Raw genomic sequence first — 72089 nt, forward strand, 5'->3', positions numbered from 1 at the left:
TTCTGATTCTGTGTAGGTCTCCTCTGACGAGATCCAGGGTCAATCTGGAAGGTGACCTCAGGGTGGTCTCAGGTCTCACTCCTGTCCAAGAGGCATAAAGTAACATAACAGCAGCAGTAACCTCTTCTGAACCACAAACCAGAAGCAGAGTGCAGCAGCCTCCATTCTTCAGAGAACATCTCTTCCTTCTCCAAGCAGGTTTGAATTCAACATGATGGCGATGCCTTAAGTGAGGTGTTTCAGTCTATCAAGCCTATCAAGGACAGAACAGGGAGAGATGTACAACATGTTCTACATGTTTCTCATCTGTCCCTGGTATGTGAAGTTGAGATCCACCCACCCACCCACAGACAGCATCAGAACCAATTCTGTTAATCTGAACCTGTAGATAATATCCTTGCCAGTAATCAATGTCCTCCAGTTAGTTTTCCTCATCACAGCCTGGTATCCTTCTGTTGTTCCCCTAGTCCAGGCCTCAGGTTGCTTATCTCATACATCCCTAGCTGTGTCAGTCTCCATATCAAAAGTCATGGCGTGCACACACTCTCTCTCTCTCTCTCTCACACACACACACACACACACACACACACACAGTCAGGAGCGCTAGTTACTCCAGTAATCCCTTGTTCCACTCCGAGGGGCCCTATATAACGAAGGTGTCCCATCACATCATTTGCAGAAACCGGTCTCCCACGACAGCTCTAATCCCTAACCCCCCTCCAGAGAAGGGGAAGGGGTCTGTTATTTACTCACCCTCTCGGGGAGGAGCCAGATAGAAGCCCAGACTCAATGGACTGACCTTCCCACCTCCCCTTCTCGTCACCAAAATCTCCCTCTCCCCCTAACACTTCCTCTCCCTGCGTATTTCAGGCATAAACCCATTTCCCCCACCTCTTGTTAAGATGCTGAATGCTGGTGGCAAGGGCTAGGAGGAGGGGTCATCAAAACAACAACTGATAATCTGCATGACAGAGAAGAGGCAGGCCATAGTTCTGGGAATCAGGGTCAAGTTGAAGGCTGGTTTTGGAGTGCGTGCGATGGAGGTAAATGTTTGAGCTCAGCGAAGAGCACAGGCCCTTCCTGGTGAGCTTCCTTGTTGTCACTCCAAGTGCATGTTTAGGTTAAATAGAACAAAAAGCCACAGAGTGAATGTCCTTAGTATGCACACCACAGGCTCTTTCGCTGTCATTCAGTCACAGAGGTCCTCTCTGCAACTCAGGCACAAGACAAGTACACAACATGGAAAGTCATCTAACAGTCCATGGTGAAACTGTACTAGAACCCTGCTTCATAAGACTGACATTCCCATGTCATAAACAGGATATGACAGCCAGGAGTCTGAGGACCCCCAGAAACTAGTCCCTCAAAATGTAATACGATCATTGAGATGCAAGGATAGTTTTATTTCTAACATTGTTCTAGGAACTAGGAAGTTTGCCCTTTATCAACGAAAATGCCCTTTTGAAACTTTTTTTTTTTTTAATTATTAATGTTATTAAGATTTTACTGAGGTCGGTTTCGAAATGATCTTTTGAAAACCTGAGCCATTAAAAACGCCTGAAACAATGCCCCGAAATGAGCCACCTCCTTGCGCACACCCGACCAGCCTATCTTTCTTCCTTTGTCAGGTGAACTTGCGCGGTCGCGCGCAGGGCACGCCAGATGCGCAGCACCATAGCAGTTCAGTTCTTCAGATAGCAGGCGTGGTCGCTGACAGGCTGCTTCTCCCGTGCCCCATCAGCCAGGTAGCCTAACATACAGATCAAGCAAAATCTTACAGTTTGTCCTCTAAGCCGAACATGTAATAATTTTGTTGTGCAGTACAATGTCTCATTCAGCACCAAACAAACATTTTTGCCGACTGGTCACCTGATAAACTAGTTAGATGAAGCTAGATAAAGTTTTACACTGTAGCCCAAATCAATGACAGATAACGTGACGACTTTTTGCAGATTTTGCAAATTTATGTGTTAAGAAGAACGTTTTCTGTTGTATATGTATTGTATTATGTATTAACACATTTATTTGTGACAGAAGAAATGGGAAGTTCCCCATTACCTGTGAAAAATGCCCATCTGCATTCATGTAATGACAACAGTCAGTAGCCCACTATAACTCCTTCTCGTACTGTTTGGTCTCTTTATTGTCTTACAGATGAAGTAAAATCGTACATTTGCCCTCTAAGCCCAACGTGTAATCATTTTGTTGCGCAGTAAAATGGCTCATACAGCATCAAACAACTAAGCCTTTTTAGCCGACTGGTCACCTGATAAAGTTTTACGCTGTAGCCCAAGTCAATGACAGATAACGTGAGGACGACCACATAGGCTACAAATAATTGTACCTAATGCTTTAGGTGATGTGCTGTTCATGTTTGAGGTCACTAATGACAGACTATGAACTCATGTGAATTCCTGATGATTCATGAGATATTAAGGAATGAAGTAATACATAAATCAATGAATTAATTAATGCATGAATTAATGATAATTCATGTATCCTTACCGTTAAGTGTTACCGAATGTTCCGGTGATAGAAGGGGTTAAAAATGAGAGATGGAAGGCCTTTACAAGTACCAAGGGTGGCATGAACACACACACACACACACACACACACACACAGACACACACACACACACACAGTGGAGCAGACGCAAAAACACACATGGACACACAGGTCAGTACCCATCTCTGAGGAGAAGACGAGGCAGACTGTAATGTTGCCAGGAACTTCTAGATTGTTGGAACTGGCACAATGTTTTGGCTCAGAGTGGGTGGACATGTGTGTTTGTGAGTGTGTGTTTATGTTTTGTGTTTGTGTGTACATGTGACTTATCTGTAGCATCCCCTGTGTTCTACTGTACCTCCAAATATGCACACACAAACACACACACACACACACACATGCACACACGCACGCACACTCCCACAAAAACAAACAAAAACAAATACTTTTTCCCGGCAGCTTTATGTCTAGCTCTGGCTGGCTTGTTGCCATCTGTGGTCCCAGTGGTTCCCTAATGAGCTGTCTGTCTGTCAAATAAAAAGTGGTTTATTGCACAATGGGTCTCTAGGTTCATGTGCATACAGGGGTGGATGCTCAACAAAGCAGTGAGGACGAGCTAATAGATAGATAGATAGATAGATACTTTATTGATCCCCAGGGGAAATTCAAGGTCTCAGCAGCATACATACAACACAAACACATTCTTTAACAGCAGAAGAGTAATTAAAGTATATAATATAAAAACCCAACTAAGCAGTAAGGACAGTAGAAGATAAAGAATATGCTAAATATACTAAAATACAAATTATACTAACACTTAATACAATATATAAAAATATACTAAAATACAAATAACAAAATTACAAATTATACTAACACTTAATCTACATCAATTCTAATGAGGTGGAATTTAGAGGTAATCCAGAATTGTTTATATGTATGTGTGTGCTGATGGGTGTGGGCTCCTAGGTGTAGGAGAGAGAGAGGTGATGTAGGTAATGTCATGGAGTGGTGGTAGAGTTGTGGCTAAGGAGCCAGGCTAGCATGCAGTAGCCTGAAAAGTTCTCGGTTCAATTTCCACCGTTGTGTCCTGCCACATGTTGCTCTGGGGACAATGGCCCTTCGTAATGGCCCTTGTAGGTAACCCCCTCTGGCATTTTGAAGGAAGTCAAAAACCTCAAGGAGAGAAAACACTGCAATCGAATCTTATTCCTGCTCTACCTGCAATCACACATCTTTGCAGACGTTTCACATATTTCCATCTAGCCATCTTTTTTTTCTGTGACAGTTTTATGAAGGCCTGAAACCACATATGCCGGATCACCCTCTGGGCATACGGTCACAAGGAGCCTGCTCAGCACATGTCATGAAGCCACCCTGTCATTAGGTGCCTATTAGTTACAACAATGCAAGAATTATGCAGGAAAGGCAGCATTGCTGTAGTGTAAAATTGCTAACATCCTGTTGGCATTAAATAGCACAACAGAATTACTTTAGAGTTTGTGGTGGGTAGCATTTCACCCTGTGTTGATGTGGAGTTTGGCAGTGGAATCTTTGATATTTACATTGGCAGGGATAGGCAAAAATTAAAATGTATTTTAGAGCATATCTAATACCCTCATTTTAAGAGAATAAAAATAAACTACAAAATACTGTGCAGTAGGTACGCCATGTATCAAAATAAAATACTGTATTTTGTATTTTCAGAATACTAAAATTACTCTTTAAAGGGACCATGAAATCACTTTGCAACAAGGCCGTAACCATGGAGTCCACAAATCTGGGTCAAAGATGTCTAATAGCACTGTTCTTCCCATTTTTGCATGCCATTGAGGGTTGAATAAATTACAACCTAACTATAATCATATGAACACAAATGTGTGCATTGGTATAGAAAAAAAAGTCCATTGTGGCCAAATTTAGCAAATATTCAAAAATTTGGATGTGCAATATTTACATATTTTGTTTGCTTTCTGAGTATGCCTTTGTGTGGCTATTACCATGGATTATGTAAATAATATTCAAACCCAAACAACTGTTGACACTTTTTAACTTGATAAATCAGTCCTCACCCCTTGCCACCAGTGTCGTGCACAGACACTGGTGGCAAGGGGGGGCACTTTTTAGCGCACGTGGAACACATAATTATAAAAAAATTACACGCACATGTTGAATGAAATTGGGCTGCAATTAGTAAATCAATATACAATTAAGACAATAAAGAGACCAAAATGTGTTAATTTATGTTGCCTAACAAAACCTATACAACAGAAAACGTTCGTCTTAACAAATAGATTTGCAATAAACTCTACCGAAATTATTTGTAGCCTATGTGGTCGTCCTCACGTTATCTGTCATTGACTTGGGCTACAGCGTAAAACTTTATCAGTCAAGTCAACTTTATTTCTATAGCACATTTAAAAACAACTGAGTTGAACCAAAGTGCTTACAAACAAACATAAAACAATGACAATGGTACAACAACAATATAACATGGGGGGAAAATAAATAAATAATTGAAATAATACACAAATTGGTCAAAAAATAAAATAAAGAATAAAGAGTGTGTGTGTGTGTGTGTGGGGGTATTAAGGTAGATTAAAAGCTTGGGAGAAAATGAAAGTCTTTAAGTTAGACTTAAAGCAGTCAATGGTTGGAGAGGACTCAACAACAGAGAAGGCTCTATCACCCTTAGTCTTAAGGCGTGTTTTGGGGATATAGAGAAGATTCTGAGATGAAGACCTAAGTGATCTTGGAGTGCTGTAAGGAATTAGTAGGTCACCTATGTAACTAGGTGCCAAACCACTGAGGGCTTTGAAGACAAAAAAGTAAAATTTTAAACTTAACTCTGTGCTCCACAGGTAACCAGTGCAGCTTAGCCAACACAGGAGTTATATGCTCACGTTTCTTAGAGCCACTTAATAATCTAGCTGCTGCATTTTGAACTAGCTGAAGTCTGTTGAGAGTGGAGTGGGTCAGGCCTGCATATAATGAATTACAATAATCTAGTCTAGAAGTTATGAAAGCATGTATAAGAGTTTCAAGATCGGAGAAGGACAAAAAGGGCTTCAGTTTTGCAATGGTTCTTAACTGGAAAAAGCTGCCTTTGACCACACTATTTATTTGCTTATTAAAATTTAAAGAGGAGTCAAAGAAAACCCCAAGATTCTTTACTTCACTGTGGCAGTTTGCATAGAGAGGTCCTAGTGCATTTTTCAAGATAGAAACATCACTTGGAGGGCCAAAAATAATTATATCAGTTTTACTTTCGTTCAGTTGAAGAAAATTTCTTGCCATCCAGCATTTGATGTCACTGAGACAGTTTAAAATATTCTCCAAAGAACAAATGCCATTAGTGTTAACAGGCAGGTAAAACTGAGTGTCATCTGCATAGCAGTGATACTGAATGTTATACTTTTTAAAAATTGAGCCAAGGGGTAGCATATAAAGAGAGAATAAAAGAGGGCCCAAAATGGAACCCTGAGGAACACCACACTTTATAAGGGCAGAGGAAGAGGAGAAATTGCCTAAACTAACTGAAAATGATCTATCACTAAGATAAGAAGAGAACCATTGCAGAACAGAACCCTGGAGACCAACTTCAACCTCCAAGCGTTTTAATAGGATGTTATGGTCAATGGTGTCAAATGCTGCACTCAGATCAAGAAGCACCAAGAGGGCGCAAGATCCAGAATCAACTGCTAAGAGGATGTCGTTTTGGACTTTAAGCAAGGCCGATTCAGTGCTGTGCAGAGATCTAAAACCTGATTGGAATTTATCACATATATTGAACTCACTCAGATAAGAAGAAACCTGAGAGAGGACAACCTTTCTAGTATCTTTGACAGAAAAGGTAATTTAGAAATAGGCCTATAATTCTTCAGGTCACTGGGCTCAAGGTTAGGTTTCTTAAGTAAAGGTTGCACAATTGCACGTTTAAAACCTGAGGGGACCACTCCATTAGTTAGTGAGTGATTAATTATGGCCAATACAAGAGGGCAGATGATGGTAAAAACTTCTTTAAAAAGGCGTGCAGGTAAAACATCTAAGTGGCAGGATGTAGATTTCATATGGGAGACAACCTCAGAAAGGAATATATAGCCTGAAACTGTTGGAGGCAGCTAGGTGAAAGTTCTATCACTGAGGGATCCGAATCTGGAGGTGAGATTTGAGATTTTATTTTGTCAATTTTATCGATGAAGAAGTTGAGGAACTTCTCACAGATTTCTGTTGAAGGGGCAAGAGTAGATGACGCAGAGGCAGGATTTATAATAGAGTTAATGGTATTAAATAAAAACTTTTTTGGCCTATGAGCATTATTGTTGATAAGCTGAGCATAATACTCAACCTTTGCTGCCTTAACAGAGTTTTGGTAGGTCTTTAGAGAATCTCTGAAAAGGTCATAGAAGACCTGAAGCTTCTTTTTTCCATTTGCTCTGCTTTCCTGCAAGATTTTCTGACAGAACGGGTCGCGTGGCATTTAACCATGGAGGGTGATAGTTTTGACACGCTTTTGTTTTAGTGGGGCAACACAGTCTAAGGTCTCAAGACATGATGCATTAAAGAGAGTGACTAATTTTTCAATGTCAGAGCAGGTGGAAATAGCAACAGAGATAGTAGGTGAGTGAGAGAGGATGAAAGTATTAGAGAATGTTGTGGCTGTGGTGGAATTAATAGAACGGGCAAAGGAATAGGACTTAGGGGGAGATAAAGGGGGACCAAACAAAATAGATTCAAATAAAATCAAAAAATGATCAGAGACCCCAACATCCATAATTTCTAAGTTGGAAACATTGAAACCATAAGACAATACTAGGTCTAATGTGTGGCCTTTCTGATGCGTCGGGGCCATAACAGATTGCACAAGATTGAAAGAGTCCACAAGGCATAAAAAGTCCTTAACCAAAGGTTTTGATGGTGACCAGTCGGCTAAAAATGCTTAGTTGTTTGATGCTGTATGAGCCATTTTACTGCGCAACAAAATGATTACACGTTGGGCTTAGAGGGCAAATGTACGATTTTACTTCATCTGTAAGACAATAAAGAGACCAAACAGTACGAGAAGGAGTTATAGTGGGCTACTGACTGTTGTCATTACATGAATGCAGATGGGCATTTTTCACAGGTAATGGGGAACTTCCCATTTCTTCTGTCACAAATGAATGTGTTAATACATAATACAATACATATACAACAGAAAACGTTCTTCTTAACACATAAATTTGCAAAATCTGCAAAAAGTCGTCACGTTATCTGTCATTGATTTGGGCTACAGTGTAAAACTTTATCTAGCTTCATCTAACTAGTTTATCAGGTGACCAGTCGGCAAAAATGTTTGTTTGGTGCTGAATGAGACATTGTACTGCACAACAAAATTATTACATGTTCGGCTTAGAGGACAAACTGTAAGATTTTGCTTGATCTGTATGTTAGGCTACCTGGCTGATGGGGCACGGAGAAGCAGCCTGTCAGCCGACCATGCCTGCTATCTGAAGAACTGAACTGCTATGGTGCTGTGCATTCATGCGTGCCCTGCTTGCTTAATCGCCTCCTAACACAGGAAGAAAGATAGGCTGGTCGGGTGTGCGCAAGGAGGTGGCTCATTTCGGGGCATTGTTTCAGTCGTTTTTAATGGCTCAGGTTTTCAAAAGATCATTTCGAAACCGACCTCAGTAAAATCTTAATAATATTAATAATTAAAAAAAAAAAAAGTTTCAAAAGGGCATTTTCGTTGATAAAGGGCAAACTTCCTAGTGCTTTAGCACCACCTAGTGTCTATTTATGCACGCCTATGCACAGCATTATGAATTATGATTTATTGAGCATGATCATGATTATTTCTTTTTCTGCCAAAAATGTGGTCATTACTGCTCAAATTCTGATTTGAACACAACTTTGCAGTTCTCTAAACACGTCATTATTCACCACCATAGTTAAGGGGCCACAGACATGATGAGCTCATGAGGTCATTGGACAGATGACCGTTGGCCCACTCACACAGCAAGACAACAGATAAGCAAAGGTTACTTTCCTTCATGGATCGGTTGTTTGCGTCCGCTTAATCAACCCGTCAGCGGTCAGTCATCCAGCAGTCCACCTCGCATCAGCTGTTGCTTCGGGGTCGCGTCATCAGGCCAGCCCTGGGTTCCCCCTCGTTGTCTCTACAACCTCCCCTTTCCCTATAAAAAGGATTTACCTCCCAATTCTCCCAATCACAAACCCTCACACACCACAGTCCAATTAGTCCATTCAATCACAGTGTTCCACATGAGAAAGCAGGAAAACGTCCATCACAGGGAATTGTTCATTGTGCACAAATAAGCATTTTCAACCAGCATCAGACATTTATACTTGGAAAACCCCAAAACCCAACATTCATGACAATAAACCCCTCCTGGCTGTGACATAAGTCCTTTCAGGGCTGGCGCGTCGGGGTCTGGTTCGTGTTTGCTCTGTCGGGACTTATTTTCCCGATAATGACCTTACATTATCCCTTACATATTTGACCATAGAACATTGGGAAATCCCATTCAAGTCAATGGAGCGTTCTACTAGCATTGTGAAGTTCATAATTACAAGTAACCTAAAATAATTTGTCATTTGAATATTTCATATTGATTTTTAAAAACAAATTTTTAACACTAATCTTTAATGTCATGATTACATTGTATTGATTTCACTTTAAGGAGTAGGCCTATGTCCGTGTTTGTGTCCGGAGTAGGCTTTTACTTGGAAATTAGGTGTGCATAAGGATATGAGGATGCAAGTCATGATGTTTAATAAATACATATTGAACAACTCAACAACTCAACTAACAAGAGAACCTTTCTTTGAAAGAAAGGCCATGCAATGCTCATATCTGATGAGCACCGCACAATGGCAAGCAAATATGACGAGATAACTTGCTTGCTAGAAGGAACTAAGCTATTTTCAGAAGTATGTTTGCCAACAGTTGCGTAGCCTGTTACGTATTTTCCATTAAAACCCAACGATAAATTAACTTAATTTCATTGCCTAGGTTAGAGAGACAGACGTGAGAGATGTAAGAAGCAGATCCACTCATTATTTGTTGGCCTCAAACCTGAAGAGGAACACAACAAGTTTACCCAACTGCTGCTCTGAGTTTACCTTTCGAGTTTAGTTCAAATACACACCTGAGTTAATTACAAGGTAAGGTAAACATTACAAGAGGGTAAACATTGTCTCCATGTCATTATACAGCAAAGAGAACAATGTGAAGAAATGCAGAAGAAATGTGATCAACCTGCTGGACACACCAGCATTTCCCTTCCAATTTCATGAATTTCAGCCATGCCTACTGCACTGTGAGCTTCCTGTTCAACAACAGAGAAATAAGATGAAGGGACTAAGTCACATGTGATCCCCTTCAGGCATGAAATGATTTTTAATATAATACTACTACTACTACTACTACTACTAATACTAATACTAATACTACGACTACTACTACTAATTATAAAAGTAATTACATATTTTTGGTTTACTTTACTTAGACCTATCTATATCCTTATTAACATTTAGAAATGAGAAATTCCTTCAGCATTATAGTTCCCGACATGTGTATTTGACTACATTATTATAGTCAAATAAGGCTACAGAAAAAAAAAACATTTGGTAAATGAACAGCAATTGAAATAAGGCAAAGATGTCATCGGTACCATACGAGGTAAAATAAGCTTTATTATGCAAATACTTTATTTAAGGATTTATACATTGTAATGCTTTTTGATTGTAGTCATCACCACGTACAATAGACCTATGTCAATCAATATTAATATTTTACATTCCTAAGGATTTGAGTTGAAGGAAAAGGCTCCATCTTATGTTTAAAAACTTACTCCACTCACCTCTTGAATACAAATATTACACAATGGGACTGTTTAGTGTGAGATTGACCATAATTCTAAAGCAATGACTCAAAGTATGTGTTGACTGTAAAAAAAACCCCTCTCTTTTAAGCCAAAAAAACGTGAAAAGTGCTAGTAAAAAGTGCAACAATGTCCATAGCCCGAGATAGTGAGGTGCCATGTCTCAATACCAGTCATGACTGAAGTCAATGAAAGCAAACCAGATATAGGCCCCAGGGACATTTACAGTCTCGCCCTGGCTTAAGTGCTCGTAAAAATGGCTACATTGTTGTGTCTCTGACTGGGGTCGCCCACTCTTTTCATCCTACTCAGGTGGATGTGCATGTGTCTGTCAGACAGAAGATTAAACCAGCTCCCTTACACAGGATGGGAGGATAAATGTATTATCTCCTTCAATGCACTTGACTAGTACTTATACTCCTGCACTCTCAATCCTTTGGTAGTAGTATTTATTGTAGTACTTATTGTTACCTAAGGTCTCCTCTGCATCTAGGAATATTTATTGTTACCATACCTCTGCATTGTTATTTGAATGTTTCTCCACGTTTTGTAAGTCGCTTTGAATAAAAAACATGAAAAAATGTGAAGGAATAAATGTAAATGTAAATTTACCCTAAATCATATAATTGATCAAATTAGCTGAAGTGATATTAAAAGGAATGATTAGCTACATCTACATCTGCAACAACATTTATCATGTTGCCTGTAGTGCAACACCACGTCATGAGAACTTAAATTATTTTCTCAAGTCTCTTGAGAATTGTCATGTCATGTTGTTTGTGTGTGTGTGTGTTTTGTGGAAGTGGTGGTGGTGTGATTTGTGGTTTGTCAGGCATACTCACAATTGAGTTAATTTAATGTTAAGTTAATTGCATGAATCGGTGGAGATAATTGAACACTGGATATCTTTTTTTCCCTTTCAATTCTGTAGAATGCTGATGGTACTTTGTAGACTACTTCTTTAGAATCATGGACACACACAAGAGTTGACAGATTATTGAACACAAGCCATCTTTGAGCAAAACAGCTGCCTTTGTTGTTGTTGTTGTTTGTGTGTATGGGGGGCTGTCTGTGTATGTGTGTGGGTGTGTGTGTTTTGTGGAAGTGATGGTGGTGTGATTTGTGGTTTGTCAGGCATACTCACAATTCCTCTAATGCATCAGTGGAATTGCAAATAGTTTTTCAGGAGTCAGGAATGTGATACCCGTGTTTCTATTTCCAGTGAAAAGAGGTATCTGTAGGTGATCTGACATCATTAATTACATGAATCGGCAGAGATAAATCAACACCGGACATCTTTTCTTTTTCCAATTCTGTAGAATGCTGATGGTACTTTGTAGACTACTTCTTTGGAATCATGGACACACGCGCATTTCTGCCGAATACTGTAGGTTGCCCGATGAGTGCCCAAAAAGCGTTGCAATATGGCCGCCGAGTGCAGGGACATGCCTAAAAGGACTTTGGCTTATCTAATCTGAGGAAAGTTGGACTGTGCTTTTCAGTGATACATTGCTCATTCTTCTCAAATTTCACCAGATGTGTGCTTTGTGTTGTTGTGAATTGAGACTTTTGGGGCCTGGGGCCTGTACTACGAAGCGGGGTTACTGGCTTATCTGGGTAACTTCGAGAGTAACTTGATCACGTGTGGCGTAAGTTTCCGATTAACCCGTCCTACGAAAGGTGGATAGGTTATAACCAAGGTATGCTGCCATGGCAATTTACGCTGCATTTACGCTGCATCTCAAACCTGCTCCGAGCAGGTTATGTAATTGGTTAACCCGAGGTTTCCGTTAACCACACCCTTTATAAGTACCACCCCTCCACTATTCGAGACTATGTCGTACCTGGAGGATGATCCATACGACATCGGAGCGCAAATCGTGAGGTGCTCTCTTCGAGGGGTTTTAGAGACCGCCATATATATATATATATATATATATCGACACCATACGAGGTGCTGGGCTCAAACTGCACCCGAAAAAGTGTCACCTGTTCCGGAGGCAAACCAGGTTCGTGGGGGCTGCCGGAGTGGCCACCGACCCAGCTAAGGTGGAGACAGTGAGACGTTGGCCTGTTTCACGCGACGGTACTGAGCTGCGGAGCTTCCAGGGCCTGGCGTCATATTACCGGCGCTTCATTCGGGACTTTGCTACAGTCGCCAGCCCGCTGCATCGATTGATGCACAACACAGTGCCAACACTGCCACCGGAGGGAGGAGAGGAGCCTGGCCGCGGCCCAACCGGAGCCCGCTCGTTGGCTACAGGCTGCATCACCGCTGGCAGAGAGAGAGAGTCGCTGTTTTTCACGCTCGCCAGCGTCGCGCCAACGAGAGGGTCAACGCTCGCCAACAGCACGCCAATGAGGGAGCCAACGCTCGTCAGCAGCACGCCAGCGAGAGACTCAACGCTCGCCAGCGCTGCGCCATCAAGAGAGCCACCGCTCGCCAGCTTCACGCCAGCGAGAGGGTCAACGCTCGCCAGCAGCACCCCGAGGTCGTCTCGCTGTCTTCCGCTACCAGCTACAGTGATCGAGAGACCGGAGACAACGCACCGCAGCCCCACGCCACAACGCAGCACTGCAGAGCGACAGCTGGGGCCACGGACGCGCAGTTGCCGGTGGACGTGATGTCAAGGGAGGAGATCCGGAAGGCGCAATCGGAGGATGCCACGCTCTGCCGAGTGTGGTCATGGATCGACGTTGAACTGCATGTTCACTGTTGTGACGCCTGCACAGCGAAGAAGGGCCCCACGCGACACTCGCACGCTCCGCTGCAGCAATACGCAGTCGGGGCTCCCATGGAGCGGGTAGCCGTCGATGTCATGGGCCCACTGCCAGTCACAGAGCGGGAAAATCGCTACGTGCTCGTGGCCATGGACTATTTCACTAAGTGGCGAGGCGTATGCGGTGCCAGATCAGAGCCGCCCACGCATTAACGGACAGACTGGTCACTGAGATGTTCTGCCGGTTCGGGGCACCGGAAGAGCTCCACAGCGACCAAGGGCGGAATTTCGAGGCGGAGGTGTTTGCTGAGGTTTGCCAGCGCATGGGCATACGGAAAACGAGAACGACACCTCTGCATCCACAAAGCGATGGGCTGGTCGAACGGTTTAACCGACGCTAGCAGTGCAGCTGGCCATATTGGCCGACCGCCCGACAAAAGCGAGTGGGACTTACACTTGCCCCTGGTGCTCTGGGCATATCGCTGTGCCCGGTGCAAGAGTCAACGAAATGCACACCGCAGCTCTGATGTTCGGGCGAGAGCTACGACGCCCGGTGGACTTGGTGTTTTGTTAAGCCTCGAAGCGGAGATTGGAGGTAAGCCAGGGCTGGAATACTACAAGCAGCTACGCCGAGAGACTGAAAGGAGTACACGAGTTGGCCGCAGGCTATGAGTGAACTGGAATACGCCAAAAGCAAGCTTACGATATGGCTGTGTCGCTGGCCAGGAGTTCCAGACCGGCGATAAAGTTTGGGTGTACTGCCCGGAGAGAAAGAAAGACATTTCCCCAAAACTCACAAGCCAGTGGGTCGGGCCGTGCGATGTCTTAGAGAAGCTGTCTGATCTATCTGGTCTATCGTGTGAGACTGATTAAGCGTCGGAGAGTTGTGGCTCTCCACCATGATCGACTGGCCCTGTATCGACCCCTGGCCTCAGCTGAGGGTCGTGGAGACTTTGACACTGACTCTGTGGAACTTGGTGACAATGGAGCTGTGGCTCTAACACCGGTCACCGTGCAGCCTTCACTGGAAGTCACCGCCGCGACAGCGGGGCGCCCACAACGCCAGCGTCGCATCCCAGTCAGGCTCATGGACTGACGTAGGGTAAGACTTGAGTCAAGGGGACATGGACTAAGTCTTGGGGGGCTGTGTAATGATCTGAGCCTAGCTGTTCATGACTGTGCTCCCATGATGCTGTGCAGTGTGTGTATGTGTGTAATGTTCATGTTCTAAACCAGGTGGGTTGACAACGTTGTATGTCCTGTCTGTTGTGTTTATATTTGCAGCTGGTTACATTGTTCATAACTAGGGTTGATTGGTGTGTGTTTTAGATACAGCCTAAGATAGATGTTTAGTGCTGGAGCATAAGGGCCAGGTCTGGCCCGGAATAATGTGTTCGTGTGTTTTGGTGCGTAACCAATAAAAACCATTCTGAGACAACCTTGCAGTTTGTTACAGTATTGTAACGTTCTCAGTTACTCGGACAGGAAACCACTTTCATAAACCAGCATTTATTAGGTACAACACTTGGTCGCCATTACGGGCTGCGACTTGCCGATATCAGTCCTTGTTTTTCCTAGAACTCCCGCGAACTCCACACAACAGATACACTGTAACTTTTCTGCTGCTCAGGTGTGCCCGCCCCCCCTGCAGCGCCTCTACAGGCAGTTAACATAAAACACAGCAAGGCAAACACAATGCACACAAAACATTAACATAGACCCGAACTGCACATCAACACACACCCAGGACGTTACACTACCCCCCCACCACAAAGTTCCTCGTCCTCGAGGGAACAAACAAAGTCCGCAAGACGCTGGGGTGGCCTCCTTGTCCTTTGTGGGCGTGACACAGGGGACAATGTGCTTAAATCAGGGGCTGGGGAAGTGGGCGGAGACCCGGGGGTTGCCCCCACCTTGCACCTGCTGCGGTGGCTGACAGGGTTGTGGGGCCGGTAAAGGTGCTTGGGGTGGAGAACGTGGTGTTCCGGGGACTTGGGGTGAAGCACTGCCCTGATAAGGTGCCAGTCTGTCTCTATGCAGCACTACCTTCCTTCCTCTTGGCGGCAGCTGCACCCGATACACCACTTCCCCCATCCGCTCCAACACCCTGCAAGGCCCCATCCACTGGCTGTCAAGCTTCGGACAACAGCCCTTCTTTCTTTGTGGGTTGTGCACCCACACCAGCTCTCCAGCTTGGAAATGCCTCCCTCGGGCCCTCATATCATAATTACGTTTTTGCCGTAATTCATGCAAATTCATGAGCAGACTCAAGCCGATCCTGGAGCCTTCTTGCATACTCAGGGCCTGGGGAAACAGCAGGGGAGTCAGGGGGCCGCCCGATCAGCTCTGCCGGCGTGCGGAGTTCTCTCCCCAGTATAAGGAGAGCCGGGGTGCACGCCGTTGACTCCTGGACCGCTGACCGGCACGCCATGAGCACCAGCGGAAGATGCTCATTCCAGTCTCGCTGATGCTTCGATGAAAATATAGCCAGCTGCTGACCCAGTGTGCGGTGGAGTCTCTCTACCAAACCATCACTTTGAGGCCGTAATGGGGTGGTGCACGTCTTTTTAATGCCCAGACGAGTGCACATGGCAGCAAACACAGCGGACTCAAAATTTCTCCCCTGGTCACTGTGCAGCATGTCAGGCAGCCCAAACCGGCTGAATATGCCTCCCAGCAGGGCACCAGCAACTGTCTCTGCCTCCTGGTCTGGGAGGGCGTAGGCCTCAGGCCACTTCGTAAAATAGTCAATGGCAGAGAGAATGTAGACGTTGCCCTTATCTGTTCGCGGAAGTGGGCCCACATTATTGACAGCCACTCACTCCATGGGGGCCCCTACTAGATGTTGCTGCAGTTGTGCATGTGACCGACCTGGTGGGCCTTTCCGTGCTGTGCACAGGTCACACCGCCGGCAAAAGTCTTCCACGTCCCTCCGAAGACGTCCCCAATAGCAGCTCTGGTGGAGCCGGCGGAGCATCTTGGTCACACCGAAGTGGCCTGACCCCGGAGCTCCATGCACAGCCTGTAGCACAGCTGTCCTCAGGTCCCTGGGGACCACCAGCTGCCAACGCTCCTCCCCTGTAGCCGGCTCTTTCTACGCCCTCTGCAGCACGCCATCACTCAGGCGCAGCGCGTCGAACTTGGACCACAGCCCCTTAGTGGCCTGTGAGAGTCTTGCCACCTCTTCCCACGAAGGTCTCTGCTGTGACTCCACCCACTGATGCACCGGCTGTAAGTCGGGGTCGACCTCTTGCTGCTGCCTCCATTCCCCGGCACTCACCGTCTGCAGCTCCCGACAGACAAACACCTCAGCCTGCCGTACCACCTGCTGCTGCTGCTGCTCTTCACACAGTTCATGCTCACGACTGTCCCTTCGTTCGCAATAGCGGCAGCCGTCTGCCGCACACAGCCGACGGGAGAGTGAGTCTGCATTGCTGTGTTGTGCTCCTGCCCTGTGCACCACTGTGAAATCATAGGCCTGGAGCTCCTCCAACCACCTGGCGACCTGTCCCTCCGGCTCCCTGAATGACATCAGCCACTGGAGAGCTGAGTGGTCGGTTCTCACAGTGAAAGGCAGCCCACACAGGTAGTATTTGAAGTGGCTCACAGAAAGTACCACTGCCAGGAGCTCGCGACGGATTACGCATTAGCGCCTTTCAGCCTTGTTGAACACCCGGCTAAAATAGGCCACTACCCTCTCTCCGTCAGCACCCACCTGTGACAGCACTCCTCCGACGCCCACCCCACTGGCATCAGTGTCCAACATAAACGGGAGGGAAGGGTCAGCTGGGGCTAGCACAGGGGCATTGCTGTGGGCCCGGCACAGCTGGGCGAATGCCTCCTGGCATGCTCCTGTCCAGACAAACTATCTGTCTTTCTGCAACAGCTGGAACAGAGGAGAAGCTATGCATGAGAAACCCCATACAAATCTTCTATATTATGAGGCAAGGCCCAAAAAACTTTTCACCTCCTTTTGAGTGGACGGGACAGGCCATTCAACCACTGCCTGCACTTTGTCCTGCACAGTGCTAATTCCCTCCTGCCCCACCCTGTGTCCCAGAAAAGTCACCTGGCGCTGCATAAAATGACACTTATCTGGGTGGAGCTTCAGCCCGGCATCCCTGATTCTTCCCAGCACGCGGCGTAACGACATCAGGGCGGCGTCAAATGATGGTCCATGTGCCAGGATGTCGTCCAAATAGACCAGGCACTCCTGGCGTGGTATGCCAGTCAGCACCCGGTCCATTAGTCTGGCGAATGTTGCTGGCGCATTGCACAAGCCGAAACTGAGGACCTTAAATTGCCAAAGCCCACGCCCTGGTGCAAAAAGCAGTCTTTGGTCTGGCCCGGAGGAGGGGAAACCTGGTAATAGCGGAGCGGAGGTCAGTGAGGAAAACCAGGCGAGCCTGAGACTAGGTCAGTGACTTCGTCCGCAGCGGGGCAGTGGATACGAGTCTTTCTTTGTTACCCCATTCAGTGGTCTGTAGTCAGAGCAGAGGCGCCACTCACCATTCTTTTTGGGCACCATGACCACCGCCGCCGCCCAGGGGCTGTCTGATGGTTTGATGATGCCGGCCTGAAGCATGTTCCAGACAGCTTTGTCACATGCCTCTTGACGCGCCAGTGGAAGCCTGCGAAGCCGACACTTTATGGGGTAGGCGTCGCCAGTGTCAACTCATGCTCCACCAGCTGCGTTCGGCTGACCTCATCCTCATTCAGTGCAAAGCTGTCCCTAAATTCAAATAAAAGCATCCATAACAGCTCCTGCTGATGTGAGTCCAGGCCATCACGGTTCTCCATCCACATTTTCCGTATGGCAGACTTCGCCGCCCCCTCCTCTGGCTGGGGCAGCAGGGCCGTGGGGTGGCCCATGCTGATGGAGGCTGGCGCTGCCGGCAGGGGTGCCATGGTGTTGGGGTCTGTCTCCTCTGTCCCCACCTGCCAAGCCATGCCATGGTGGGGAAGTGGCGGGTTGAAGTGGAACTGTGGAGTTTTGGGGGACGTGAGTGTGACCTGGGGCTCTGCCGTAACAACTTCTCGTGCTGGCAAAGTGGTGGGGGCAGCAGACGACGGCGTTGTGGCCGCCAACATGATGGCAGGCCCATCCTGGAATCTCAGCGTGCCTCCTCCTAGGTCCAGCTGGCAGCCTGTAGCCATAAGAAAATCCAGTCCCAGTATGCACGGGTCTTGCACACCTGCCACCCACACTGGATGGCGGACAGCCCTGCCCCCCACAGTCACAGTCATGCCTTTGCCTTGCATCGGTGCCAGTCCGCCCGTGACTGTGCGCAGCTGCACAGTGGTGGGCTCTAACTGAGTCCAGCCTGGCACCACATCAGGTCTTATGAGTGTTACTGTGGATCCCGTATCCACGAGGGCAGAGCAGGGGACCCCCTCTGCAGTCACTGGGGCGTGGCAAAAGTCCCCACACATCGTCCCACCACTACCACTGACCCCGGGGAAATGTTGTCGTCTGCTTCTGGGGAAGGTAGGGCCTGACTTCCCCGGCTGTGCTGTTGGGCCCCTCCTGCAGACGACGAAGAGGAGGAGGATGAGGATGAGGTTGGGGTCCGCACAGCCTCCCCTATGCAGACCCCGCACCGTTTCCCGGGCCCGTGGAAGCGTTTGGGAACTGCCTGAGGAGGTGTCCTGGTTGTCCACACCCCCAACACAGCCTGGATGATGTCTTGAGGGGGCCTGGGTTGTTTGGAGAGACATAGCCCGTATCAGTTCAGTTATCTCAGTTACTTACGCTGGCTTCTCCATTGGTGCCCCATCGCCACTCTAGTTGTAGGCATGCCCTCACTTTCTCGGCTACTTCCAGCTGACCGCCCCACACAATCTCTCTCTCCACACAGCTAACTCCAAAGCAGTCTGCAGCGATCGTGGATGCTTCAGCTGCACATGCACCGCAGCTCAGTGGGTGACAGGCTCTGATGAACTGGTCTCTTGCCAACTCCTTTGCACATCAGATGGCATGTGTGCATATGCTTTCGCCCTAGTAAGGCTCTCTATATCATTGGCCAAGACCACCGGGGTGCTCCCCTGGGAGCCTACATGCGGCTGCTGAGTTCATTTTTTCAGTAGGTCAGGCTGTACACACTGTCCCAAGCGCCTCTTCCGAGTGCCCCACTAAAGCCTCATATTCATGCCTGTCCTCTGGGCTAAGCAGCAAAAGGCATTTTTAATGCATCGTCTGTGAGGCACATAGCAAGCTGTAGTGCTTTCTCTTCCTCTGTCCATTCACCCGGCGTGAGCGAGCAACTCAAACTGTGCATGGAATGCCTCGAATCTGACTTACCCCGTGCTTGGGTGTTTTCAATGGGGATCGCGGTGTATAGGCATGCCTGTTGTTATGTCAGAATGCGGGCACCTGCAATAATACCGGCATCAGCAGCCATCCTGCTTGGCCGAGATCCCTAGTCGCGACTCTTGCTGCTCCATCCGCAGCAGCCAGTCCCTAATCGCGAGCTCTTGCTGCTCCATCCTCGTGATCCCTAATGCGAGCTCTTGCGTGCTCCATCCTCGCAGCCGAATCCCTAATGCGAGCTCTTGCTGCTCCATCCTCGCAGCCGAATCCCTAATGCGAGCTCTTGCTGCTCCATCCTCGCAGCCGAATCCCTAATGCGAGCTCTTGCTGCTCCATCCTCGCAGCCGAATCCCTAATGCGAGCTCTTGCTGCTCCATCCTCGCAGCCGAATCCCTAATGCGAGCTCTTGCTGCTCCATCCTCGCAGCCGAATCCCTAATGCGAGCTCTTGCTGCTCCATCCTCGCAGCCGAATCCCTAATGCGAGCTCTTGCTGCTCCATCCTCGCAGCCGAATCCCTAATGCGAGCTCTTGCTGCTCCATCCTCGCAGCCGAATCCCTAATGCGAGCTCTTGCTGCTCCATCCTCGCAGCCGAATCCCTAATGCGAGCTCTTGCTGCTCCATCCTCGCAGCCGAATCCCTAATGCGAGCTCTTGCTGCTCCATCCTCGCAGCCGAATCCCTAATGCGAGCTCTTGCTGCTCCATCCTCGCAGCCGAATCCCTAATGCGAGCTCTTGCTGCTCCATCCTCGCAGCCGAATCCCTAATGCGAGCTCTTGCTGCTCCATCCTCGCAGCCGAATCCCTAATGCGAGCTCTTGCTGCTCCATCCTCGCAGCCGAATCCCTAATGCGAGCTCTTGCTGCTCCATCCTCGCAGCCGAATCCCTAATGCGAGCTCTTGCTGCTCCATCCTCGCAGCCGAATCCCTAATGCGAGCTCTTGCTGCTCCATCCTCGCAGCCGAATCCCTAATGCGAGCTCTTGCTGCTCCATCCTCGCAGCCGAATCCCTAATGCGAGCTCTTGCTGCTCCATCCTCGCAGCCGAATCCCTAATGCGAGCTCTTGCTGCTCCATCCTCGCAGCCGAATCCCTAATGCGAGCTCTTGCTGCTCCATCCTCGCAGCCGAATCCCTAATGCGAGCTCTTGCTGCTCCATCCTCGCAGCCGAATCCCTAATGCGAGCTCTTGCTGCTCCATCCTCGCAGCCGAATCCCTAATGCGAGCTCTTGCTGCTCCATCCTCGCAGCCGAATCCCTAATGCGAGCTCTTGCTGCTCCATCCTCGCAGCCGAATCCCTAATGCGAGCTCTTGCTGCTCCATCCTCGCAGCCGAATCCCTAATGCGAGCTCTTGCTGCTCCATCCTCGCAGCCGAATCCCTAATGCGAGCTCTTGCTGCTCCATCCTCGCAGCCGAATCCCTAATGCGAGCTCTTGCTGCTCCATCCTCGCAGCCGAATCCCTAATGCGAGCTCTTGCTGCTCCATCCTCGCAGCCGAATCCCTAATGCGAGCTCTTGCTGCTCCATCCTCGCAGCCGAATCCCTAATGCGAGCTCTTGCTGCTCCATCCTCGCAGCCGAATCCCTAATGCGAGCTCTTGCTGCTCCATCCTCGCAGCCGAATCCCTAATGCGAGCTCTTGCTGCTCCATCCTCGCAGCCGAATCCCTAATGCGAGCTCTTGCTGCTCCATCCTCGCAGCCGAATCCCTAATGCGTGTGTTTGTGTGTGTTGCAATTACATTTGTGTACAAAGAGGAAACTTGAACTTTTACTGCCAGACAATGTCCCCTGCCCTGTACTCCCCTGTAATCATACGTCTGACTAACCATAATGCCTCTGAACATGTATGGACATGGCTTGCACCTTACAAGACAAGAAACTTTGCCCCCAAAATGTGGTTTCTTCAGCCTGAAATTGACTTCTGTCCTTTCTAGGGGCAAGACTTTCTCTAGCCAGGGAGCTATAGTGAGCTATAGGAGACTGCAAGGGGCAATCACTCCCAGACTGCATTTGTTGAAAGTAGCCACTTCACAAGGACGGCTACATAAAAAAAGTCTTTATTGACAATATCATACTGTAGATGGTGACATAGATGGTTATGGTTATGGAATTTAGCAGAAGCTTTTGTCCAAAGGGACTTACAAAATAAAACTAGATGTACCGCATAGCGGTACAAAATATGACCGCCGCTCAGTCCTGTACATCCATTCCGCGAAAATAAATCACACTTTCACACACACAATCACAATTTGTCTCCATCTTTTACTCCATCCCCCACTCTTGAAACTTTTGTGTATGCTTGTTTGGCATGCCTGAGTGTGTGTGTGCGGCTGCACAGAAAGTAGCCTACTTGTGCTGAAAAGGTGAATAGATTGTAGAATAGCCAAAGAAGATGTAGCATTGTTATAAAACCTTTAAAATCTCTAAACAATCACAAGTAGGGCAGGTCATCACAGTTCATCCATTGCAACTGGATTGATGAAAGGTCACTTACACCTGTAGGCTACAGTACATTGTATTTGGGAAAAGCAAAAGGTATCAGCATAATGTCATTTTTTTTTTTTTTTTTTTATGTATTTATAAACAAAAACATCTCTGTCAGTTCCATGCCGTTTTCAACAGCTATCAAAAACAAAGGTCATTTTTGGATGGATGGATTTTTTGTGAATATTTCTTCTTCTACATAAGATTTTAGTCATCTTTAGTTCATGTAATACTTTATTGTCAATGCACAAATTAAGTAACAGTAGTCTGAAACGTTATTGTTAATGCACAAATTAAGTAACAGTAGTCTGAAACGAAATGCTGTTTTACATCTAACCAGTGGTGCAAATAACTGACATGTCCAAATGGGCCTTGATGAAATGCGTCGCTAGACTGTTCATACACATTTTAACGGGCCAAAGTTGAAGAGCTTTTGTCCGTTATTGTTCGCGGCAAATATAGGCTGATTCATGTTCCCTTGCATTGTGTAACTGAGGTCCATGGCTAGTCTGGCTTTCATCAGACCAAGCTCAATCTTTTAAGAAATCAAAAAAAATAAATAGCGGGCAGATCAGGCTGGGTTCACCCAGCCTAGTCCATAGGCACCCGATATTGTTTAATTTTCAGACTGAGATATACACGCTCTGGCTATTCTAAATGCAAAAATGCATTAGGGAGTTATGACAAAACTGTAACTAACAAACTAGATCCTAATAGAAAGCTGTTAGCTTCCCTAAGCTACAGGTAGGATTATAAGGTAGGCCTATTTACAACATAAATTGTCAATAGGCTATGCTGGCGACACAAATAAAATCTCCTTTGGAAACCAATGGCTTACGACTTACAGTATCAAGCGGACTTAAACTGCCATATCGTGGCGAAAAGTTGTAATAACATTCACGCAGTTCCATGAGTCAAGGAAAGCGCGAATGAAGTAGCCACTTCTAAATGGGACCCACTACACAGTAGCTTAAGGTGTGTTGCTAAAGCAGCCATAATGAAATGAAGGTGTCATTGTTTGGATACTTTCACAGACTACAACTACCAAGCTGGAATCAAAGCACATCGATTCCCCTCTCACACCCTGCACGCACTTAAAACAAAATAAACAGGCGTCTCAGTCTCACGCATGTATAGGCAAAACTGTATCAGACCGGTGTAACGTTGGTAAATCTTCCATTGCACAGAATGATTTTGTAGCACGTGCAATAAATGACAGTCGAAAGATACAAACAGTGCTGCTATCAATTTGCTTGGTATAACCGCATTTATAGTTTTCTACAAATGCAATCAATCAAATGGGCCTCCATCACTCAACCAACGCTAACGGTAACATTACCTAGGTCCTTATTGATATTACAAGATTAACGTACCTGCAGTAAAAACCAAGCATGTCCGATAAACATCCTCACTTCATCCTCACTTACACTTCATGTGAACATCGTCCTGTCCTTATTAGATGTTCGCTGCGGTAAATTACAGTCCTTGTAGGAAGTGTCCATTATTTTTTCAACCCACTTTTAACTTCCAAAAAAAATTACGTCTCACTGCAACGATGCGCCATCTAGTGGACAAACGACTACTTATCGCCAATACTGAAAATGCAGCCATGATGATGATGATGATGAATATTTTGGCTTTCTTTTGATCCTATTGAATTTGTAATTATGTATCGGCCGTTCTAATACCGATAGTATGTGGGTGCCTGTGTGTGTGCATGTTTATATGTGTGCACCGCCATTTACAGGCCAATGAGTGTACAGTCACTAAATGTACACATAACCTAATTTTTTTAGCCCCCCATGGATGAAATTCTACGAAACTTGGCATACCCCCAGACCCCCAGAGAATGCCAGGTCAATCATACACATAAAATTTGGTGCAGTTCTGAACATCTTAACTGAAGATAGGGCGATTAAAGCAGAATAATATTGCATTTTCATTTTTGACGGGGGCAAATCACAAATGAGTGATTATGAGCCAGGTTGATGTGGGCCCTTGAGACCAACATACCATAAAAGATTCACAGAGAACTGTGTCTGCCCTACCCTCCTTTCGGGGGGTCCAGTCCAGCGGGGGGGCTGCAGATCAAAACAAAAAACGATGGTTCCATGCTATCCATGTGGGGTTACATGCCCACCAAGTTTTGTGTACCCCGGTCTTTCAGTGTCCCGGGAATCCTTGTTGGTGTACGTCACTAAATGTACACATAAATGATTTTATTGTAAGGCCCCCCATGAACGAAAGTACACAAAACTTGGCATGCATTCAGAGGGTGTCATAATGATCCTACACTTTTAATTTCGTGCAGTTTTGACCTTGTCAGCCAGAGATATTGAGATGAAAACACCTAATTTTTTTGCTTTTTTAATTTTTAACTAGGTGGCGCTATACATGAAATAAGTGGTAATGGGATGGGTTGACATGCCCCTTAAGACCAACATACAAAAAGGTGGACCTCCTAGGCCCTACGGTTCTCGAGATATTCACAGAAAACTGTCTCCGGCCACCTACAGGCCAGTTGGTGTATAGTAACATAAATTAATTTATTGTGTGGCCCCCATGAACGGAATTCCACAAAACTTGGCGTGCATACAGAGGGTGTCATAATGATCCTACACTTCCAATTTCGTGCAGTTTTGACTATGTTAGGTCACAGATACCTTCAATTACACCACCTCATTTTTACTTTTTTGTGTTTAACTAGGTGGCGCTATACATGAAATGAGTGGTTATGGAATGGGTTGACATGGCCCCTTGAGATCAACATACAAAAAAAAATGGTCCTCCTAAACCCTACGGTTTTCGAGATATTCACAGAAAACTGTGTCTGCCCTACCCTCCTTCGGGGTCCAATTCAGCGGGGGCTACAGATCAAAACGAAAACGATGGTTCCATGCTATCCATGTGGGGTTACATGTCCACCAAGTTTTCGTGTACCCGGTCTTTCAGTGTCCCGGGAATCATTGACGGAAATTTGGACATGAAAAAAAAAAAAAAAAAAAAAAAATCTGACTAAACCTATATGACGCCGCTAGCCAAGGCCGTGGTCATAATAATGTCAATGCAATATCAACGATCAGTAATGAAAATAAACAATACCATACATATAAATGTAAATACAGTAATATGTTAAATGCATTGAATGCATGGATAAATACTTCAGAAAATGGTTCTTTTCATTTAAAATATTGCAGTCTGTAATTTTGTCAGTGACAGCCTTCATTCCCATTCCTCACGGCCTCTTTGAAGACACGTGCATTCTAACCTAACCCCTCTGTATTTGACCCCCACGTCCTCCTTGGCTTGTGGATGGTGAGCAGGGTCGGTTCAAAATATACATAAACACAAAACACATACACAAAAAAACAGGACCGAACAACCTAGCATGAGTTGCTGCAGCCAACCGCCAGGGATGGACAGTATTTCAAATACAAAATAGTATTTTGTCATTTGTATTTTATTCTGTTGAAGATACTGGCTTCGTATTTTGTATCAAAATACTTAATAGGTGTATTTTTGTAGTTTAAAAATACTGCCAAATATTTTGGGTAAAACAAATAGCCTACATTTGGTGATGTGGTAACATTATAAAAGTGCAAAACAATGAATGTAGCCTCTGACTGGTGCTGACTTTGTAATTTGCCAAGACTTGTGCTCATAATATTGAGATTCAGAAAGATACACACAATACACCCCCCTCATACCAACCTCAAGTTTCTTGAGAACTTAAATGATTTTCTCAAGTCTCTTGAGCATTTTAATCATCCAATCGGAAGTGGTTATGTAGTTGCCTTGCCACATTGCTCAATCTGGGCATGCATGACATGGAAGTATGCAAAGTGATATCATGTTCTCTTTAAAAAAGTATTTTTAGTACTTTCAAAATAGAAACATACAGTATTTTATTTTGATACATGTGGCTGATGTATTTTGTAGTTTATTTTGACACTTAAAGTTAGGGTATTGCATATTTCATTTTAAAATCATTTTGATGTATTTTTGCCCTGCCAACAGCTAGAGAAGCCAGGCAGCTACAGTGCTACACTCTGGGGGCATGAACATGGGGCAGCTACAGTGCTACACTCTGGGGGCCAGGCTTGTGCAAAATTCTAGAATTAAATTGAAACTGGTTCTTTAATTCCAATTCAATTCTTGAATTTCACTTGCATTTCAATTGAGGTAGCAAACAGGAAGCAGAATTGCAATTCAAATTGTGCACAACCCTGCTAGGGGCATGAACATGGGACAGCTACAGTGCTACACTCTGGGGGCATGAACATGGGGCAGCTACAGTGCTACACTCTGGGGGCATCTTTTGCTGTGACTGCAGCAACTTGAGCTCGGTAGCACCCACTGATCTCGTTTTTTTCTCATAGTAGGCTACTCAGTGACTTCGAAAAACAGAGATCTATGTGAAAAATGACCAAACTTGACTTTGTTTGGGTGGGCAAGACACAATGCTTGGGTGGGTTTAACCCACGCTGGCCCCTGCCAGCCCTGGGGCCTGTACTACGAAGCGGGGTTACTGGCTTATCTGGGTAACTTCGAGAGTAACTTGATCACGTGTGGCGTAAGTTCCCGATTAACCCGTACTACGAAAGGTGGATAGGTTTTAACCGAGGTATGCTGCCATGGCAATTTACGCTGCATCTCAAACCTGCTCCGAACAGGTTATGTTCTTGGTTAACCCGAGGTTTCCGTTAACCACACCCTTTATAAGTACCACCCCTCCACTAACAATTCGAGACAATTATGTCGGCGTACCTGGATGATCCATACGACATTGGAGCTCAAATCGTGAGGGGCTCTCTTCGCAGGGCGAGGGGTTTTAGAGACCGCCATATATATACTATAGACTACATATATATATATAGAAAGATACACACAATACACCCCCCTCATGCCAACCTCAAGTTTCTTGAGAACTTAAATGATTTTCTCAAGTCTCTTGAGAATTTTAATCATCCAATCGGAAGTGGTTATGTAGTTGCCTTGCCACATTGCTCAATCTGGGCATGCATGACATGGAAGTATGCAAAGTGATATCATGTTCTCTTTAAAAAAGTATTTTTAGTACTTTCAAAATAGAAACATACAGTATTTTATTTTGATACATGTGGCTGATGTATTTTGTAGTTTATTTTGAGCCAGTAAAGTTACATATATATATATATATATATATGTATATATATATATATATACCCGGACGATATTCTCTATGAAGATATAGATTGTCAGCCGAGGGAATTCGTTATCTTTGTCAGATGATCTAGGCAGAAGTCTCTAATGTCATCCGTCATAGCATGCCCTTACGTGGACATTCATGTTTTCCATCTAATCGGTGATGCTGAACATCTAAGCAAGAATACTGTATGTCCGAAAATAAATCGGACATAGGCCTAGCCTAGCCTACAGTTGCTGAACTTCTGAGCAAGAATAGCCTAAAATAAATCAGACATAGCCTACAGTAGGCCTAATAAATTAAAATCACCATTTTAACAAACTTGTTAAATTGAATGGCACTGTACCCTGCACATAAAGGCAACACATTACCAAAATCCGACCGAATGCCTCCCTCAACCCCTTCCATAATCGGCCTTCCACTATTATTTGCGATGGCCAACTCCTCTGCTACTGTAAAACACTCTGGTGCCTTACAGTAGTGTTCAAAGACACCTTTTTCTTGTTAACTGTAAAACAGAGGCCAAGTGAAGGCTATAAGCATACTAGGCCTACATGTTTTCATAATTAAGAAATATTAATGCAAGCTATATAAACCTACTATTCTGAATAATGAGTTTGTGTTTCATTTTCACCTGCTGCCATGTAGCTACGTTTGGCAATGGTGTTGCATCTGAAATGTTCACAGGATTAGGCATACACTAAATCAGTCAATGGGGGCTACTTAAACATTCAATTATCCTATTACTGTAATCTATATGCCCACTTCTGAATTGTGTTGCATCTGTAGGCATTTCTATGAACTCAAAATAGGCAATTGAATTATTTCAACTCATTTCAGACATTCCGCAAGCTATTAATCCTTCGTAACACATATTTGAAGAACATGTGGAAATAAAACTTTACTTTTAGGCATTTAGGCTACCCGATCTGCAATACGTTGCCAACAGAGTTGCCTTGCTTTGTTCACTGCCGACGTATTTGATTTTTGTCGTAGAGTGGGTTTTAATTCCTCATAACTTGTTCTAATAATTGTGCATTCCTCATCCGTAAAATAAGGTGATCGCGTCATCATTGAAAGTGGTGACTTGCGCTGCAACCCGCCCCTTTTATGTGAACGCGCACAAACTCCAATTAGGTGATCCCCGGCTCAACAAATCAACTTCATAATCAGCGTCGTAGTACCGATTAACACCACTTAAAGGAGAATTCCGGTGTGATATTGACCTAAAGTGTATTGAAACATGATACCGAGTGTGAACGTATGTCTCATAGCCCATCTCGGCTTGTCCCCTGCACTCCAAAATCTGGGCTAGTTAGCTGATGCTACCAACAGCTTTTTTCAATAGTGGTGCTTCGCATCGGACTAGCCATGCAAATAAATCACTGTTTTACACCCATTTACGAGGCTCAATGTATCTCCACACTTCATTGGTAGACTTCGAGGGGCCCTGACATTTAAAGCGAGACATTGAGAACTTTGAAAAGCACTGGTAGTTTACTTACAAGACGATTTATACAGACAGTATCTTCACAAAGTTTAGCGTTTGCAGCCGTCTTGAATTTAGTCACGATAAGTCGAGCAACGAGTAAGAATGAACAGGTATGATAAGGGATCAGATTCCAAAAATAATTCAGTGGAAATGCATGGATTCCAGTTTCTTTCAGTAGCAGCAACTGGAATCCATGCATTTCCACTGAATTATTTTTACCTCGACTACTCCGACTCTAAAAAATACGGTGCTCAATTCCTTTCGCCGGTTTCACTCATGGTTTCGACTCTCAATAGATGATGCCTTTATAAGTTCGCCGTGAACGCGCACAACTCTAGGTTATCTAACACAGGGTTGATTGAACTAACTGGTAACCGGTGTTTTGGAACCGACAGCTCGGGTTTAGTTGCCACAGAGGCTAAGTTTTATCTCAGTGTTTGTTAAACCTCCTTTCTGGAATACCCCTCAGGCCCCGACTGTGTGATTATCTCTAAACAGTTGTGGCGGTTATATAATCCATACACTTGTGGGATGGATTTGACATGGACAAAATGCTGACATTCCAGTAAAATTTAAAGGCTTTTAAGACTCTTTACAGTGCCCATTCATGGAGGTTGTCATTGTGCGAGGTTATGTCTCTCCATCCTGACAATGCAGATTAGGAATCCTTACATTTAACTTCTTTGTTTTTTCAAAGCTTCCAAAAAACCCCCACAAGGCCCAGAGAGATGAAAAGGTCAGGAAAGAGTGTGTGAGACCTTAGTTTACAAAACAAATCACGTGGGGTTTGTACTCTATCCCTCTGTCATTGGAGAAAACATTTCCCAGTTCAGTAGCTACTGGTCTCTCAACAATTATTGTCTCTCATGATGATATGATGGTAGCGGTTAAAATTATTTTTAGTAGGATTATTATTGTTGTTGTTATATTGATTTGATATTGTTGATTGATTTAGTTGTTTTTTTCAACATGCATTATTATGCGATTTATCCAAAGCATAAAGATGAAATCATTAACGGAAATAAAAGACCAACCACATTTGCGTTGCAGGTCAAATCATATGCCTTTATTTGTTGACAAATAAAAAAAAACACACATTTGTGTTGTTGTTTATTTGTTGTTGTTGTTGTTGTTGTTTGTTTTTATTTTGCTGGACTCTGGGCAGGGCCATCAGGCTTATGAGCCTTGTCATCAGGCTGAGCTTTGTCTTCTGTTTTTTCCTTCGGAGCCACTTCTTTTCCCTTGCTCTTCTTAGCAGGCTCCTTCTGTGGGGGTTCTATGGATTTAAAGGGGAAACAGATCCCAACCATTGTCATCCCAGACAGATAAATAAAAGATTCATTGTGACTTTTTGTAACATCAAATAGTGAATGGTAAATTAACTGAACTTGTACATCAGTAATTTCCCACTCAGAGCACTCAACGTGTCTTGCAGAGAAATGCATCACATTCACACATTCTCCCAAATATGGAAAACATATGTTAGACCAGACAAAGTGATCAAATGGTCCAATGACTGTCAAATTAAACGATTAAGCAGTCATTGGTTACATCTGAACAGGTGTGGGAGGCATGCACATGCAGGACAAGGTGGACAAACAAAGATGCAGACTGCTATTAGGATACTCTACTCCACAGCATTGGTAGCTGAGGCTACATGGGTCTGGATTCTCAAACAATGATGTAGCACTTAGTCAGACATAACAGAAATAGTTGAAGCAGAGCGGTCCATAATCAAGGATTTTTGATCATAATATCCTTCATCTCTAGACTGCTACTGCTGGGATATAACAAGCCAAGCAAGTTATCTTGTGTGCTCTTCATGCTACCTGTAAGTTTGCATATCTACTGTATGCCCTGGTTTGTAAAACTCAGCATGCAATACTGGAAACCCTGTCCCCCGCTCAGAGCCTACTGGCTTAGGACCAGGCCTTGACCAACTTACCACTCTTTAAGGCATGTTCTAAGGTGAAATCGCCGCTGTGTGGAGAGAACATGACAAACAAATGCATGGACAAGGTTCTTTCAGTATCAAAAAATGAAGGGCTCAAAAGCACAAACATAAACATGGACATATTGTAGCCGGTCACAGATTTCAGAGAGTGCGCCACTTTGTCATGTCAAAGTCTATAACTCTATTCTCTAACTCAAAGTCTATCAAAGTCCTGAAGTACTCAAAGTCTAACTCTAACTCAAAGTCTATCAAAGACCTGAATGTAATTGCAGCACATTTTTGAGAACCACAACATGACACCATTAAAAATGCCTTGAATGTTATTGCCCTGAATGTAATTGCAACAAATCATTGAAATCAGGACTCAAGTGTTATTAGTGGTGTGTGTGTGTGTGTGTGTGTGTGTGTGTGTGTGTGTGTGTTTGTGGGAGAAGGGGTTGCATCCTCACGTGCTATCGATGCCATGCAGCAGTTTACGGTAACTCTCGATCTCAGCCTCCAGCTTCATCTTGACGTTGAACAGGGCCTCGTAATCGTTGGCCTGCCGCTCCACCTGGGCCCGCACCTGGCTCAGTTCCGACTCCAGCTGCTGCAGCACGCGGTTGAGGCGGCCTAGCTCATGGCCATAGCGGCCCTCCGTATCCCGCAGGTTCTCCTCCAGAGAGAGAATCTGCAGTGCAAGATAGAGAGATATGAGTGTGTGTGCGCGTCTTGCAGTGCAGGGTGCTGCTGGGGGTGGGGTGGGGTGGGGTGGGGGATGCAGCACAGCATAGCCTACCATTTGACTTATAGCCTGCACATCAATCTCTAGGGACTGTTTCTGGCGACGTAGATCAGTTAGCTCATTTTTGCTGGACTGGATCGACTCTGTATTTTTAGCCACTTCAATCTTGATATTATCAAACTGAGAGAGAGAGAGGTAGAGAGAATATGTATTAGAACATATTGTAAGTACTTAAAGTGTTTTAAATTTAAGTCTTTATTAGTTTTTTTTTTTTAAATTCAAATTATTCAAAACAAAATGTGTGTGGTGACAATTGGTAGGCTTACCCTCTTACTATACCAGGTCTCAGTGTCCTCACGGTTCTTATCAGCGACCTTCTCATACTGAGCGCGAATTTTGTTGAGGGTGCTGGCCAGGTTGGACTCAGGGGAGTCCACCTCCACAGTGACATCAGAATCCTTTACCTTCAGACGCAGCGACATCACATCCTATGGTGGTGATTGAGAAGACATTTGCAGTTCAAAGCCAAAGATAAAAAATGTAGGTAGTAAGTCATAACGTAATATATGTCAGGGGCTAACTTACATCACGGTGATCCTTCTTGAGATAAGCCAGCTCCTCTCTTACTGCCTCAATCTGACTTTCCAATTGCATCTTGGACAGTTGAGTGTCATCGATGACCTTGCGCAGGTCGGCAACGTCCCTATCCACATTCTGACGCGCCACCACCTCGGTCTCCAATCTGTAAAGTGATATGGGTCAGCAATAGTGTACTCGTCAAAATAATATACTTTTTTTATGATATGCATGTTTCGATTTAATAGGCTAAAGGATACTGAAATTGCTTTTCCCATATTGACGTGTTGCAGAATTTATTGCGCCATCTTGTGACCATGACATTATGGGTTTGAAACTTCAGGCTTATTGCATGTAATTTCACATTTGTTGAACAAGATTGTTCTAGGTGGACCATAAATCGAAGTATAATTTACTTGTTTTTGAAGTCTTCGTTGGCCAGTTTGCTGTTGTCAATCTGCAGAATAAGACGAGCATTCTCCATGGTCTTTTGACGAACCTACAGGGAACATTGTTATTATTATTATTATTATTAGGCTATTATTATTATTATTATTATTATTATTATTATTATTATTATGTAGCATATTCCTATGTTGAGAGGATTACAAATGACTTGTATTGCTGTTTAAACGTGGAAAAATGTACCTGCTTCCTGAGCTCAACCAGGGGTTTCTCAATCTCCTCCCAGTCACGATCGGTCATCTTTCCTCTCCTCTTCAAAATCTCTTTGATTTTGTCCTCCAGCTCCGTGTTGGACTTCTCCAGTTGGCGAACCCGACCCAGGTAACCAGACAGCCGGTCGTTCAGGCCCTTCATGGTCCGCTTGTCATCAGGCTGGGCCGAGGCGATGCTGTCGCCATCAGTCTTCTGGGAGTCGGGGCGCAAAGCGCTCCGGAGACCCTGCAGAGTGGACACGGACGCACGGGAGTCCCTTCCCCCAGCCCCACCGAACATACTTGCGGAGCTTGTAGGCCTACGAGACATCGCGATCTGATTGATAGAGGATGGAGGTGACACTTCTATAGTAGTTACCTGCTCAGGTATGTAGTGAGGTGTCGATGCTAGAATCCTACTTATACCCACCCACCCATCCGGGGCGTCTAACAGCTAGACTGAATTATAGGTTTCTTCCAGCTGACCGGGAGAACCTGTAGTTTCACCAGCATTCACTTTTCCTGGTATTTTCCACGTTATGCATAATTCATTAGGGGAGGCGTGTGCTTCACCTTAATAAGCAGGCGAGATTCTTCACCTCGCTACCTTGCATGCCAGTCTGCCCGGATCACTCATATCAACAGTCAGAGATAGCAAAAATGACCAGCGTAAAAGAGAACGGAGGTTTCAGCAGTCAGTCACACAATCCCTCAAGAAGGTACCCCAGCATGACGCCGGCCAAGAGGGACCTACTCAACCCCATCGACACAAAGGTGGACCCCGTTGACCAGAAGGCCAAGACAAATGAGAAAGATCAGATGGTTGGACTGAATGATAAGTTCGTTGCATTTATTGACAAAGTAAGTAGGCTGCGGTTTAATTATTATGGTGCAAAGTGATTTAGAGGCTGCATTTTGTATCGTTTATTTTAAATTAGAGAGGCTCCTCTTGATTTTCGAGTCACAAGTTTGTCTGCGAACTTTTAATCAAGACGAATATTTTCTAGATAGTAATCAGAATGTTTAACATATCAGTTAAGAATGAGCTACGGGGTTATCGCCAATGCTATTTTTGCATCTAATAAATAAATACATATAATATAATAGGCCTATAGGATAGTCCTCAATTTGTTTCAACATCTGATTTATTGTTTACTTTTGTGGTTCGTTGTTTGATAATGCAATCTTCTAACAAATGTGTTTATAGTGAAGCACATGCTAAATTGTGCAGGTCCTGTAATTTCACATGGTCATTTTGCACGTCAGTTCAAGGGCGTTAACTATGCTCAAGTCGATTTTGAACTCCTGGGCATCACATTCTTAGACTTTTTATATTGCAAATTGTTTTAATTGGTAATAGTTACGTATCGCCTTACCAACAATAAATTCGGAAAGACATATTTTAAGCATTTCTGTAGGCCTATGTCATTGAATGTTGTGTATTGTAGCCTATTTGGCCTACTGAATTGTATTGCATTACATTTGAAGTACTCTTTACCTCTAAGCAACGCCTCCAGAAACTGATTCCATTCCACCAGTTTACCACCACTTTGTAGGTGCAGTTTTTCATTTCGTCCACATGAGGTCAGAAAAGATGGCCCACTGACCTTCAAATTCTTTTACCACAGGTGCGCAACCTTGAGCAGGAAAACCAAAGGCTCGAGGCCAAACTGAAGATTCTCCTGGAGCAAGAGCAATACAAGGGCAACATCGATGACATCGTAGCCGAGCTGAGCACCAACCTGCGCCGGCAGATCGACAGTTTGGACCGGGACCAGCAGAAGCTGGCGGCGGAGCTGGACCGCAGTCAGGATGAAGTGGATCAGACCCGTAATAAGTAAGCTTTGTTTTCATTGTTAGATTGATTGCTTTATTGATTTGATTGTATTTGTTCACTGGTGTTTTTAATCACTCTTTTAATTCAGTAGTTTAGGCCTACTAAGTATTTTAGTCAGAATAATTATATAGGGATTGTCAAAGTTTTTTTTTTTTTTTTTTGGTCATCTACTTCCTGAATTTTTGGTCAACGATACCCGGGACACCGAACCACCGGGGCACATGAAATTTGGTGGATATGTAGCCCCACTAGACTTTTACGGAAAAATTTTGTTTCGTCCCCGGGGCCTCCCCCCTGCTGGGCCCCGAACCGCAAAAAAAGCAGTTTTTCCTAAATAACTACCTGAACCGTGGCACTGAGGATGAAGAATCTTTTATCGTATGTTGGTCTCAAGGGCCCACATCAACCTGGCCCATAATCACTCATTTGGGATTTGCACCCCCCCCCCCCCCCCCACCCCCCCCCACTAAAAAATGAAAATGCAATATTATTCTGCTTTAATCGCCTCTATCTTCAGTTAAGATGTTCAGAACTGCACCAACTTTATGTTTATGATTGACCTGGCATTCTCTGGGGGTATGCCAAGTTTTGTAGAATTTCATCCATGGGGGAGTCTAAAAAAATTAGGTTATGTGTACATTTAGTGACTGTACACTCATTGGCCTGTAGATGGCGGTGCACACATATACACATGCACACACACACAGGCACCCACATACTATCGGTATTAGAACGGCCGATACATAATTACAAATTCAGTAGGATTAAAAGAAAGCCAAAATAAATATTCATCATCATCATCATCATGGCTGCATTTCCAGTATTGGCGAGAAGTAGTCGTTTGTCCACTAGATGGCGCATCGTTGCAGTGAGACATAATTTTGTTGGAAGATCTGCCCGCTATTTATTTTTGATTTCTTAAAAGATTGAGCTTGGTCTGGTGAAAGCCAGACTAGCCATGGACCTCAGTTACACAATGCAAGGGAACATGAATCAGCCTATATTTGCACGAACAATAACGGACAACAGCTCTTCAACTTTGGCCCGTTAAATGTGTATGAACAGTCTAGCGACGATTTCATCAAGGCCCATTTGGACATGTCAGTTATTTGCACCACTGGTTAGATGTAAAACAGCATTTCGTTTCAGACTACTGTTACTTAATTTGTGCAATAACAATAACGTTTCAGACTACTGTTACTTAATTTGTGCATTGACAATCTTCTTTGGCTATTCTACAATCTATTCACCTTTTCAGCACCAGTAGGCTACTTTCTGTGCAGCCGCACACACACACTCAGGCATGCCAAACAAGCGTACACAAAAGTTTCAAGAGTGGGGGATGGAGTAAAATATGGAGACAAATTGAAGTGTGATTTCTTTTCGCGGAACGGATGTACAGGACTGAGTGGCATCTTTCCTCATTTTTTGGTCATATTTTGTACCGGTACATCTAGTTACTTACTGTCATCATCATCATCACCACAGACTTGTTTTTCCTGCTTACCTATTCTGTCTCTTCTTGGTCCACCCCATCTTTCCCAGTTACAATGGAACCTTCCCATTAGGCCCATAGGCCGGGAGGTTACCCTTAAAATGTATGCTCTTCACAGTTCCACTAGAAGCCTGTTGCAACACTTAACCATTAGAGGCACACTCCTGTGGATCAAATTGATTAAAGTGGGACTATTGTCCACCAACTCCTTTTCTCTTTTAAGCACAAGGCCATCCTATATTTTCTCTCAGTCCCAAATCTATCTTTTTCAATAACATGAATTTAAAAGTGCTCCGCTTATTGTAGAAATAGTGGTAGGCCTACAGCCAGAGGAGTCTGTTCAATGGTTGCATGTAGTTGAACGATTAATGCATGACACGTTTTCCTAGAGAGCGGCTCACTGAATTTTCCTCTAGTGTCCATCCAGATGGCATTACGTAAAGATGCTTGCCCGTGATCCCCATGTAAGGGACGAGCAAAGGAGCAGAAAAGACATGGAATGTACTACATAATCACTGTGTGTGTATACACATGCCCCCCCCCCCCTTTCCAAGGCTCAGTCATTGCCTGGGGGCTGGTCCATAAACCATATACTCTCTCTGGCCATCCATCTACCACATGTTTCCATTCTGCTTGAGTCCCCTCTGATGCTCTGTCTGGTTCTGCTCACAGCAAGACATTTTTTTCCCTCCTCACCTCTGTGTCTCGGAGGCTCAGGATCTTTCCTGGTCATAAGTCAGAGTCGCATCTAGGTTATGGCGATGCACATGGTGCCGGAGTCCACTGGCCAATGTAACACATCGGCCCTGGATTTGTCTCTGCAGGTTTGAGGAAGAGCTGCAGAAGAAGATAGATGCAGAGAACGACTTTGTGATCAACAAGAAGGTGGGTGATGCAATAGTGTGATCGGTCTCGGGAGCTGTGAGTTCTGCCAGTTCAGGGGATTCTTGTACAATGTGATGGTGTTTTATGACTTTGTCAGTCTCATTTAGTAAAATAAGTAAAAACTAAAAAAAAAGAAGAAAATAGTAATAGGTGGCATTTTCAAATGATCCAGTCAAATCAGTTCAAATTTACATTGCATTTATTCATTTAACAGACTTTTATCGAAATATCGGGCCAATATCTCCCAAGCAACTAGGGTTTAAGTGCCTTGCTCAAGGGCACAACGGTGGATTGTGCATTACATTGTCAGGTGATTACAAGATATGTTTGTTTGTTTGATTTGTTTTATTGTTTGATTTGTTTCATGATAGGACGTGGATGAGGGCTACCTACAAAGAGTCGAACTTGAACTGGACCTCGAGGAGCTGATGAATGAACTGGATTTCCTGAAACAGGCTTACAGTGAGGTTGGTCTCAGGCAATAGGCCAAACAGTTACAGATTCCTCAGCCAATAAAAGATGTTGTTGTCATCCCCCACCTTTCCCTGACCACGATTCCTTGTCTCCCACACTACACAGGAGATCAGAGAGCTGGAATCCATGATCGTCAAAGAGAAGATCCGGCTGAAGGCCAACAATGGCCCTGACCTAGACCTGGATGAGATTGTAGCCTCTGTGAGGAAACATTATGAGGACATAGCGGCCCGTAGTCGGGAGGATGTGGAGCAGTGGAACCAGAAGAAGGTGGGCTCAGGCTATAACTCAGACTGCCTACTTGCACACTTCAAATTTTTTTATTTTTTTCAAAAAGTCTAAGTATATAGTGCAGATAATGGGACAATACTAACCATTAAAAAGTGGGCACAACGCAAGTATGTGCTCAGTGCACACTAGCAGTGTAAAAACGGAAGTATGTGGTTTGAGATGCAGCCTCAGTGTGGGGTCACATGGGGACAAAGCCCTCCTCTGCCACAGGCCAGCTGGCAAACACACTGAGATATATTGCAGATACACTAGTATTGGAGGGTAGTTTACTGTTTGTATGTGTTATTTCTAGCTGCTTGACTAGGCCTAGATGTTTCTGAAATTTGCTTTGATTTGATTACACCTTTGATATAAATGTAAATGAGCCTGTGAGAATATCTAGTGAGACTGTTCTAAAGGATAAACAAAGTAGACATTTGATCCTTGTCATCGTACCACTCTAGATGCATAATTAATCTCTTTCTCTCTCTCTCTCTCTCTCTCTCTCTCTCTTTCTCTCTCTTTCTCTCTCTTTCTCAATAGATGGATACTTTGGTTCTAACGGCTGGGAAGTATGAGGATGACCTGCGCGATGTCAAGAAAGAGATTGCTGACCTACTGAGGCAGATCCAACGGCTGAAGCATGAGCTCGAAGGACTGAAGAAAAAGGTAAGACTGCTCCACTGGACACATTCATCCAGAGGTGGAAAAGTTCAGCTTCAGAAAGTCCTTTCACAAATCTGTGCCAACCATTCACTCAAACCAGCTGATTCTAATTAGCACACCTCCTCAGCCAGGTAGAGCAGCTAATTGGTGAGATCACCTGTGTTAAGTGCACAGGTAGAACCAGTACAGGTTTTACTTTCGGAAGCTGGACTTTTCCACCTCTGCTTTCATCTCTATGAAGCTTCCATGTCTCTTGCCTACAGCCTTTCTACATCCAACACCTTAAAAGTGTCATCTCATGTATGCAATATCCATTACCAAATATGCATGAGTATCAACACTCAACACTGGTCCTTTGGGAAAGCACAGTCCTTCTGTCACAATGTTACCACCTGTCCATGTCTCGATGCACATCCTAAAATGGTCAGGTATCAAAGAGTCTCTCCATACTACCCCCCCTCCCACTTCTCTTTCTTTCTCTCTCTATGACAGAAAGATGCCCTGGAGTTAGAGATCACCCAGTGTGAGGACCGGAGCCAGGAGAGCATAGACAAGGGACGCGGCCACATCGGGGAGTTGGAGGGGGCCCTGCGCAAGGCCAAGCAGGTGATGGTGCGCCAGGTGCGAGAGTACCAGGAGCTCATGAACGTCAAGCTGGCGCTGGACATCGAGATTGCCACCTACAGGAAGCTCTTGGAAGGAGAGGAGATGAGGTACGGACAGAGCGAAAGGAAGAAAAAAGATCTCATTGATGATCTCGATGATCTCAAATCAAATCTCACTCACCAATAACATGTTAACAACTAAGTTTGTTTCTTAACTGAATTTAACAAGTCACAAAACGATTAATGTATTAATTAATTGTCTAGGCACTTAATTTAACTTAAAAGTGACATTAGACATTAGCCAGTTATCTCTGAGCATTTGGGTAAGGATTTTGAAAGAGAAGGGTAAAGGCAAATCTGGCTAGCAATGGTGATTGCACTGTAGCAGGGCTTTCTTTTCACATTTACTTTCTTCTCCTTGTAGGATGAATGGATTTAGGCGTGAACAGTTGGGTGAGTTGTGCACTTAAACAATTTTTTGTATAGATATTTGAATGAGACATTAATACCAGTTTAATGTAACCCTTTGAATATTGCAGTCAAAAAAAATAAATATCTACTAACATCTGATAATATACTGAAATTCAATCTGAAATTTGATCTAGGTCAATGTTGTACTACTGACAAATTTATAACAGCAAAATTTGTTTGCAACCAATCACAGTATTTCCCCTAAATCTAATTTCGTTTCTTGCTCAGATTTCTAAAAAGCTACACGCAACACTCTCAGCCCACTGACAAGCCTGAGCCCAAGAAAAGCCTGCTCGTCAAAATCGAGGTGAAGGACGGCCGGGTGATCTCGGAAAGCTTCACTGACTGATTGACGAGACCCCGGTCCCAGTCCCCATCCACGTGTTGAGGGGGGAAAAAAGAATCATTGTCCATCTCAATTTTATCTGTGAACGAGCTGTTGCAAATGTGTGTTAGTGTATGCAGTTTACCCCTAAAAATGTGAGCATTGATGGTTTGCGTCTGTTCCCCGTTCCCCCCAATTCTGACCCTGTCATGAAATCATGAAGATTTCTTTCATGAATGTGTCTGCCTCATCTGTTTTTGCTTACCATTACTATTACAGTTTTTGGAAACAGATCTGTTTGCAGTCTAAAACAATAAATTTACTTTTGTCTTAAACCAGAAGCAGTGATGCCACAGTTTGACTTTGTGTGTCTCGTTCATAAATATATATTCTTTATTTACAGTACATGTACATTCGAGCCTTATTTTTTTTGAATCCTAAGACCACCATCGCTGAAAGTAACCCTTAAGGATCAGCATGTCTGAGAGGCACAATATTTTGGTTTGATGGTGTTTATCGAAGCCACCCACATTTTTCACTCGGGGGGGCTGAAAAACCTCAATAGAGGAGCTCATGGAAATCTCTGTGTGTATGTGGGATGATACTGAAGTTTATAGCTCAGTCGAGCAAGGGCAACAACCGTGTGCCGAGTGCAGTTTTTCGCGAGCCCAAAGTAGGCTTCTGGTTAGACTCCAAACAATGATAATGTCAGAGGAAGTCAGAGGACGATGCTCCGCAGAGGAGCAGGGATACTGTCCAGTCCAGCTACGCCTCCAACCGTCTCTCCAGGGTTCTTTTCTTTTCTTTTCCTCTTCTCCTTAACATTTGCATTGTTTCTCAGTTCCCTTTCTTCATCACCCTCTTCCTGTATCGGTCTGTCTTCCTCTCCTGTCTTCAGAGGAACACTTTCTTAGACTTACAGCATTCTTCTTGTGCGCAATAGACCTAGTATAGCCCGACACACACACACGGCATACGCACATTCTCTCCCAGCGTGTAATGTAAACAGCCATATCTCAGCATAGTTCTGGCCTCTGCAGAACCAATCCTCCTCTTAGAGCCTCTGAGATAAAAGTCGAATAACAACTGCAGTCTTTTTTTTTTTTAACTGACTGGATAATGCCTGTTAGCTTACAACATGAACAGGAACATACAATAGTTAATTGTAACATCATCCAAGCCCTACTGAAATCTATTTTCATAAGTCTGTCTGTCACTCAAATATCTTAACTTTTAAACACTGTTCGTTGCTACCCCCCTTAATTTACTGTTCGCGGTCAAATTTGACCAAACAGTTTTAACTGCTCTTAAATACCAATACCATGACAAAAAGTATTATTTAATAGAACATTATTGTAAACAGACCCTTATTAGAACATTAACATCTACATCACGTGTGTTTGTGTGTGTGGGTGTGTGTGTTTCTGTATGTGCGTGAATGTCTGCGGACACTGTGGTTCACATGCACAGTGCCAACATGACAACATGAACTGACAACATGAACTGTGTGTGTGTGTATGTGAGAGAGAGAGAGAGAAAGAGAGAGTGTGTGTGTGTGTGTGTGTGTCTGTTTGTGTGTGTGGGTGTGAGTGTTTCCATGTGTGAAAAATGCATGTGTGTGCAAACATTGATGATTTTTCTTGCACATGTGGCAACATGACAACATGAACTGTGTGTGTGTGTGTGTGTGTGTGTGTGTGTGTGTGTACATGTGTGTGTACAGTATGTGTCTGTTTGTGTGTGTGTGGGGTGTGTGTGTTTCTGTGTGTGCATGCATGCCTGTGTGTGCGAACATTGGTGGTTCACATGCAAGTGGCAACATGACAACATGAACTGTGTGTGTGAGTGTGTTATGTGTGTGTGAGTGGGTGTACATGTGTGTGTGTCTTTTTATGGGTTTGTGGGTGGGTGTGTTTCTGTTCACCCCTATTCACGTATGTGCATGAATGCCTGTGTGGACATTGGTGGTTCACACGTACAAGTGGCAACATGAAAACAGGAACTGACAACATGTACTGAGTGTGTGTGTGTGTGTGTGTGTGTGTGTGTGTGTGTGTGTGTGTGTTTTGTTCACCCCTATTCACGTATGCATGAATGCCTGTGTGGACATTGGTGGTTCACACGTACAAGGCAACATGAAAACAGAATGAAAATATGAACTGAGTGTGTGTGTGTGTGTGTGTGTGTGTGTGTGTGTGTGTGTGTGTGTGTGTGTCTGTGAGTGGGTGTACATGTGTGTGTACTGTATGTGTGTCTGTTTGTGTGTGTGTGTGGGTGTGTGTGCTTCTGTGTGTGCATGCCTGCATGTGTGTGGGAATATTGGTGGTAAGTTGTAGGAGTGTGTGTAAGGAGATATATGTTATCTCCTGGATGAAATGTATACTCTTTCCCATTAATTTCCTATGGCGGTCATTTTTGACTGTAAACTAAAAGAATGTTTCTACGTTGAATAAATCACTCAAAATTCAAAGAAAGTAGTCAAAATAAATTCTATGTGTTCAAAAGCCTTTTGTGAAGGTTATCATAAGATCTTGAGGCAATCTGACGAAAAATGCCATATTTATGGTACAGGGAATGAGTAAATCGGTCATTTTTGACCGGAACAGTGTTAGAAGGTTAAACAAAACAAGGAATCATTTGAATTGACATTTGATTGTACAAACACCATTAGATAATTGTCTTTTCAACAGTACATGCATTCTTTCTCTCTCTCTCACACACACACACACACACGGCCCCGCACACACACACATGCAGAACTGGAGGTGTTTATTCTGAGTCTGTCTCACTGTTCCAAACATGTTAAGTTATTGTGTTTCTCTGTTAAGCTAACACAAGTGTTATTAATGGGTTATATGCCAACATGCAGGCTGCTCTCATCCATGTTTCCTGGCTTTCTGCTCCAGGATTCTCCTCCAATGAGATGCCATTAACCCATTTCACCCCATCGGTCACAATTGTACTATAAGCCTTTAAAACTGTAACTGGGGAATATCCCAATACTCTTTCAGTAAATATTGAAACAATAGAGTGTTTCAATGAAATGTGTTCCAGTGTCAAATGTTTTGAGTAAATTGTCACATGACCAGAGCTGTTCACTTGGTTGCACCTTGAGAAGAGGATGACGGCCTCACAGCTCCCAAATAAAAGGTTTTTAAAGTATGTTAAAATAAACATAGGACAAATATTTTTTGTACACATGGTCTTTAAGGTGTCTAGTTATGCTAGATATACATATATAATTATTAAAATGTCTTTGGTGTGTTTGCAGAATGAGTAAACATGTTAACGGTCACAATAGTGACCGGTGGGATAGAATGGTGTATCTAGATGCACACATACTTCTACACCTACAAACACACACACATACACATACTCATACATACACACATACAGAGACATACACACACACATACACACACTCACACACAGATACACACACACACATACATACTCACACACACATACACACATATATATATACACACTCACACACACACACACACACACACACACAGACATACACTCACACACATACACATATACATATTCACACCCACAGACACACACACACACACACACATTCTCACACACACACACATACACATTTTCACACACACAGACATACACACACACTCACATACACACTCACACACACACAAATATATACACTCACACACACAGATACACACACACACATACACACAGACATACACCCTCACACATACACACACACACACAAATACACACATACACACACAAATGCACACATACACACACACACAGATACACACTCACATACACAGATATACACACTCAGACATACAGACTCACACACACACACAGACACAAACACACACACAAACATACACACTCACACACACAGATATACACACTCACACACACAGATACACACTCACACACACACGCATACACACAGACATACACACACTCACACACACACAAATACACACACACACACACAGATATACACTCACACACACAGATATACACACTCAGACACACACACACAGACACAAACACGCACACACACAGACATACACACTCAAGGGGACTTCACATTGCACGCGGCATGCACTTTGCCTGCTACTCTCACACACCCACCTGCAGATACACACACATACACACACACACACACACACACACACACACAACATATGTATATATATATATATATATATATATATATATATATATATATATATATATATATATATATATATATACGTACACACACACACACACACACACAATATGCACACTAACTCTCACACCCCATGCAGATACACACACAGAGACCATATACACTAACTCTCACAACTACATGAAGACACACACGCACGCACAGACATACACATTCAGGGTTCTATTTTAACGAGCCGAAGCTCCTGGTAAATAAACAATGTTAACATATTTTTCATATTTATTGTTGCCATTGGTCTCAGTGTTCATATCAGTTTGAAAAGTCCTGTCAGAATACCTTTATTTTAACAAAAAAGCAATTTGAGCAACCTTTAATTGAGTATATTTATCCCACCGGTAAAAAAACTCACTTTTTCATCTACTTTTCTACATTTAAAAAAATAATAATTATGGATTACTTCAAAGGGATGCTAATAACACATGATTTGCATATTTGCATGTCTGGGAAAAATTTGGGCTTAAATGGGTGAACATAACACACAGAGAGTATTATTTGAATGACTCTTTGAATAAGGGGGTAGACTCAAAGAGACATGGCATGCTTCATGCATTCTTAACAGAACTGTCTTGTTGTCAAATACTGAACCAGATTCGTAACAGTATAACAATACAGCAACAGTAGTATCAGGGTCTATGATTTCACAGAACTCCCATTAAGGGTAATCATGTCACACTTCAGGGATTAGTGATGGTCATCTCAGCAATAAGTTCTCTGTGTTCATATAACACTTTCCAGAAATGAGTTCATGCAAACAGCTTATGGCATAAGTTCTCCACTACTAGTATTCTCTACATAAATATGTTCTCTTGCACAGAAACAATTTGAACTAAATGGTTTATAGTTTGGGTTAAGGTTGGTTTTCTAATGTTGGTGTCAATAAAGAAACAACCTAATTTAGCCATCCAATTGGTCCTCATGAAAAGAGAGAAACAATTTATTAATCACTTCCTGTCACTCAGTAGCTTGGGTCTTGCCCAAAACTGTTTGCATTTGAACCTTTGTTTGGAGGTCTTTTCTTTCCACTGAAATTGGCAAAAAATAAGCAGTCCTCATATCAGCTATCCAATATTTCCTCAATGTCCTATTCCTGTTGCAAAATCCTGGATAGGAATTCACACAATGCATTCTAGGAAAGGCATCACAGGGCAATACTCTCCGCATCCCACCTCCTCCGCCGCCAGCGGTTGTGGAGTTTGTGTAAGAACTTCCGTACGGGGTCAGTGTACTCCCGGTTGGCAAGCCCCAGCACAAGCGGCACCACGGCCATGCCGCCCATGCCGGCGCACGACAGTACGATGTGCGCGGTGGGGTTGCCCTCGGCGCCGGGCCGCAGCAGGAAGGCCATGCCCACGTGGGTGTAGATGATGTAGGGCACCCAGCAGGCCAGGAAGGTCAGCGAGACGGCCGCCACGCAGCGGGCATAGCGCAGGTCCACCCCCAGCTGCCTACCTCCTCGGCCTCGGCCCGTCACCGAGCGCTGCAGCCGGCGGATGTCCTTCAGCTGGCCGTGCGTGATCCACAGCACCCGGCCCGTCATCATGGCGATGGACAGGATGGCGGGCAACAGGATGCCGTACACCTCCAGGTAGATAAAGGCGTTGGGGAAGACGTGGCGATACGTGCAGCAGCGCTCGCCCGAACCACTGCCCGCAGCGGCCGATAGCGAGCAGTTGGGCTTGGTACTGGCGCCGGCCGTCGCACCGCCTTCCACATGCCCGGTGGCGCCACCGCCGAATTGGGCCGCGCCCGGGCGGCAGCACCCGCTCCAAGCCCGTCCCCCACGCCGGTTGTTCCAGCCGAACGCCGGCAGCAGGGCGAAGAGCAACGGCGGCAGCCAGAGCGCCAGCAGCACCAGCGGGAAGCGCCGGTGCACCCAGAAGGAGCGGTGGCGCAGCGGGCTCACGATGCTCAGGTAGCGCTCGTAGTGCACCATCACCAGGTTAAACAGGAAGGCCAGGAACAGGAAGTTGGGCAGCACGTGCACCATCAGGCACGCGCCGAAGCTCAGCGGCCGGCTTAGGCCCATCCAGGGGATGAAGGGCAGCGCCACACCCATGCCCAGGTCGGCCACCAACAGGCTCAGGAAGAAGTAGTTGGGCGTGGTGTGCAGCCGGCGGTTGCAGCCGATGGCCAGGATGATGAGCAGGTTGGTCAGGATGATGGTGCTGGAGAGGGGCATGGTGATGGAGTAGATTAGCTGCACCTCCACACTGCCTGAGCCTCCTCCTCCTCCTCCTCCGCCGCCGCTGCTGCTGCTGGAGGCGTTACCGAGGTCCATCACCGTGGAGACTCACCTCAGGCCTCAGGACATCGGCATCACCCCATCAAAGTGACCACTCAATAAGGGATAGATGAAATCTGGTGTCATGCACTCAATGTTTAGGGCCCAGCTGTCAAATACAATGTTGACCAAATAAAGTGTGAATGAACTGCAGAATCTACTTACATCACCTTGACAAAAGTGCCGAGATTGTAAAAAAAAAAAACTATTTATAGAAGATGACTGATGCCAACTGTACAAGTTTAGAACATAAGGGGTCACATCCTTTTTTAATCAAAGCATATGACTTAATTGAAAATAGGAACTTAGATTCAGTTTGCGTTTCATTCATTTTAGGGATCTTTTCAGTTCCCCATTAGTGGTCCTTATCAAGAGCAATAACTGTCTGGTTAAAGCACAGCAAATAGGTTCCCCCACAGAAGATACCCAACACCAGGCTTCTGATCTTTGTATGAGCAACAAGGTTGGCAAACAATGAGTCATCGTAGTGGCTCTTTCATTATTCAGGTGGCTATCTCTCCCTCCCTTTTACCGTGACCGTATTTTTCATCAGGCCACTGCTAATTGGGTGTGTGCGACACGCATGATTATGTTGCTCCAGTGTGGGCAGGTGTCACAGTAGGTTTCTCTCCAATGAGCATCTGGCTATACATTTACTACTGGGAGAACACCATGTCTCCACCCGTTTGGGCAAACACATAAATTTAACAGTTTAAGCCGAATCCTTTCCTGTACAGATACCGTGAATTTAATGGCTTAGATAGGCTTAGCTCACGATTGAGTTTGTGTAATGAAAAGAAACTATATACACCATGGCCCAATTTTCATCAAAGCATCAAATTCATTATGGGCTATGGAAAGATATAAGGGCATTATGACTGATGTCTATTTTACTTTAACAGAAAACATCCACATATTTTGAATTTAAAATACATTTACTCTTGCTTTTCATAGAAGTTTTTTAAAAGCAAAATTGAACACAAAAAAAAACTATTTGACTACTGGTATGGAGTAGAATAATGTTAGTTATCTAGTTGCTTAACTAATCAAAACTATGTAAATAAAAAAATAAAAAACCTCGCCTCAGCCTTAATAACACTACAATTCATAATACTGAATGAATAAAAGGTAGCGGATGGGAAAGAAATAACTCACCTTATTCAAATAAGAAATAGATCAGAAAATATGCTGAGGGACCCAACCAACCAACTTTTCTTCACCTCATAAACAATTGGACATGAGAAAAATAGTTATTCCTGTGGTCCCCAAAGTAGTGACTATCCTTTGTCTTATTCTATACTGTATTCAGCTGTGCGATGAAGTAATAGATCCTGTATGGATGGACAAACATCACGGCGTCTCCCTCCTCTGCATCTGCGAGACAGCACAGGGGGAGAAGCCTCGCTCTGTGCACCTTAAAGGGGAAGCATGTCGCTCTGGACCTGAGGTGAGGACGATAGTAAGAGTCCGCAAGACCAGACACCGTTGTCAACTGGAGCAGAACCACGCACTCACACACAGACATATGGAGACTGTGCATACTGTATGTGGGTTTTGCGTGTGTGTGTGTGCCGTCGTGCAGAGATCCCACAGAGATGACCCACTTCCACTTCACCCTCATGAACCACAAACAGAATCTAAATCTGAAACAGTCCAAACACAAGTGAACGGCTTATACATAACCACATCCACAAATGTCCTAAATGTTTTCTGTTGGTCCAGTGTACATGTAAGGTCACTTCAATTTAGAGAATACAATAGAGGTGAGAGAGATGCTGAGGGTCCTGAAACTGAAATCTCAAGTTTCTCACTTCTTGTTCTCACTTCCCTCCCATTTTAAATCCGTAATGGTGAAGCTGCACTGTGATTGTATTTGTAAATAAAGACAAATATGGAATATTTCTTTGCTTTTTTTTTTTGCTTTTTCAGATTAGACCCACTAATGTTATCATGCCAGTCACATCATACCAACCCTCTTATACACTTTATGAAAATCATATCACAGTTGCACATGGAAACATACACATGTCAAGCTTGGCCAATTTTGCCAGGTCCTTTTGAAACACATACTGTACATCACAAGGTTCTCATATTAGCTTTTGGTCTTTGGAGAAGCAGTCAACTTCAGAGGCTTGCTATAAACAGTGGGCCCTGTGCATTTTATGTCCTGTGTAGCAGACTTTTGCCTACAGGCAGAGGAGTGTGGACTTGCTGGACACTTCTGGTCAAGCTAGTTTGACAAAGAGCCAAAACATTCCCCTACAGGACCCTATATGACACATCCCCATACAGACCCAACACATTCCCCTACAACAGGGGTTCTCAAACTTTTGTGGGCCGGGGACCCCTCACGGAGTGGAAAATTCTCCAAGTTAAAGCAACACCAAAGAGTTTTTTATACCTTAAAATAATGTTTCCAAAATCGTTTCAGTGGTTCATCAACTCGTAACAGGGTGAACGGCACTTCTGCATTCGCTTCGCAGCCCTCTATCGGCTATAACCGCACTATGTAAGTTTGCCAGATCGGTAGCGGATCTGTAGTTCGATGGAATGAGACATAAGAAACTACAAATTTGACTTGCATCTGATGTCGCAATACATCATACTTTTATAAGTCATGCAAAATATTCTACCTTGTCTGTGGACATCGTTATTTGCAAAGCCGGTGCTGGATAAACAAATAGCGTGCGTGGGACAGAGGGAAAGTTCTTTGGTGTTTCTTTAATTATGTAGCTGTATAGTGCTAATACCACAATAGTCATGTTAGCAAACTTTGACAGTATGTATGATTTTTTTAAAGGATTGTTGTTTCTTTGTCAAATGTAGGCCTATTGTGTTGAACATAGTGTTTACTTCACATAACTTTCATTTTGTTGCCGATTAATTAATAATTTCATATTTTGTAGCAAACTTTGTCAGGGACCCCTGACAATGTGCTGCGGACCCCACTTTGAGAACCAGTGCCCTACAGGACCCAATATGACGCATCCTCATACAAACCTGTGGCCCAGGCCAAATAAAGAGAAACAGACTCAATGCTTAATTAAATTTGTTGAACACGAAGAAAGCATTTAAAAGTCTCCTTCACCTCAGAAAGTCATGTTTTAACACCCATTTATACAGTATGCATATGTTTACAAATGTGCAAGAATTCTTCATACTTGACTACTAACAGGGACAAACACTTGTGGAATGCAACCTCAGTGGCCAACTGATCTGGGTCCCATTTCTCCCAAAATGGTCAGATATTTATGGCTGCAAATCACTGCTCCAGCATTCAGAGTGAGTGGAAACACCTCTGGGAACAGCTGCAAACACTCGAATCTCAGAACGGAGCGAGCCAGCGTGACAAAGGCCCTTAACCGGTTACGCAACAATTATCAATTCACTCTTCTCCCAACACCTCACGTAGTAGCTGTTTAAACAGGTGCTTCAAGCCTATGTCGGAATTATACTTTTCCAAAGCTGGAATTTTTTCAAATAGCTATTTGTGTGTGTGCGTGTGTAAATTAAGAGAGAGCACTTGGAGGTTACACACACAGAAACCTTTTCCAAGTTCATTCCTGACCCACAACTTTCACACTGAAATTAATAGATGTTTTTTTCCTTGTATGACTCACCACAGAATCTCATACTTTTTTTTAATGACCCATGAGGATACAACTGACATAATTAAAAATGGGTTTCTGATTTCAAATGTTCACACAACTTTAAAGATTAACCAAGTTAAACATGCTGGGTGACATGATATTAAATTAAATATGAAAAAAATAAAAATAAAAAATCATGCTCCTGTAAATGAGTGCAGTAATTAAAACAGGTACCATATTGTTTTATTTTGTCAGCCATGAAATAATTGAAAACTTGAAAATATTTCCAAACATGTCAATTTAACAATCTGATCCATATCGATAACAACCTACTATCTGAAACACGTCTTAGTTTTACTTCACAAGATCTGGCAATGATCTAGCAATGATCTAGCTAGCACATGACAGGCCAATAACCTAGTAATGTCTCTTCAGGTGTGGACTTGGGTGTGTTCAGATATCTCTTTGTGTGTAGAGCAAACACCATCCTCCAGGCCACCAAGGGGCCGTGAAACTGTGGCGTGATGCAAGAGAAATGTCCTGGAGGAGAGGGAGGAGAGAGGGGGGGCGTCTGTCCGTGGGTGTCAAGTCCTACCGGTCCGGTCTTTGGAGGCAGAACACTTTGGCTTTGTGGTCCCCGGCTGCCGTCACTGCTATGGAGGCGTCTCTGTCAGAAGTAAAATAAAAAAAAAATAAAAAAAACAAGGGCAGCAGTGACTCACTGAACTCTGGCATTACATTAATTACACAGAAGGACTGCTTTTAAGAGGTGCGACAAGCCCTTTTCATTGTCAAAATTCTCATCTCTCTTGATGCCTATCTGAGGGAAAACACAAATATTAAGTAAATGATCATCTGGGTTCAGTCCTCGCAGTTGTTGTTTTTTATATATTTTTTTGGCTTCAAACGATTCATACAGATGCTGATAAAAGCAAGACAGGAACACTGTAAAAGTGTTTTTTTATTTTAAATTTTCAACCCTGCTTTCAGAAATAATTTCTTGGGGAAAATCTACTCTATCTGCAACTGTAGGCCATGGAAAAGTATAGGGCTGTCAAAGTTATCACAGTTTTAAAAATAATTGTGCCATTTACGCATGTTCTACCCAGTAGCCAACTGGGCTATCATATCCGAAAAGAAAGCACTGCAGTCATCTCAAGTCGAGACTCAATCTTTATTGAAATGGTACTAGTATTATTAGACACTAAAGTGAGTTAACACATTGACTTTGTGGTAAAACAAGCTGTCAAATGTCTATTATTTAAAAAAGAAAATAATGTGAAATCACATGTGTTCTGTCTATGCACTATTCATGCATCATATTCGGTAATGTTTATTGACCATGATAGAGATGTCAGCCTTCATTGAAAAGATATTTTCAATTTTAATTTGAGTAGACTATTTCAACCTTAGGTTTGTCCAAAATCCCAAAACAATGAATTAGCAGTAGTGTTATAGAAGTTTGCTGAAGTGTAAAATAACCTTGTGGCACTTAACATTTTTCATTGGGGTTCTGTGATTTATCATGATTAACCATACAATTTCATTAACAGCCCTAGAAAAGCAAGATACTATGTTAAGGTACATGTTTTCAGAATCCAAAGCTTGTATACGATTTAAGGCCCCAATCAATTCATCACATGTGACAGTGAAATCTTGATGGATGTCATTATATGAAGAGGTAGACCATGTCTGAACATTTAGCATGCCATTTGTCTTTGAAGCTAGACCATAACATTATGGGGAAGACAGATGGTATTTAACAAGCAGTTGAGTGAGAGCCTGAAAGAGGGTCATTTCAACCCACCCATCCAGATATCCTGTCCAGGTCCAGCATTAGGGAACCTGTTTTTAAACACATACAAACGCACTGTTTTGCTCTCTTTCCCCCCATAGAAAAGTTCTGAGCTTTTCTGCCTTGACAATCATCACACCAGGCATGACAGGAATGGCGTTGTGAAATTCAGGTAAGAGGTGTTCACAGTTATTCCAATAATTCTTTGGGGAATCATGAGACCTGTTGTCAGACGACAGAACCGGGTCCAGACACATAAATTTGACAACCTTGTTCAGCGCAATTTCTGCCCGACATCCACACTGAAATAGTTCTATCAGAGAGCCCGCTCAGACTACCCAGGAAATCTAGAGTTCTCGCAAGAGCACAATGGAATTGTCTCTGCGAGACACTCTGGCAATGAGCAATGATGCACGTTACTTTTTCCCCTTGCATCCCGTGGAACCAATCAAATCGTATCTGATATAGGCAGGCCAGAGGCGAGCTAAACTGATGACGACAGCGCTGCAGCGTTGGAAACATTGATCGTAGTGTTATCTAATTGCGTCGAAGTCCGGAATCATTCAGAGTAAACATTGGTCTAGTGTTATCCAATTGCGTGCACTGAGATTTTCAAATGCATGCTTGGTGCCGCCCCTCGAGTTGGGCCATTACATTGTTCGTGGCCAGACCCTTAATCTTTCTAGATTATCAGGGTCTAGATTTTCCAGGCTACACTCAGACAGCATCACGGAATGAACTGCTTTCATATAGTGGATTTTACATACTGTTTTTTAGATAAATGAACTGCTTTTATATTGTGCTTTTCTACTCTAAACATTCATTCACACATTCTTGCACTGACAGAGGGGGCTGCCATGAAAGACATGCCAACCTGCACATTGGGAGCAGGTTTGGGGTACAGGGTATTGCTTCGACAGGGTCAGAAGGAACCAGACTCAAACGACTCCTCTGCATGGCAATGGATGAGAATATGACATGGCAGATCAATGTTTCCCACAGAATTGAATTCTATTTGTGGTGGTAGGTTTGCAGAATTAACTCGAATGCAACAGTTTTTAACAAATTAGTGCAGCGCGGTTATGATTCTAACCAGATTTAAGCACAATTTAGTACAACCAGGAAAATCATTGTGTGGTGGTCAATGTTGATATTGTGGTGGGCTGCCACAAATAAGTCAGTGTATGGGAAACACTGCAGATAAGAGACCTCTCAAACATGCTGACATTTTACATTGGCCCACTCTCAGGTGAGAACAACTGCCTGTTCAACTGCCTGTCCCATAAGAGTTCTCAATGTCAACTTGAGAACTCTTATGGGACAACGAAACTGCAGTGACACAATGGATTCTTAAAGTCAGCTTGAGATCTTCTGGAACTGCAACGAAACTGCAGTCTTGCACACAATTATATCAGTCAGGCTTACCATTCCATCCTCACTGAAGAGGTTTTTTTAAAAAGTCCTCCGGCACCGGATGGCCTTAACAACTCATATTTCAATATAGCCTTCTAGTTGCCATGGAACTGAAGCAAACACCATACAAACAAGAAACACTACAAGCAATGATGATGATAATGATAATGATGATGAAGAGTATGTTAAAATGCTGACCTCACATGTCATAGCAAACCACACAAACAAAAAAGTCTCAAAACCTACAGGCGGATACAGTATGGACCACAATGTTACAAGTGCACGTGAGACTATGCCGAGTCGGATCTGTGTCGTTTCATGACCCACCTGTTTAGTGTGAAGTCCAGGATCTCGGCACCATGTCCACGGTACTCTGATACCATGGATCCGGATCGGGCGTCCCAAAGCCGGACGACACCGTCCAGGCTGCAGGTGGCCACCAATGATGAGGATTCTTCCCACTGCAGATGGACTATACCTGCCTGTGGATCACACACACACACAATTACATAATCACAACTGACTTTACTCATAAAATACTTAACTACACCGATGTTTTGAGCTGCTACCATCAGGCCAGAGTGCCTCTGGCCAAAAAGTCACTATACACAAAATCCTTCATACCCAAGGCAATAAACACACACACACACACAATATACATCTTAAACAAACATCACACACACACACATAAAGACAGAACAGACATTGCCTTCAATCAAAGAAAATGTTATAACATGGCAACATGTTGGACAATAAAGCTTTTTGAATCATGAATCTTGACAGCTGACTTTAATCAGTAGGAGTTGAAGCAGAAATGTTCTAAAGAATTTTTGGCAGCACGAAGGATACATTTGCGCTGCCTTTAGAATGCAGCCAAATGAAAGTATTTTAGAAGGCAGCATTTTATAGAAATATCTGAATCCGACATGCCTCGTTGCCACCGAATACTATCTTATTTTCTTCAGTTTTGGTTACAGCCAAATGGCAGATTTAATCATGATGAGGGTAAGACTTTCATGACACGCTGCATTACATAACAGACACATAATGTGCTCTCCCCACAAAACGAAACTATGGGTCTATTTAGGGACGAAAAACAAGTCACAAACAAGTCTCTCCTCCATCTCTGGAAGCCCTCTTTCAGGATGTAGAACAACCCTGGGGTCTTTACTTTAGCAACATGAAGTATTGATTACTCCCAGAAAGGTCCATGCAGCCACTGACCTCATGCTGACACCTATGTCTCAGAGCCTGGGTGGACAGGTCATAAATAGCTAAGGTACCGTCCAGGTATGCAACTGCAACCAACGGCAAACTGAAAGGAAAAAAAAACAAACATAACATGTAATTACTGCAGGAACATAACACACCATTACTGCAATGCAAAAAAAATCTTCTGAACAGCACAGGATTCCTGGCATTGTGAACGCAGCAGTAGGTGGTTTCACTCACACTTTGCAGAAGCCCACTGACTCGACAGAGTTGGAGTCCTCTTCGTCCGTCATAGAGTCCTTCGCTTTGCCGCTCTCGATGGAGAAGGCACAAACAACCTAACAAATGTTTCACACGACTTAGTCAGCAAAGCCTCTGTATTCATTGAGAAAAAGTCCCGTAGCATTGATGTTAAAGTCTACCTCCCCCAAGGGGTAACTTCCCTCTTGATTGTAGTTAAGTCTGTGAGATCAGTTAATAGCCCATAACATAACAAAGTACAATTACTCATAATATTATGCCTCTGCTTCTTATCTCAGTTTCTATCTATTCATCCAAGGACTGAGCCTCTCTGTTTATCTCTCTATCTATCTCCTTGTATTCTGAGTTAGTCTATCAAGATGCACTATTGCATACCATACCATAGCACAGACTTGCGTACTCATTTTCTCAGATAGTCATGCCACATGCAATAGCGTTGATGTATGACATTGTTCAGATTGAGTTCATATTTCCGGCACAGGTAACTCTGTGTGAGCAGCTGGTGACCTACCTTGCCTGTGTTCGTGTTGATGAGCTTGGCCAGGCCATCCACGGAGCCCGTCAGGACCAGCGAGCCGTCCTTGTTGGTGTCAAGGCACGTTAGCGCCCCCTGGTGGGCATCACTACCTGTAAAAAAAAGAAAAGAATGACGCACACAACATTTGTTGGGATGGTTTTAAAATAGTTGGTTAAGATGGTTTAATTAATTTAATGATATCTTAAAACACTTACATACAGTTTTTACTTTCAATTTACTTTACATTCCTATGCAATTTCACACTTAATGCTGGACTAAAATGGAATTGAATGAAGTTAGTTCCTAAACTAAACTCCAGTTTAAATTTTAGCTACGGAATTCTAACTCGTCAGTGACACAGAGGAGAGGAAAGACTTGCCTTTAATGACATGTACGGCATTGCCCTGTTTAAGGTCCCAGATCCTCACTGAGCCGTCTTCATAACCAACCACGGCTCTCTTTCCTGAGGAAAAACAAACAAAGAAGAAGGTCTGTGATGCTGGGCAGAAACCAGGAGCTCATACATTGGACTGTGTACTATGTTGTGAGAGACCCCATATTACCAGGTGTACAGATTTATCTCTTGAAATATGTTTCCCCTTCTCTGTCTGTATACACAACTTTTAACTTTAACCCTATATGCAAAACAGCAATACACTTTAAGAAAGACACTGGACCACAGTCACATCTACATGACCTACCAGAGAGGCACATATCACAGCCTATCATGTCCATAGAGAGTCACTCCTGGTCCTAACAGCCATATCGGAAAGTCACCCATTTCCACCCGTGCCCTATTTCAGCCCATTTACGTGTATGTGTCACTTAATATAACTTTCTATACAAATTAAGACGACAGATTCCTAAAGAAACGCAAGCACCCACCCCATAAGTGTATCTAAATTAGTTATGTACCAAAAATTACATTGTGCAGTGACTGGAAGAGCTGTAAACAGTGTTGTAAGGCTGCATGTTCAAATCCGCTTGGAGCTCAAGAATACTTGATATACAGGCTAATTGCAAATATGGCAATGCATTATATTATTTTACATTAACAAAATGTAGAAAAATAGAACGGACTGGAAATAAAGTAGGCACTGATATTCTTTAAAATCTTGTTTCCTGTAAATGTTGTCAGTCATTCTTAATCTTCACAATTGGTGCACTGGCATGTTTAACTGTCAGCTGCAGTGTAATGTTAGATTATATGTAAGTTAAGTACAGAACTGACTGCGCTCAAATTTTTGTCTGTGCTCCTAAATGTTTTAACTTGGGCGCACAAGTGCTCCCAAAATTTTCAAACAAAATGGGCGGAAATTGGTGCTTTTACGATACAGTACACAGGCAGCTGATTTCCAAGGGTCTTGTTAATAATAATACCCTTATAAAATATTCACATAAAAACATTAACAATGACAACAAATAAAGGACGTTGGGACTAAACTTCCAACACACACCATCTCGCATGATCTTGCCAGTTGTTGCTTGACAGCTGGGGCCCTGAAAGGTCTTGCAGTCGCCTCCTGGGATCTTCCACATCCACACATTTCCATCCGCAGTGCCTGCCAACAGGACAGGGGCACATGGGTGCCACTCCAGCCACTGGGACAAAACCAGAGAGACATCAAGAAAACATTAGCTACTTCCAACCATAACTTCTCCCTCTAGTTGTCTGTTGTCAGTCTATCTGACGAGCTGTACAGTGCAAGATGAATTTCCTAAAGTATCGATTAAACATCTATGAATTTCCTAAAGTATCGATTAAACATCTATCTACACACACATACACACACTTTACAAAACCCAGTTAAAGATGCCAGCTGCAATTGATAAATGGCGGCGTCACCTACCTCCAAGTCTCCAACTTCAAAGGACCAGATCTCTTTTTTAGTCTCCACTTTCCACACCTTGATGAGGCCACTCATGTCTCCTGATGCAACAAGCTTGGAGTCATAGCTGAAGGTGGCACATGTCACAGAGTCTTTGTGTCCTAATATCAACAAGAAAACAAAGAAAGAAAGCAAACTTAAAAGTTGTGAACAACACGATCAGTGTGTCAGAGTTTGAGTGAGCATTACGTGGCATCACCGCAGTGAACAGACAGTCCAGATATAAAATATGTAAGCTTAAGTATTTACATAGCAAATTTTCAAGCACAATGGCAAATCAAAAGCGCTTCACACAGACATAGACAAAGACAACATAAACAATTAATATTAAGTCCATGGGCATTGGACAGTGATGATTCCCTTGGCCTCAAGAACACCACAACAACCACACTCACAAGATAACCACCCACTTCAAAGACAGCAGGAACGCACAAAGCCTATGGCTTACGGACTACAAGCCCGCGCCACAGAGCTGTGAGAGCAACATCCCTCTGCTCAACAACCTGAACCGCTTCTTTGCTCGCTTTGAAGCACAAAACAGCACCTGCCCAAAGAAGACACATCCCCCTCTACATGAGCAGCCCCTGTGTCTCTCTGCCAACAGCGTGAAGAGGACACTTGCTGCTATCAACACCCGTGAAGGCAACAGGTCCAGACAACATCCCAGGTCGCGGTGGCTGAAGGACTGCGCGAGGGGAGCTTAAGGATGTCTTCACAGACATCTTTAACACTTCCCTGAAGCAAGCCATCGTCCCATCATGTTTCAAAGCTGCCACCATCATACCTGTGCGAAGAAAACTGCTCCATCCTGCTTCAATGACTACCGCCCTGTGGCACTGACACCCATCATCATGAAGTGCTTCGGCGGCTTGTCATGTCACATATCAAAGCCATTCTCCCCCCCCCACCCTGGACCCCTTCCAGTTTGCATACCGAGCCTGTTGGTCTACAGAGGATGCAATCTGCTCTGCCCTCCACCCAGCCCTCACCCACCTGGAAAAAAGAGACTCATATGTGAGATTGCTGTTTATAGACTTCAGTTCTGCATTCAACACCATAATACCACAACAACTCATCTGCAAACTAGACAAACTGGGACTCAGTACCTACCTCTGCAACTGGCTACTGGACTTCCTCTGTCAGAGGCCCCAAGTAGTATGTGTTGGCAACAATACCTCAAGCAGCATCACACTGAGCACAGGGGCCCCCAAGGCTCTGCGTGCTCAGTCCGCTGCTCTTCACCCTGCTGACGATGACTGCACTGCAACCTACAGCAACAATCACATAGTGAAATTTGCTGACGACACAACTCTGGTGGGTCTCATCACTAAGGGCGACGAGACTCAATACAGGTTGGAGGTCGACCATCTGACCACGTGGTGCAGGGACAACAACCTCCTGCTGAACGTCAGCAAGACCAAAGAGATTGTTGTTGACTTCCGGAGAGGTCACACCCAACACCTGCCACTGACCATCGACGGTGCTGTGGTGGAGAGAGCGAGCAGCACCAAATTCCTGAGGGTGCACATCAGTGAAGACCTCTCCTGGACCACCAACACTGCATCACTGGCGAAGAGAGCTCAGCGCCGCCTGTACTTCCTGCGGAAACTGCAGTGCTCCACCAGCCATCATGACCACATTCTACCGAGGCACCATTGAGAGCATCCTCTCCAGCTGTATCGCTGTGTGGGGCGGAAGCTGCACTGAATACAACAGGAAAGCCCTGCAGCGCATAGTGAACACAGCTGGAAGGATTATTGGTGCTTCACTCCCTCCCTGAAGGACATTTACACCACCCACCTCACCCTTAAAGGCGACCAAAATTGCGAGTGATGCAAGTCACCCCGCTCACAATCTGTTTGATCTACTGCCCTCTGGGAAGAGGTAAAGAAGCCTGCGCGGCTCCAAGACTACCAGGCTCACCAACAGCTTCATACACCAAGCTGTAAGGATGCTGAACTCTCTCCCTCCTCTCCCCCCTCCACCCTCAGCTACATAACATCCTGGACATTGGACCCAAAATGGCCGTCTGCACTACTCCACTTGCACACTTGCACACTTGTACACTTGTACACATGTACACTTTACAACTTGGTGTTGTTGTCCTGAAAACACAACACTTCTGCTGCTCTTACATAACTTGCACCACTATGCCACTTTCTTTCTTACTTAGGTCAAACAGAACTACCCAAGCCTTTTATTGGCCTGACTTTGCACTAGTATTTTATTGACTGTCTATGCACAATTTCAACCAAATTTTGCTGCTCTTATTTTTTCATTTTTATATGTGCCCTCTTATTTACTTATTTACTTACTTTTTTGTTTACTTGAATTATGTTTGTCTGTGGACCTAAATTGGCAAAATATGTCTTGTCTTCACCGTGGGATAGTGAGAAACGTAATTTCGATCTCTTTGTATGTCTGGAACATGTGAAGAAATTGACAATAAAGCTGACTTTGACTTTGACTTTGACATGGTGCTTTTGAACAGGCTAGGCCATCAGTAGAGCTCGGGAAACATGTCAGCTGTCCTGGGGTGTGTTTCCCAAAACAATAGTTGCTAATAGAGTTACCAACTAAGTTACCAACTTCGTTGGTTGCAATGCAATTTCCCATTGCCAACCAACAAAGTTGCTAACAGGTTAGCAACTAGACAACAGGTTAGCAACTATGCTTTTGGGAAACGCAGCCCTGAGCGGTTTCTCAAGGCAGACCCAGGAAAGCCAGCCTACAGATCATCAGCTTGATGAGCGAAACTCAGACAGCGACACAGTGCAACATCACCTGTTAATGTACATAACATACACACACAAATAACACACACATACCTGTGCACTCAAGGAGCACCTCTCCATCACTCACGGTCCACACATAGGCCTTGTCATCCTCTCCCCCTGAAACTGCTAAACTGTTTGTTTGAGGGTCCAGACTGACACAGAAGACGGAGCCTGCCAAAGAACGCAGATTATGATACAGTTATGATGCGGCCTATACACTAAAAACCCTTACAATGAAGTTTGCTAAAGACATATATTATCGAGGTAAAGGAGATATCTATATTGACAAAAGTAGAGGTAACACTGAAAACATGACTAAAGTTTACAACGGGTTCTTAATCAAAGACGACTTAATCCATTACCAAAACAGCTTCAGAAAGCACAGCACCACAGCAATAGAGGACTACCATCATACGCACCAGTGTGACTGGAGAAGGTGAGTTCACTGTCATCTTGTTCTGCTTCCATCTCGTCCTCTGTCTCCCAGGCCTCATCGTCAGCTGCTGCCCCAGCATCTTCGAAGTCTACGTCTTCCAACTCTTCTGCCAGGTCATCTTCAGACATAACGATAAAAAAAATACATAGTTAATCCCCGAAGATGCTGTTTCTTGAGGGTTGCCCATGCCTTGTTGATATCACCAGTTTAACAGCAACGTTACTCACCTGGAGATTGTTCTGCATCATTGAGATCAATAACCTCGACAATCTCTTCGTCGCCATGCAGTTGTACTATGTCCTCAGAAGAATTATCCATACTTTCTGTCTCTACCCACGATACTAACGTATCGTATTTGCAAAGCAGATTGCTGTGCTAGGCTATGCTATTAGCTAACTAGTTAGCTTTTCAAGTTGGCAGCGAGGTCAAGATGAAAGATCTTGGGGAGGAACTCCGAAATGTCTGTTGCTAGAATAAATCCAGATCTTTATGAAGTTCTTGGCAGAATTGTACGGTTTCTGAGCCCCAACTAATCCGAAATCATGTTGGTCATCGTGAATAATTTCACGTGTTGGTTCATGGTTCCTTCGAGCCTCACGCCGGAATCTGCTTGACTGACAGATTGGTAAACCAACGACATCTATTCCAAGACAACGATTCCACGCCCAGTCAAGGCGGGACTTCCTTTAAAATCGGCCTCTCGTTCGTGTGTTCGTGAACTGTCGGCAGCTGTCGGTAACTGGGCTGCATATTTCTCGACCTGACGCGCTTATTATGACCGCCGCGCATGCCCAAATTTCCGTCAATGATTCCCGGGAACTGAAAGACTGGGGTACACGAAACTTGGTGGGCATGTAACCCCACATGGATAGCATGGAACCATCGTTTTTTGATCTGTAGCCCCCCCGCTGGACTGGACCCCCGAAAGGAGGGTAGGGCAGACACAGTTTTCTGTGAATATCTTGAGAACCGTAAGGTTTCGGAGGACCATTTTTTTTTGTATGTTGATCTCAAGGGGCCATGTCAACCCATTCCATAACCACTCATTTCATGTATAGCCACCTAGTTAAACACAAAAAAGTAAAAATTAGGTGTTGTAATCGCAGGTATCTGTGACCTAACATAGTCAAAACTGCACGAAATTGAAAGTGTAGGATCATTATGACACCCTCTGAATGCATGCCAAGTTTCGTGGAATTCCGTTCATTGGGGGCCACACAATAAATTAATTTATGTTAATATACACCAACTGGCCTGTAGGTGGCCGGAGACAGTTTTCTGTGAATATCTCGAGAACCGTAGGGCCTAGGAGGTCCACCTTTTTATGTATGTTGGTCTTAAGGGGCATGTCAACCCATCCCATTACCACTTATTTCATGTATAGCGCCACCTAGTTAAAAATTAAAAAGCAAAAAAATTAGGTGTTTTCATCACAATATCTCTGGCTGACAAGGTCAAAACTGCACAAAATTAAAAGTGTAGGATCGTTATGACACCCTCCGAATGCATGCCAAGTTTTGTGTACTTTCGTTCATGGGGGGCCTCATAATAAAATAATTTATGTGTACATTTAGTGACGTTCACCAACAAGGATTCCCGGGACACTGAAAGACCGGGGTACACAAAACTTGGTGGGCATGTACCCCCACATGGATAGCATGGAACCGCCATTTTTTCGTTTTGATCTGTAGCCCCCTGCTGGACTGGACCCCCCCGAAAGGAGGGTAGGGCAGACACAGTTCTCTGTGAATATCTTGAGAACTGTAGGGCCTAGGATGACCATTTGTTTCCGTATGTTTGCCTCCGGGGGTCATGTTAACCCATTTCATGTGCACACATGTGCACAAACAGATACACACACACACACACACATACATTCACAGTAATCATCATTATGACACATACTCACACAGTAGACATATGTCGGCTTGCATGCACAGGCACATCGCAGGCACACACACAAGCACAACACACACACACACACACACACACACACACACACTCACACACACACACCCACACACATAACATAAACATAACACAAACAATCAAGAATTTCTCAGAATTATGAACTGGCAAGATGGAGGTGGGGTTGTATAAAATGAATTTTACATGTGAAATCTATGAACTAATCATGTTTTGGTACTTGTTGTCTAGCAGATACCAGTGAGAATTGAGTGTGGATAATGCAATTTAGTGAGACAGTTAGAATCATATAGGCCTTTCAGCGTGATTTCTTTTTGTGGAAAAAATGTGCTGGACTGGGCGGCGGTCATATTTTGTACCGCTCTGCGGTACATCTAGTCTTACCAGCTGTCTATGGGATAAATAGGGAGGGAAAGTAATCTCATCGCCATCTAGTGGTTGCGTTCCTAGAGTTTAGCGGAGTGGATGGGATTTTTTTTTTAGAAAAAATATATCTCGGTGCCTATTGGATCTTAATTTAATGCCTTGTTAGGCACTGGGGTCACCTCAAGTTGCCATATGACTGCAGCTCCCACGTGTCCCAGCCTGCCGGGGGGCCTTAAAAAATATATATAATTCACTCAAATTTACATAACAGAATAAAACTTAAACTTCATTGGCCCAAAATGACTATTTAAAGTAGCAAGGCGCTGATGAAGTTCACGGTCAAATTAGGTTTTAAAAATAATGCGTCATTCATGCTACTGTTAGACACCTTTAGAAAATGTCAGAAAGGTAGGCCTACGTAAGAAGATTGTATGAGAGCGGGGCTCAAAAGCGAAAGGCTCGTCTAAAGACCATAGGCTATCTTGCAAAAAAAAAAAGGCTGCTGCCGTGTTTGAGTAGCCTAAACCACGTGAGAAAAACATAGAACTAGAACAGCTGTCAAGCAAGGGACAAGCCACATAATCGCAAAATATCGTCTTATTCTGAACAAAGTCAATAGTCGGAACATTAATGTCTAAACATAGGCCTAGTGTCACGGTTGATGGAGATAAAGTTACAACTCTGAGAACACTATAGCCATATGCCAACGACACCGGCAATGTTCCACATTCAGCTCGGAAGAGCAGCGCGACTTTGCCACGCTAGCGGAGAGTGCTCATGAGCAGAGCTGCCAACTCTCACACATTGGCCGTGAGACACACACATTTGATTAGTTTCACACGCTCACACGCCACACCCCCGATTTCTCACGCTGAAGTGTCCACCCGGTCGGTCAGATGCCTGAAAAATGAGTTTTATCTATAGATCTACCTGTTGAGCCACTGATCGACTAGTTATGCTTTCAGAGACGGTGAGAGGGTTCAAGAGCACCCCCTGTCTGGAATTTTCAAAATTTTCTCTCATTTACGATGCTACTTCAGAAGCCATCCCAGGCGCATTTCCCCGGCTTCAGGTATGCTGTGAGTATTATTGAGTATTTTTCACGCTGAAGTGTCAACCTGGTAGGTCAAATACATGGCAGATGAGGTTCAACTACACTAAACCTATACATACTGTATCACACATCGTGTGAACGAGCGGAATCTAAGCTTTCCAAAGATAGCGCCAAGTTGCTGTGATACAAGGATACAAGGATACAAGGAAGTTTATTGTCACATGCATATAGTTACTGGAAGTAAGAAATGCAGTGAAATTATGTCTGGTGTCAGCCTATTTGTGCATTAATGGGGTAAAAAGTGCAGTAGAAGAGGGGTTTAGTAGATTAAGTGGCAAGGGCTGCATAAAAAGGTGGGGGAGGATTGGGATTGGGTGGGGGGCACCAACAAGGAGCACCCAAGAGCAACAGGGGCAAGGAAAACTCCCTTACCAAGGAAGAAACCTTGGGCAGATCCACGGCTCAAGGGGCTAACCCAACTGCCAGGGGGTCTTGGTGTGTGTGTTGGGGGATGACAGGGGAGATGGGATAGTGTGCTGTGTATGTGGGGAGAGGGCAGTGTGCAATATGTGTGTTGGAGAAGCTTCCTCATGAGACAATGTGCTGTGTATTGGGGGCAGTGTGCTGTAAGTATGTTGGGGATGTGTGTTGGAGAAGCTTCCTGATGAAATAATGTGCTGTGTATGTAGGGGGCAGGGACTTACTATTGCAAGCAGAGTACTGTATGTAATGTATGTGAGTGATGACAGTGAAGATGTGTGTGTGGTGGGGAGGGGAGTGGAGCAGTGACTGTGTGTGTGTGTGTGTGTGTAGTGTGTAGGTGGGTAGGTGGGGGCAGTGTGCTGTAAGTATGTAGAGGATGTGTGTTGGAGAAGATCCCTGAAGACAATGTGCTGTGTATGGGGGGGGCAGTGTGCAGCAAGTATGTAGAGGAGGCTTACTGTAGCAAGCAGTGTGCTGCATGTATGTGAAGTGATGACAGTGATGATGTAAGTGTGTGTGTTGGGGGTCAGGGACTTACTATTGCAAGCAGAGCAAACTGTATGTAATGTATGTGAGTGATGACAGTGAAGATGTGTGTGTGGGCGGGAGTGGAGCAGTGTGTGTGTGTGTATGTGTGTAGTGTGTGTGTGTGGGTAGGTGGGGGCAGTGTGCTGTAAGTATGTAGAGGATGTGTGTTGGAGAAGATCCTGAAGACAATGTGCTGTGTATGTGGGGGCAGTGTGCAGCAAGTATGTAGAGGAGTGCTGTATGTATGTGAAGTGATGACAGTGATGATGTAAGTGTGTGTGTTGGGGATGGGGGTGGGGTGGGGTGGGGGTGGGGGGCAGAAAGGCTAGGCAATCAAGGACATGGGTAGATGGAGGAGAAATCAAAAATAATAAATAAAAAAGTGTGCAAAAGTTGGAGAAAGTCAGATATGTGTGTGTGTGTGTGTGTTTTGACGTGTGATGAAATAAGAAAATAAATAAAAAGGTCTGTAGCATAGGGAGAGGGATGTAAAAGTGCTAAAAAGTCTTGTAGGTGTGTGTGTGTGTGTGTGTGTGTGGGGGTCATGAGTGCTGAGGAGTGAATGAGTGCAAAGTCAGTATAGTGTGAGTTCAGAGTTGGGAAATGTTTGAGAGTGCTGAGGAGTGAATGTGTGCAAAGTCAGTATAGTGTGAGTTCAGAGTTCGGATGGCCTGGGGATAAAAACTTCTCCTGAGTCTCTCAGTTCTGGCTTTGTGACTACATAGGCGTCTTCTTGATTTCAGCGGTAGGAATAATCCATTGTTAGGATGAGAAGAGTCCTTCAGAATCTTTTGGGCTCTTAGGAGTACTCTTCTGGAATAGATATCTTGTAGAGCAGGGAGTTGAGTTCTTATAGTAACGTTCAGCTGAGCGCACTACTCTCTGCAGAGTACTACAATCTCTAACTGTGGAGTTCCCATACCAGGTGATGATGCTACCAGTTAGAACACTCTCAACCGCTGAAGTGTAGAAGGCCTTCATGATGGATGTAGAAACTTTGAATTTCCTTAGCTGACGAAGGAAGTAGAGTCGTTGTCTGGACTTCTTCAGAACATATTGAGTGTTAACAGTCCATGTTAAGTCTTCAGTAATGTGGACACCAAGGTATTTAAAACTTGTGACTCTCTCTACAGGTTGCCCAGCTGATCATTAGTGGGGTGTAACTGTAGTTCTGCTGCTGCCTTCTGTAATCCACTACCATTTCCTTGGTTTTATTGATATTCAGTGTCAAGCTGTTAGATTGACACCACTGTGCCACCTCATCAACCTGATCCAAGTAGAACTGTTCATTGTTGTTACTAATCAGGCCCAAGATCACTGTGTCATCTGCAAACTTGATGATGGAGGTATGACTACTGTTGGCTTTGCAGTCATGTGTGTAGATGTTGTACAGCAGTGGACTCAAAACACAGCCTTGGGGAGCACCAGTGCTGATGGTTAATGAGTCAGATGTCAGACCCCCCACTCTAACCACTTGTGAACGGTTGGTGAGGAAGTCAAATATCCAGTGACACAGGGTGGTGTTCAGTCCTAAGGCCTTCATCTTTGTGACCTTTGTGATAATGGTTCGCGAGAAAATTAACATTGAACTGACATGCAATTTAGGCTAAGCATATTTGCATTTTGCACACAGAGCACACCCATTACTCTCGGTTAAATATTTCACTAACCCTTCACACAACACATGGAAAACCCAATGTCACAATAAACAGCAAACCGTACCGAATACGAGGATATAAAGCATGCCTCTGTGCAATAAGTGGTTCCTGAGTAATCCGGTTTTGAAATTGCAACACATTTCTACATAGTCTCATTGGGGCGAAATTATAATGTATTCTAATATAAACTATTTGTCAGTACATTACAGTTTTGTAAATTGCTCAGCCATAGATTATCCCACTATCATGGTTCTTATATTGTCAGGTTCCAGCCAATCCCAGATAAATTAATATATTTCTATTGGCATGCTTCCTAGGGACATTAATGCAAAAATATGAAGAAAATCAAATAATGAGACACAAATATTGATATAAAGCCTGACATAAGCCATATGCTAACATTCACATCATACATTCCCAGATATGGGTACATCCTGAAAAAAAGGAAGAGCATGTACAGTAGGCTATAGGCTAGATGGCCATTACAATGACCAATATCTTATCTTAAATGAACTAGCTGAATAACATAGATGACCACTTCTGCAAAATGTACACACATTTCTGAACTGTGAATTGTAGCATTTATGTTTTCACCATATCACCATAACTATTCCACCTGTGTGTGCATGGTTATAAGTGCAAAATAGTTTAGGCTACAGCACAAATCTTTCCATAAAAATAAGTCTGACCTTTGAATTTATTTTGAAAGTGCACCTGATTGATGCATTTAAAAGTTAAAATATACAAACATTTCTTAAATTCTTACAAAACACCGACACAGCATCAGATGAATGCAGGTTCAGGCCGAGGTCCTAGTAGTAGATCCCTTTGATACCAATATTAATTAAACTCTGGGACCCTGGTCCCTACACCTGAGAACCACTGATGTACGTTTTTTTTTACTGTACGGTAATAATGCTGAATGAGTCAAACAAAAATTTCCGCAGCAAAATTTTGGTTGGCCCCACCAAATCTCACTCCAAGGTTTTTTGAAAAGTTGGCAGCCCTGCTCATGAGTCTTTTTCAAAACTGGGATTCGTTAAAAATAGAAATCAATGAGCCAGCGCAGATTAAAACAAATGTCTCTGATATCCATTGATATTCTGCACGATTTGGATTTGACAATGAAGAAAAACTTCAAAAGTTAGGAATAGCCTATGTTGGCTATTTCATAAGGCATTAGTTGTCAATGCTATGGTTTTTGTTTTGTGAAGGAAGTTGAATGCTGCCTGATGTGAGTAGGCCAGTTGTTGCAGTAAGGACGTCTTATCTATGAGTTGATGGTTCAATTGCTGCTCTGTAAGGATGCTGCTGGTGTGAGTAGGCTTGTTTGGTGTTGTTGCTGCACCAACGTTGCAGTGATGATGTATGAGTAGGCCTGGTTCAATTGTCGGCCTATGTTACCTTGGAGGGGGCCCCCACACAGAAAATGTAGGGGCCCATGACCACCTTAATCCGCCCCTGCCGCCGGGCCCTTTTTCTACCCCCTTGCTGTTTGCTGCCTCCATTAAAAAAAAGATAGAGAAAAGAAAATAAATAAATAAAATGCATACATATTTTCTGAAAAACAAAAATATAGTAGACCTAGGCTAAACGAGTAACTGGTTGGGAAAAAACACGAGTTGACTAGCAACATGAGTTGACTGGCAACAACTGGCTTTTGGCGCTATCGCTGCTGAGGGTTAACATGCGTGTGACTCTTTCCCGGCCTGGATGAGTCTATTTTGGTAGGTCGGGCCTGGTACTTGGATGGGAGACCGCCTGGGAATAGCTCATGGCCCCCCCAAGTCCCAATTGCTCAACCTGGGATCAGAGAGAAGGATGCCCCCTGGTGGCACATTGCAGGAGTACAGGTGCTGCCGACACTCAGGGATTAGGGGGTATGTATTAATATGATTTGTGCATTAACCCTTTGCTTTCCAACAGGTGAAATTAAGTGCTTAACATTTTACCTTTGCTTCTCACCACACCTATTCCCAGCTATATGATTAAGACTCTGGTATTTCACCTGAGGTCGATCTGGTGGTGGTAGGGATGTTGGCAGAGTCAGAGCTGGCCTCCATCACCTGTGCTGCCTGAGGGTGTTTTATCCAGCCAAACTTTGTCTTTGGGCTGCTCTGGTCTCGGATGTGTCAGCCCCAAGACACCGGCCAAACAGGGTGTAGCCCCAGCTAGATTTGTACTTTTTCACAAAGTTCATAGCAGTCTTGTCATGCTCGAGAACTGCTCGAGAACTGCCAGCAGTAGCAATCTTCTGCCTGCGGTCAGCTGGCACTAGGTGGCGGTCACTGTTGTCTACCAGTTCTAGAAGCAGCAAAGCCAATGCCTATACACTTCCTCTATTCCTGGCAGATTCAGATGTCCCTAGGCCATCAGCACATCCTGCAGTGCAACTCTGTCCTCCTCCTCTTCCACCTGTTCTGCTTGTGTAGGGATGGCATGTTTCCTACAGATGCGGTCAATAGGATCCTCGTCTGACTCTGTAGACATGTCAACACCATCATCTGCCATCTCCTCTACATTTTGTCCAGTCCACTCGTCTTCTTCATGGGACTGCTCTTCTTCAGCTGCAAATATGCAATTGTACAAATCACAGATGTGTCTGGGCAGTTAGAACAACCACTTGTAGATTCATTCCTACACAGATATGCCAATAACATGCACGGTTTCTTTGTTTCATAAAATTAAAAGTTAACTTTATACCATATTGGCTGTCATTGCTAAGAATATGCATGAAAACTGTAGGGATATCCTTGCTTCATATTTGTATATTGTTTAAGTGTGCGATTAAGCACTTTACCTTTCTTGGTGTAGTAATCCCTTGCAGTGAAGCTGGTTGACTGGCACATGGCATACTCAACACTAAGGAGCTCCTCCTCATCTGGGTCCTTGTATTCATCAGGGTAGGGAATAGGAGCAGCAAAGTTGGGCTTCAGGAGATGATCTTTGCCGAAGAGCAGCCCAGCCTGCTGAGTGATGCGCTGGTGCCGTGCCTCCATACTGTACATGACGTCTGCCGACCCTGACCACCCGCAACCCGGAGTGATTCCATGCGGTTGTTCCACTGCACAGCAAATGCAACCAGGTATACCTGAAACACATGACCATTTGATGTATTATTGTATATGCTTTGCAGAGATGATGCACTAAAGCTATGTAATAAAATGCATTATTGATAGAAAGTTTCTACATCTTAATCATGGAGAGATTTCAGATGTGCAAAAGGTGTCTTCATAAGTTAGGGTGCCTCTGAATTCTTAATGGTGAGTAATGCTAAAAATTGTTAATTGAATAATTAATTAAATTATTAATTGCACAAAAAAACAGCTTTTTTTAAAAACAAAAAAAATAGATTAGATTCCCCATGGAAACTGTTGGTAATGTAGCATATTGATATTGAAGTATTGAAGAATCAGATGAAAATACAGTTGCTTAATATGTAAAGGCTTGTGGGTGTACAATACATAATATTGATCATTTAAATGGAAAAATCGCATAGGCCTATTATTTAGGAGGATTACCCTCATGGCTTGAATTATCTTTTTGTCTTTAAGGGGGTCTCTCTCTCATAAAAAGTTGGCACATCCAGTACATAGCCTAAAGGCGATACAATGCCTGTGCCATGTGTTTCTGTTCCTTGTGCCTGTGTCTCCGCCCCTCACCTGATCCTCGTTAGTCTACTATAGTGGGGGGCCTTAAGCACATTTTCACGCACATTCATCTAAAAGCGCCAAATTTGGCACAGATATAGCGTAGGTCATACTGGAATGATTTAGCTAGGGCGCCGGAGTCAGCGGCCCTTGGGGCCAAGATGGCGGCCAAATCCAATATGGCCGCTGCGCGAAAAGGGTTCCGGCTATAACTTTTGAACTACATGAGTTACAAATACAAACTTGATATTTTTTCAGCTTAATTGATCATGGGGAATATATAGGAATCTTAATATTTATGAACCGGTGCATCTGGACCCCTTATTCCTCCAATTCTAATATGGCCGCTGTCCAAAAAAGCAGTTTTGGCTGTAGTATGGGGCCTTACACCCCATTGTTTGTGCAAATTAATCTACAAGCACCAAATTCGGCACGGATGCAGCTGAGGGCATAATGAAATGATTCAGCCAGGCCGCCTGAGCCAATGGTCCCTGAGACCAACATGGCAGCCAAATCCAAAATGGTTGTCGCCTGAAAGGGATTCGGCTATAGCTTTGGAGCCAGATAAGATACAAATACAAACTTGATGTCTATTTGACCTTTTTTGATGATGGGAAACCCATAGGAATACTTACATTTATGATTGGGTATATCAGGACCCCCCAAATTCCCTAAATTCAATATGGCTGCTGTCCGAAAAAGGGTTTTGGCTTCAAATTTTGAACCAAATGCGCTACAAATGAGGATGTTGTGTCTATTTTTAGTTTATTGACCACAGGAAGTCTATTGGCATATTTATATGTATGCTTGTGTAAGTCTGAAACCTGTATTCTTTTCAAGACTTTGGTTGAAAATCTTTTTTTACCACAACTATGAAGGTTATTCTCAATGTGTATTAATTTCCTTATAAAAGTGGAATGCTTTCAGTGTACCACAGGTGAATACATTTCAAAATGTAATCATATAAGAAAGAATAAGACATTAATTATTATTGCAAGGCAATATTTATAGTATGTCAAATTGTTAAAAGAATAATATAGTCAATTTGTCCAAAACTCTTCAAAGGTTTGCTTTGCATATAAAAAAAACAGCAATAACATAAAAATAACAACAGATAATTCTCATGGTCTCTCTCATGAATTTTTGCCTGAAGAAGACTCAGCAGGGTCGAAACGTTGCCTGTTGTGCATTAAATATATGGGAGTCAAAAGCAGTGTGGCGGACATTATATTTTTTCAATTGAGTAAGTTTTAATTTGTCCTGCACCTGCCAGAAGGTGTGATGTGCACACAATAACTGTTTGCTCTCTCATGAATTCTCATTCTCATGGTCTCTCTCACAATTGTAGTCATAAGAACAAAACACTTATACAAAAAAGTACACCTGGTTAGGAAGGAAGTTGGTAGGAAAGGAAGTAGTTGGCTAAACACTGTTGTTGGTCATCTTTTGAGACCACAGGTGACCATCCAGAGGTGGGTGTGGAGGATGCCTTAATCTACCTGCTTCATAGAACACACTCTCACCTGGACAGGGGCTGGCAGTATTGTGAGGATCATGTTCTTCGATTTCTCATGTGCTTTTAACACCATACAGCCTATGCTGCTACGTGACAAGCTTTGAAGGATGCAAGTAGACACCTCCACAACATCATGGATTACTGATTACCTGACTGACAGATCACAGGTTGTGAGAATAAAAAAGGGTGTGTGTCTGAACAGGTAGTCAGTCGCATAGGAGCACCACAAGGGACTGTGTTGTCTCCTTTTCTTTTCACACTGTACACCTCAGACTTCCAGTACAACTCTGAGTCATGTCACCTGCAGAAGTTCTCAGACTGTACGGTGTTTGAACCGGCAACCTTCTGGTTACAAGTCTGAAGCGCTAACCAGTAGGCCACGGCTGCCCCAAAGAAGGGTCAGAGCAGACTCTATTTTTTGAGAAAGCTTAGGTCTAAGCCCTAGCTAAATCATTTCAGTATGACCTGAGCTACATCTGTGCCAAATGTGGTGCTTGTAGATAAATTGGCGCAAACAATGGGGTATAACTACAGTCAAAACTGCTTTTTTGGACAGGGGCCATATTGGAATTGGAGGATTAAGCTGTCCAGATATACTGGGTCATAAATATAAACATTCCTATGTGTTTCCCATGATCAATTAAGTTGAAAAAGACATCAAGTTTGTATTTGTAGCTCGTGGTGAAAAGCTAGTCGGAACCCTTTTCGGGCAGCGGGCATATTGGATTGGCTGCCATCTTGGCTCCGAGGGTCTCTGGCTCCGGCGCCCTAGCTAAATCATTTCAGTATAACTTGAGCTACAACTGTGCCAAATTTGGCGCTTTTAGAAGAGATTGCGCAAAACGACCTATTTATGTGCTTAAGCCCCCCCACTATTAGTTTAATTATGATTTCCAGCCCTGTGTTTACCTGTCTCTTGTTTTACCTTGTTCCTTGTCCACCTGTGCCCTGTTAACCCCTGTGTATTTAAACCCTCTGTCTCTCATTAGTC

The 72089-nt window shown here is 43.9% G+C and overlaps 4 protein-coding genes across 5 annotated transcripts; 1 reads left to right on the forward strand and 3 right to left on the reverse strand.

Annotated features, from left to right (window-relative positions):
* Positions 1–29635: 29635 nt before the first annotated feature.
* LOC125288892 (keratin, type I cytoskeletal 18-like) lies at positions 29636–32869 on the reverse strand. 2 transcript variants are annotated; one of them, XM_048235587.1, is made up of 8 exons: positions 32486–32869; positions 32254–32336; positions 31847–32003; positions 31588–31749; positions 31316–31441; positions 30987–31207; positions 30529–30563; positions 29636–29859 (listed from the first exon to the last, which is right to left on the reverse strand). In XM_048235587.1, exons 1-8 carry the CDS (start codon positions 32822–32824, stop codon positions 29726–29728), a joined length of 1257 nt encoding a protein of 418 aa, XP_048091544.1. In that variant the 5' UTR covers positions 32825–32869; the 3' UTR covers positions 29636–29725. The 2 variants fall into 2 exon arrangements, with proteins under 2 accessions (XP_048091544.1, XP_048091545.1); XM_048235588.1 differs by lacking the exon at positions 30529–30563 and having other exon boundaries at positions 29705–29859.
* Positions 32870–33083: 214 nt separating this feature from the next.
* LOC125288893 (intermediate filament protein ON3-like) lies at positions 33084–39861 on the forward strand. The gene is made up of 9 exons (XM_048235589.1): positions 33084–33354; positions 34122–34330; positions 36650–36710; positions 37082–37177; positions 37290–37454; positions 37998–38123; positions 38613–38833; positions 39150–39178; positions 39425–39861. Exons 1-9 carry the CDS (start codon positions 33106–33108, stop codon positions 39430–39432), a joined length of 1164 nt encoding a protein of 387 aa, XP_048091546.1. The 5' UTR covers positions 33084–33105; the 3' UTR covers positions 39433–39861.
* A 4168-nt stretch (positions 39862–44029) lies between these two features.
* Positions 44030–46024, reverse strand: LOC125288974 (G-protein coupled bile acid receptor 1). The gene is made up of 3 exons (XM_048235688.1): positions 46015–46024; positions 45529–45978; positions 44030–45450 (listed from the first exon to the last, which is right to left on the reverse strand). Exons 1-3 carry the CDS (start codon positions 46022–46024, stop codon positions 44885–44887), a joined length of 1026 nt encoding a protein of 341 aa, XP_048091645.1. The 3' UTR covers positions 44030–44884.
* A 3750-nt stretch (positions 46025–49774) lies between these two features.
* LOC125288933 (angio-associated, migratory cell protein) lies at positions 49775–60542 on the reverse strand. Its single transcript, XM_048235649.1, has 11 exons — positions 60145–60542; positions 59901–60035; positions 59533–59652; positions 56666–56805; positions 56273–56417; positions 55195–55278; positions 54810–54925; positions 54278–54375; positions 54050–54140; positions 53153–53307; positions 49775–50284 (listed from the first exon to the last, which is right to left on the reverse strand). The coding sequence occupies exons 1-11, from the start codon at positions 60233–60235 to the stop codon at positions 50209–50211; spliced, it is 1251 nt and encodes a 416-aa protein (XP_048091606.1). The 5' UTR covers positions 60236–60542; the 3' UTR covers positions 49775–50208.
* Positions 60543–72089: the final 11547 nt, after the last annotated feature.

Source organism: Alosa alosa, chromosome 23 (genome assembly GCF_017589495.1).
Source record: "Alosa alosa isolate M-15738 ecotype Scorff River chromosome 23, AALO_Geno_1.1, whole genome shotgun sequence".
In the NCBI taxonomy this organism is placed as follows: Eukaryota; Metazoa; Chordata; class Actinopteri; order Clupeiformes; family Clupeidae; genus Alosa; species Alosa alosa.

Excerpts from the sequence above, each read along its gene's own strand:
- LOC125288974 (XM_048235688.1), bottom strand. Across the intron at positions 45,451-45,528 it reads GTTCGGCTGGAACAACCGGC|GCGGTGCGACGGCCGGCGCC; the intron begins GTGGGGGACGGG and ends GGCATGTGGAAG.
- LOC125288933 (XM_048235649.1), bottom strand. The coding sequence starts at position 60,235 with ATGGATAATTCTTCTGAGGACATAGTACAACTGCATGGCGACGAAGAG. Across the intron at positions 56,806-59,532 it reads GGTGCTCCTTGAGTGCACAG|GACACAAAGACTCTGTGACA; the intron begins GTATGTGTGTGT and ends TGTTGATATTAG. Across the intron at positions 50,285-53,152 it reads CTGGACTTCACACTAAACAG|AGACGCCTCCATAGCAGTGA; the intron begins GTGGGTCATGAA and ends TACTTCTGACAG.
- LOC125288893 (XM_048235589.1), top strand. The coding sequence starts at position 33,106 with ATGCCAGTCTGCCCGGATCACTCATATCAACAGTCAGAGATAGCAAAA. Across the intron at positions 33,355-34,121 it reads TCGTTGCATTTATTGACAAA|GTGCGCAACCTTGAGCAGGA; the intron begins GTAAGTAGGCTG and ends CTTTTACCACAG. Across the intron at positions 37,455-37,997 it reads AGCAGTGGAACCAGAAGAAG|ATGGATACTTTGGTTCTAAC; the intron begins GTGGGCTCAGGC and ends CTTTCTCAATAG.
- LOC125288892 (XM_048235587.1), bottom strand. The coding sequence starts at position 32,824 with ATGTCTCGTAGGCCTACAAGCTCCGCAAGTATGTTCGGTGGGGCTGGG. Across the intron at positions 31,750-31,846 it reads TCAAGAAGGATCACCGTGAT|GATGTGATGTCGCTGCGTCT; the intron begins GTAAGTTAGCCC and ends TCACCACCATAG. Across the intron at positions 31,208-31,315 it reads TGCAGGCTATAAGTCAAATG|ATTCTCTCTCTGGAGGAGAA; the intron begins GTAGGCTATGCT and ends CTTGCACTGCAG.